Here is a 72,089-nt window from a genome sequence, read left to right as displayed (position 1 = left end):
ATTGATTAATTTGACTGATTGATTGATTACATTGATTAATTTGTTTTATTATTGAAAATTGTATTTTAAACAAATTATGTGATAGAAACACAAACTATATTAGTGAGACACAGGTGGGTTAAATCTTCCCAAACCTTAGTTTTCCTTCACTAAATTTTGTGAGATTTCGAAAATGTAGCTTATTTAGCATATATTGCAGAACTGCAATATTTCAATAGTTTTGTTCCAATACATAAAGAAATTGGGACAACCATAGACTTCCTACAGGCCCTTTGGTCACATCTCCTAGGTAAGTACAGAGACCACTAAGAGACTGTGATCTGTGTCTTTCTGTCTCATCCTCCTCACTACCACACAAAACAAACACCTGCACTCCAAATCCTGTAATTCACACGTGGCAGCAACTCCTAATCAAAGGATGTTCAGCTGCAGCCAAAATATTTCAGTTTTCAAGCATCTAATGATTTTTCCGGTTAAAATTCTGAGCTCTCTGTAGAAAGCAGACCCTTTTGATAGAATAATAACAATAAAAATAACTGAAAATAAAATTTTCTGTGGAACAATTTGGATGGTTTTCTATTGAATAATTTTGATGAAACACTCCCTTCAAACCTACTTACAGGAGAATTTAATATGTGGGCCTAACATTTTCCTTTATTAGATCTTCTCTTAAACTAATTATTCCATTAAACTTTCATTTTGGTTGATTTTTTAGTGTTGGATTACTAATTTAATCTACAATTTTTAGAAGCAAAAATGAGAACTACTGAGAGCAATGTCAGGTGGAGGTACACTAATATTAAGATTTCCCATATGAATTTCTAAGCCTTTCTGTAGTTAACACTATGTTTTTTTTATATGTGTCAGGGAATTAATCTTGCAATCTGCTGAATTTTGATTTCCCAGTGGAAATCAACCAGGAATGGTCAAGGCTATGAACTATGTAAAATTGTCCTTTGCACAAGGGAACGCTCAGGGCTAGTTCCACGTGAAGGCAAAGTAAACATTTGGCTGTGGCAGCAGATAGCTGAGCAAAATGCTCAGAGCTCTAGAAAGTCAGGCTGTCTGTGATACCCCTTTGGGAAGAAAAAGATTCCCCCACAAACATCAGTTGCCATCTTCACGTTTCCATTCCCACAGGAAAAGTAAACCCAGCTCTGCAGCTTTCTTCTTCTTCCTCTCTCTTTTGTGTAGCAGAAGTATCTGGGCCCCATCCCCGCATCCTTATGGGAGCAGAACTCAGTTCTGCTGACACCACACAGCCTGCACTGCGATTGTGCCAAGATCATGGGCATGGGCTCCTTTAGCACTTCAAGGTCCTCCTACCAACCCAGCTGGACTTTCGTCTGCTACATTGCCACTTCAACAGCACGCTGCTTTCCATATGAAAAAGAATAATTATTTTGGGAAACAGAAAACTATTAACCCTATGCCAATGACTGGTAAAAATATTTTTCGTAAAATATAGACGCTGTAATACTGAGTAAGTATGAAATTCCTATCCAAAATTTTCTATCCACTGCTTAGGAGTCAGGTAAAGAAAAATCCTTTTCTGTGTACAAGTAGATTAACCGAGAAGCTAAACAGTTTATTCTCCCATAGCTGAGCATCAAGCACTATCAAGTAAAACAAATTCCAACCATATCTGGTTACAAGGAGTTTCTCTAAATGATTGTGATTGACTCTGCTGTCTATTACCACTAAACATTCTTCTCATAGGAATGGAAAAGGGAAGAGAATCTAGTAATGCGATTACCAGAATTTTACCGCTGCATGGCAAGGAGTTCTGCATGTCTGTGGCAAAGAGATGGTCCAGACTGAAGCTGACTTTTGACCATTCTCAATCACACCACAGCACAGGGGAGCTAAAATGTGTGGTTCAGCCCTTGACTGGGGCTCGCATGTTGAGGGTCAGCTTTCTTGCACACCCTGTACAGTCACCATTGACACACAGCAGGAAAAATAAATTCTTTGCATTTACAAGGCTAGTACCTAATGTAGTTTAACTGAACTGGGGCTTGGCTAAATAGCTCTACTACTCACATAACATACAGATGTTATCTTGAGGTTATGTCAATTTAAAGTCAATATGTTTACTAAGTAGTGTAGCATGCTGTATCTTTAAAATCAGACAATGCCTATGTACATAAAGTGTGCCTTTAGTTATTATCTGCAAATAAACCTTTAGTAATGAGGTTTCAGATCTATTGGTTGAGTGTAGATAATAAATTCTCTGTGGAACTGACTTCAGACCATTAAGCAAGCCTGCTTCTGCCGTCGTGGTTGTTAATTTGACGGGACTGTGTCACATTAAGTAGAACAAACATGTTTTCACCCACTCAGCCATCCAGAACGGACATGGCTGTTACTCTAACAACTGGATATTGATTGGAAGCATTCACCCTTTCTGACCTGGGGCTGGTACATGAAAACAGAGCCAGGACTGATTAAGAAATTGCATGTGTTTGTGCACATGTGTGCAGTGTTAACGGTCCACATAAATTTCAAGCCTTTTGAATTCATGTTATGTTAATGCTCTGAGCATGAGATCTGTCACTCATTTCCTGCAGGGGCTGTGAAGCCTCATTTATCTTGAATTATTTATTTGTCTGTATGCTTGTACCCATCTGGTCAGACCATGCTTTCAGGGTCCACTGCCCCATATCCAAAAATTTATTAGCTGTAGCTCTAATAAAAATGTCTCAGGAAATGTCGAAGTTGAAGAAATGCCGGGATTTGTTTCTGGTTTTAATCTCATGTATGGCGTAATTCAGTAGATAGTAGTGTGTTACTTCTGTGTGCTCTTGATACAGACAGAGAGAATATCTTTAACTGGTGATTTCTGTAGACAACCAAGAAAAAAGATGCCAAAGGAGAGGAAAAAAAGGAGGAAGGGGGTTTTTCATCTATTTGAGAGCAGGCTACCTCGCAATATAAATGCTCAGTGCACTACACTTTCTTCCTGTTACTTATATTGTACACATTTTGGTGTATACACGGTCTAGTTTGCAGCACAGAGAAGAGGAACTGGAGCCAACTGCTCCCGTATCTCATGCTGGCCAACTGCGATGAGCAGATGTGGAAGGAATATGCTACTTGCCTTGCCATCAGGAGGTGGGTAGCAAGTGGCTTCCCTTTACCGTAAAGGGGAATCGTGAACTTACCAGTAAATCTCCTGGGTTCAGTGAAGTTGTGTACTGGCCTGAATGGAGTTATGGCTTCATTGACGGTTTGGTTTTCCTTCGATATTCTCTTCTCGATTTGGTTTTCCTGCTGCCTCTCAGAATCAGGGTTCCACCAACTGTATTATATCACTCAGTAAAGAGTTATGCTGCGTTTTCTCAGCTTTACCATTTCCAAAAATAGTACCAAGAGCTGATAATATATTTTTACTTGTGTCTTAAAATTAAATGTCAACTTGTGGCAATCAAAGTGAGAAATAAGAGGTTTAGGCAGATTTAACGTGGTGAGAGAGGAATAATCATTGAGGCTAGTTATCTGTATATATTTTTTCTATAAAATAAAATACACAACATATACAAGATCAATTTTACATAATATGATTTGCTTTCTAGCACTAGTATAAATATATATTTTAAAATACATATAAATACATTATAAAATATTAAAAATAATTGCAAAAATGTGGATTTAAAAGTTTAAATACTTTCATTTCCAATATAAGAGACTTAAGAAACAAATATAGCATTATGAAAATTCAAATATTCATTTTAAAAATTATTGGTTTCAAAGATAGAGCAAAGAGATTGAAACTAAAAGTGCATTGCTCTTGCAGTTCTCTGCACCATGAAGAAGGAACAAGCAATGCAACAGTGAAGAAAACAATGAAGTTTATCTGGAAATAGAAAATAAGGTCTAAGGACATGATGCATTAACATAAAATATAAATATAATACAGTTCTACAAATTTGACAAAAAATGGGGGAAAAAAAGCAGCATAACTAATAATAAATGAAAGGTTATGGCCAGCAAAAGATAATGCTGATCAAAGAGAAAAAAAAATCATGCCATGTATAGAAACCTTTCTCTTTACAAGTTTAGTGAAATATTTCTACAGTGAAAGAACTTATGAAAAATTATCAGATTCATGGAAAGAATTTTTCCAAAGGATCTGTTTTGATATTGAAAGGGCTTTTATTTTCCCACCTTGCTATACTTCCCAGCATGTGAAACAATCAGAGGAAATATTGTTTGAAAACCCTTTAAGAAGAGTATGGAGGGTAATGAAACTTAATGTTCTTTTATTATAGCTCATAACTTGTGAAGCAATCAATCTCAGAAATTTATTTTGATACTCTGTTTTGTGGAGATCATTGGAATTCAGCTGAGTGGATATGATGATGAAAAGTGATTCTGGCATCACTGAGTTAGAAGGAGATTAAAGATTCATGGGAGCTCTGCAGAGGGATGTAAGACTGGAAGAACATCAGAATACACAATTAGTCACAGGGGAGAATTCTGCTGTGAATTTAAAATAATCAATACATTGCTTTTTCATACTGTTAAGCTATAAATGTATTACCCCAGAAAATCAAACTCTTCATTACAGAACAATAGTAATACAGCATATTACATACATATAATTATGTATATAACGAAAAACATTCATCACAATGTGACAATCAATTAGTGTTCAATCATGGCTAGTCAACATTACTGTTCTAATTTTGCTGTAATGTTGAATTCTGATGAATATTTCATTTGGAAATTTTAGAGCAATACTCATCTATAACTCACTTGTAAAATTAGCATTTTACTTCACTAGTAAAGGCACAGAAAATTATTATTTTCATTTATACTGAAATTACTGTGTTGGAGCGTTATTTACCAGATGAGAAGATCTCAGGAAAATAAAGACATTGCCTTTGGAGACTTCATAAAAAAGGAAGCCCTTCTCCTTTTGGCTTTGTCAAGGCAAGCAAAAGAGACAAAGACCCTTTCTCTGGCACAGCAGGATTCACATCTATAGGGTTAGATTATGTTCCTCCCTTCAGAAGTGGCCTTGGCTCATACTGCCTGATGAGAAATACCCCTGCCTGATACTATGCTTCAAATCATGCCCAAGCATTTTGAGAATGCTGGCTGGCACTGAGCAAAGCTGTGTCAGGGAGAGTCCTAACAATTAAACACTACAAATGATTTTATGCCAGTGTTTGATCCTGTGCCCTGACAAACTTTAGAGTACTGATTCATAAGGAGCCTGTCAGCAACAAAGCAAAGTGGGATCCAACTGACTACCGCAAGGAGGGGACCTCTGGTGACCTGGATCTGAGGGTCCCACTGCTTATGGCTGGAGTGAGGACATGGTTTGCCCAGACTTGAAGAACAGATAGCTAATCTTCATGTTCACATCACTGATTCCTGAAGATTACTTTTACTTCTGGTACTACAGAGAGCTCTTACCCAAAGCATCTTTCTGAATGTTGTATTTCAGATTGAAGAAACACTCAAGATGATCATGAAAATAGTTAACACTCTTGCAACTTTACTGTGCACTCTTCAATCATACAATAGAGATCCAAATGAGAATGGATATAATGATAACAGTGTAGGAACTCTTCATGTAAATATCTTCTCTGGTCTTTAAATGAATGCATTTAACCAAGCTCATATCCCTTTTGTAGCAACTTTACAGAACTGAGCTTTATTGGCACAAGATCAGACTCTTAACATGATTTAACAGAAACTAAAGTTTAAAATTCTACAAGGGAGCATTTGTGCCACAATAAAAAACAGAGGGAGTATAACAAGCATAGAATGTAGCATGACATACAGCATAAACTACTTATCTCCAAGAAAAAAATGCTGTCTATTAGTAGTATTTGTTTTGAATTGCTATGCAGGGACACAGCAGTAATAAATGACGCTTAGAAGATAACCCTTCCATCCTTTTTTGTAAATTCTATTATTTCCAGAGATTTCCTTGAGTCCAATCCATAGAGCCAAAACTACCTCCCAAAACAATCATAATTGTTAATAGAAATCTTTCCTTTAACTTCAGTGAATTTTAGATCAGGTGCGTAAGGAAGTATTTTTAGAATACCACAACCTTCCTGATAATATTCCATGAAGATGAAGAGGCTAAACTCGGTTGATACTGTTAATTGTAAATCACCCATTGCTTCTATTGTATCTTTCTAGAGGAACTGTCCTCAACCAGTTCTTCCTTTCACCTCTTGTCTTACCTTACTCCTTCCTCATTGAATCTATTTTTTTCGCTTTTGAGGCACACTGAAATGAATATGTATTTCCTAATAGGGGTTTTTTTTTTCTGAACAAGAGAAAGAATGAGCTGAGAAGGGAGGCATCCTGTTGTGCTTTTTGGATATGATATGATGTTGCAGATTGACATAATCTTCAAATTTTGTTTAAATTCTGATACCATACACCTAATCTTATTTGGGTAATGCATAACTGATAGATAGCAAAAAAATTTTGGAGAGAGGGCTAAAATTTACTAGGAAACCACACTGACGTGGGAGTAGTTAGCATAAAAAGGTTACATAGGAAAATATAACAGAGACCACAATAGAACCTTTGCCATCTCTTCAGTTCATATGCTGTTTACTGGATTACACTGCTTTTTCTATGGTAACTGTTAATGATATTTGATAGATCTCAACTGCATCTATTAGGTAGCTCTTGCTTATTCATTACATATATGTAATACATCTTTGCAAGTTGGAGGATACAGTGAATAAATAACTTGATCTAGGGTTTAAGGTTAACACTTTAATATGTATTATGGTAATTTAAGAAGCAGAAGCGTGATTTTTGTAACACATTGGTCATGGTTATTTCAAAACAAATATTACAACCAAAATGGAAATAAGTTAGATATATCATAGATACCTAACCAAATGGAACAGAGAAGTCAGTAATTTGTTGTTATCCTTTTATCTGGGTAGCTCTTGTTGGCTCCAAATCAAATTTTGAGAAGCATAGAAAAGCTTAAATCATTATTTCAGCCCTGTTCTAGTTGGTAATCCCCAATTAAAGTCAGAGATGTCTATACCTTAAAAACATGCACAATGTGAGGCAAAAATGACAGAAAAAGTAGTGTTCTTTACAGCTTATGTGTAAACAATGATTGAAATAAAGCTGATGGTCATATCATACATCTGCAGTAGAACCAGACATCAAACTAGGGATGTAATCCAACGCAATCATAGAAACATAAAATTATACAAACTGGAAGGGAGTTTTGGAGATCATTGGGTGCAACCCCACTGCCCTCAAAGCAGGGTCAGTTTAGACCTGGCTCTGGTTGCTGAGAAAATTGTCCAGTCAAGTTATGAATATCTCCAAGGACAGAGATTTCACAGCCTCTCTGACTAACCTCTCCCAGTTTTTAACTACTTCTGTGGTGAAAACAAATTTCCGAATATGTGATGGCAATTTCCATTCTTACAACTTTTCCTATTGCCTCTAGTTCCACCAGTGTACACCCCTAAGACTCTGACTCTATCCTCCCAATAGGCAGTAGAAGACAACAAAAAGACCCACCCTTAGCCTTCTCCCATAATCATTTCTCTGAATACATCCACCTTCTCCTAGTACATAACATGTTTCAGTCCACTGCCTATATAGATGGCTCTCCACTAGGCTTGCTCAAGTATGTCAATGTCTTTCTCATACTGGGAAATCCAAAACTGGACACTACTCCAGTTGCCATCTCACAAATGCTGAAGAGAGGGGAAAAATACCTTCCCTCAGCTTTCTGGTTATATTCTTGCTAACACAGCCCGGTGTCATTTGCCTGTTTTGCTGGATCAGCACACTCCTGAACCATGGACTGCTTGTCCACCATGAATCCCATCTCTCATTGTGCAAAGGTCCTTTCTATCCAGTGGTGCCCAGCCTGGGTCACATGGCGTTATTCCATCCCAGCTGCATAACTTTGCGTTGGCATCAGATTGCTGTGTCCTGCTCAGAAGTGGCCCAGTCTCCCCAGGTATCTGTAACAGACAAAAAGGCTGATCCTGTGGCTTTTATTCATATGTTCATTACAACGGTACCAAGCTATTGATGTTTTCATTACCAGAAGTGTCAAAGTGTGTGAAACTAATATGTCCAGCTTTGAGGAAAATAAATTATTGTTGAGGAAGCTACTTGAACCGGGCCCTGATTTCAACTGCTCAGTATCAGTTTGATTAAACCAACACTGGATGGGGCTGCCAATAACATTAGGTGGGTTTGATTAGATTGGAACGCTTCAGACAATTGTGAAATACCTTTTGAGTAATAAAATGTTCCACTTTTTGTCCTTTGCTTCACTTGGTTTCATCTGTGTAAAGGGAAAATATTCTTTCTGTATCAGGGAGCAAAACAAGTCTGCAAATTCACTAGATCTGTTTGAGTGACAAGGAACAACAATCAGAAACTGTTATTAGATCGGTATTTTGAAGTTGGATATGTGGCTAGTCTTTGGGTTTGTGCCTACTTTTACAGTAGAACAAGACCTGCAAGCTAAATAATTCTTTACTCACTGATTTTTTGTAAAAAACCCCATAAATCTGATCTCTAGCAGAAACAGATCAGAATCTGATCTTTATGTTTCAGATGTGCTCTTTAATTCTGTTGTGTTTTCTTTATAATTAAGAAGTACACAGCCTTGTATTATTCTCTCAGCATTCTTCCTGTCATTCTTAGATTAAATGCACAAGATTTTTTTTATATATATGCCATAGGCAGCAATAGTTATGAGACTAGAATGAAAACAAATCTGCCATAGCAACATCATTTTGATCATGCTCAGAAATCCCCATAGTCATTTTGGTCTTCCGTACCCTTTACTTGGAATGAATGGGAACAAAGATGTCTATCTCATCAACCTAAATATAGTTCCAATGCGATTTACCCTGCAAAGGAGATTACAGCATCTTAATGGTGTGATGCTGGTTTTCCTTCAGTGGAGAGAAGTAGTTGATAAAATAGATGTTTAAATCCTCATCATTCAGTATCCAATAACAGTCAGCAATTTAAATAAGTGTTCAAATGTGTTACAGGCAGTGCTTGTGCCCCCTGCCAACTCTCACTGCATGTAGTTTAGGGTTTTAGTATTCTCTTTAAAATCCCGGTAGCTAGATAAAATGCAGGACTTAATTTTGAAGCTTACAGTATAATCTAGTGTATTTATTGAAGCCGAATTTGTTTCAATCAATGCTCATTGGTTTTGGGTGCCCATTAAAGTCAATGGATTTTCTGCCCTAACTATGGACAGATTCAGGCACATCACCAAAATTAATTTTTTGATAACTTGAAACTTAAATCTATTCCATTACAAGTATATATATTTTCCCCCTTTCTACAAGCAACATCATTATTGTTAATGGTTTCTTATAAGAGCTGGGTCACTGAAATCATGATCACTTCTAGGAATTTCTCCCTGAGTAGTGAAAGCACAAATCTAAGTTTGCCAAATACTTTCCCGTTTAGGGCACAACCAGGGTACACCCAGAGGAAGCTACTAGGATCTGTGCCATACTAGCACTTACCGTACTGAGTTGCTATTGTGTACACAAAAGACAACTGAATTTTGCTGTTTCATCCTTTGTTACTTTTCAATCACACTGCATCTGTTTATGAAAGCATGAAAGATCTGTGAGAAAATATGTTCTTGTTCTTCAGTGTTCAGCTGATGAATGTGAAGGTTAAGGGGGAAGTGGGATGCCTGTGACACACCAGGTGAAATTTTAACAGAGTTTTTAAAGTATATTCTCTCTTCAAATTGGGAAAATTAAGTACAAGACATACGATAAACAGTTTGGGATTTCCATTACCTTTGCAATTACCAAAAAAATTGCAATTTTGAGGACACAAATGGAATCATATCAAGAAGTTTCCAACACGTGTGGCACACTGCCATTTATTTATGGAGTTGATGACGTGTACAAGGACAAACTCAGTGTTAGTTGGGCCAGCTCTTGGATTCTGCTGCTGTTGACTATGGGCTAGTACCATTCTGATCTCTTGTACTTTTGAAACTTCATGGCCATAAATAGCTGCCCATTCTATTTGCATACTTGCACAATCTTGCATGACAAAACTCCTAGAATACTTTTCCTTTGACACCTTTTCCCACCGCATTCTCCTGGAGAAACTGTCTGCTCATGGCTTGGATGGGTGTACCCTTCGCTGGGTGAAAAACTGACTGGATGGCCAGGCCCAAAGAGTTGTGGTGAATGGAGTTAAATCCAGTTGCTGTCCGGTCACAAGTGGTGTTCCCTAGGGCTCAGTATTGGGGGCCAGTTCTCTTTAATATCTTTATCAATGGTCTGGATGAGAGGATCAAGTGCACCCTCAGTAAGTTTACAGATGACAGCAAGTTGGGTGGGAGTGTTGATCTGCTTGAGGACAGGAAGGCTCTGCAGAGGGATCTGGACAGGCTGGATCGATGGGCCAAGGCCAACTGTGTGAGGTTCAACAAGGCCAAGTGCCAGGTCCTTCACTTGGGTTGTAACAGCCCCATGCAGCGCTACAGGCTTTGGGAAGAGTGGCTGGAAAGCTGCCCGGTGGAAAAGGACCTGAGGGTGTTGGTCTACGGCCAGCTGAATATGAGCCAGCAGTGTGCCCAGGTGACCAAGAAGGCCAACAGCATCCTGGCTTGTATCAGCAATAGTGTGGCCAGCAGGACTAGGGCAGGGATCGTTCCCCTGTGCTCGGCACTCGTGAGGCCGCACCTTGAATATTGTGAAGTTTTGGGCCCCTCACTACCCGAGAGACATTGAGGTGCTGGAGTGAGTCCAAAGAAGAGCAACGAAGCTGGTGAAGGGTCTAGAGAGCAAGTATATCTTCCATGGATGTGTTGCATAAATTAACTGATTTTTTTCAAGGCACAACAGTATTTTTAATGTAAACATTAAGCACATACCTAGTTTGTTTTTTTTTATATTCACAGAAATCAGGATTCTGCAGCTTATATTCCATGAACAGTTCTGTTGAAAAAAAAGATATAGTATGCACCACAAAGTAAGTAACTGATTTTTTCCGTTATATACCACATCTTTTTAAAGTTATAATCGACAGAGAGTTCTGCATGTTTAACTAGTCAGTTAGATTTTGGTTGTTGCTGTGTGAGAAATGGTGTGCTATCTTATGTCCTGTAAAAAGCTACTAAATTATTTTTAAAGTCTCTGTCTCTTTAACAGACAGAAGTCATGTATCCTAATGGGTGTCCCTCTGTCTGAACAGGATCGTTACCTTTAGATATGATTAATTCCTTGTGAATGAGGCCTGCTGCTCGGTCAGTCTTTTGGGCTGTTAGAATTTCACAATGTGATGGTACACATAGTGCTGTCCGTGTTGAACTGTATGTGGAGTGAATTAAAATTATTAGCAAGTCTCCCCTCTAAAGACCATTAGCTAAGGAATAAATCAACAAAGGATACCACAGCATGATGAAACTGTTGTAGCCTGGGGTTATTACAACACATGGGGCACCATCAGAGGACTCTAATCCCTCTCAGGGAAAATAATTTATTACAGCAACATCCTCTGAACTTCCTTTTTTGGTACAAAAATTATTGGGATGAAACATTTGGCAAAGCAATATTAGCATTGCTAAACAGATTGCATATAGTGAATTCACAACAATGCTTACAGTAATGAATACAACTATCTGATCTTAAACCAGAGATACGGTGAAAGCAAAAATCTTGTATTTGATGCACTTTGGCAATAAAAATCTTTCATGTTAATTTTGATGATAAAAGATCAGAAGAGTATACCTGAACCAAGTACGAAATTCTTTATTCAGCTTTAAGGAGTGCCCCAGTAATCCCACTGTGTGTTTGAAGTCATGCAAAACATTCTTCTGCAGGTGAGATGCTTCCAAGCTTGGGCAGAAGATGTGAAAGTGGGATTGTGATTGCAACTTTGGCACGTGTATACTTCTCTGGAAACAAGTGGAAAATATTAAGCTGTCTTTAAAAGACTTCAGTGTCACCCAGTGCTGAGAATTTGCACTGTATTAAGCCCCATCGGTGGCTGTATGCTGGTTTCTTGACAGGCACCAATAAAGCCATGATATGCCTTGACTGGGGATACAGAGAGAGCTCTGTCAGGCTAAAGAGTATGTGGGTCACTGTTTATTCTGTCTGGGCTGACTGCTTTAACAAGAACATTGTAGCTGAGAGCAGTTGTGTCAAGAAATACTTTTACTGCCTGAACAGTCCAGTTTCAAAGAGGATAAAAGTGGCTTGGAGTGAGATCTGCCCTGTATTATTTCCATATGTTTCTTCTCCTGAAGGGAAAAAGCAGAGTATCTGCTAGGCCTTTGGAGAAAGCAGGGGAAGAAAATCAGCTCAGAAATCTTTGCCACCTTTTTTCAGTATTAGATGAAACATTTAATCACACTTCCCGAGTCGAGGCTAGCCGAAGCTCAGATGCCATGAGGTGTTCAAGTAAAACATGATAAATGTGGGCAACAGAGAAGTGACTTCTGTAATCTAAATATGCAGTCATTGAATGTACTGGGCTTTGGTTTGTGGGGTTTTTTGTGTAGCAATTTTACTCCAAAACATGTACATAAAACTAGATGGAAAACTTTTTCTCTCCTATATGACTTATGATCACAACTGAGTGGATTCACCTGAAGATTGTTGTCTTTTTCTCCAACTGTTCCAGTTCTACCCGATCTTTTGAGTAAAGGGAAATGCCAATAGTCTGTTCTGAAAATAATGGAGAGCCATATGTTCTCCTTCCCCAGTTACATGACTACAAGGGTATATGTTATGTGACCGAACACAGACAGGCACCAGCATGCGATACACGTACCCTGGGACATGCAACAGCAAACACAGCATTGGTTTCATGAATACAGGTGTAAAAACATTCTCACCCGATGCTGCTAAGCACCTGTTCTCATCAAGGATGTGGCACTTCAGGACCCTGAAGGGCAGATAGGTTGTATGATAGGTTGTGCCTGAAGGGCTTCCTGAGAAGAGGGAATTGGAGAGCAGGCATTGAATTACATTGGTGAGTCAGATCCAGCCCACAGCCAGCGGTTGCATATCCATACATTGACTAATATACTCATAGATATGGCACTACTCATTTAAGTCAAGTTATGCAAAAATATGTCTGAGCAGTCATATTATTTTTGTTCTTGCTTTCTACAGTGCTCAACATCTAGCAGTTTTATTTTCTCAAGTAAACATTTTAATAACTAGTGTCTCCCGTGTCTCCTAATTTGGTCTACAAAATCACATATATTTCAAATTCACAATGAATTCATTTTTGGAGCTTCTGGATGCATAGACCATTGGAATTTTTGGCCCCTACTCTGTTAAATAGGCCCAGTTGGGCAAAAGCAGAGAAGCAATCATGCATGGATACACAATCAGATTTTTAAAGTATTGGCCAGAATATACTTAACAGAAATACCATAAACCTGTAAAAGAGTTACAGCTATTCCTGGTAGCGACAGTAAAACTTCAAAAGCCTTTAGTCTACCCTTGTCCTATAATTTCATCTTCTGTTTTTCCTTTGTGTATATTTCTCAGGCAAAATGCTAACAGCAAAGTCATTCCAGACATGTGTCTTCTATTAACTTGTTGAACTCAAGAAACTTATAACACTCCATTAGAATGATTTCCCTTCTCCCTAAGATGCCCTGCCACAAATCATAGAGCAACTGTAAGCATTACTTGCTTGTACCTGAAAATACTGTAGTCCTGAAAAAAAAATCACTCTCCCTTTCAAAAAAGAGAAGTTTAATTCTGAAGTGTGGCCCAGAGGCATTGCAGGCTTCTGCTCCAAATTATCGTAGATGAATTTGATAGCCTGAGGTTGTGTTAGTTGAGATTGATTGAAACATCACTTGGGTTTAATCCTGCTGCTTGGGAGAAAGGAATATAAATTGCAAGCAGAATGGTAGCCCTGAATGAGATGATCAATATATAAGCTCTTCCAGAAATCTGAGGTATTACATTTCACATGAACTATGAACTTATTTAATAGAAGCAGTGCTAAAATGACTATGATGCATATCAGGAGGGAATGATTAATATTTTTATGACATTTTATTAGAGTAAGTTTAAGTTCATTTTTCAAAACCATGATCACACTTGCTATTTTTATATGGCTCCTTGAAAGTGTTTCCTCAGAATGAATCCCATGAATTTTCTTTTGTGTGAATGGAATTGAGCCTTCTAGTTAAAAAATGATGAACAGTAATTAGGACATAAATTATTTAAAGGTCTTGTAGTTTAAGCAGACATAAAAACTGGCAGGCAATTAAATTCATGGTAAACTCTAGGGGATACTGGTGGAAACAGGTGGAAGCAAGTATTTTATGAGACCTGAGGACAAGCTTGAGGGCTCAGGAGATGGTGGCGTGTGGATGAAAACTGGCATTTTTCAATCTAATGCTGGCTTAACAAGATGTATAGGAAACCTTATTGCACTGGTGTGCGTGTCTCCTGTGGGGCAGAGGGAGGCTAAAGCTTCTCATTTGGAGCTCCAGATGGGAACAGCCAGCCCCCTCTTTGAAAGCTTTCTCTTGCTTCCATCCTTTTACATGCATAAACATCTGTGGTGTGCACAGGCTTTGGAGCCCAGTTGCACAGCTACTGTGAAATCAAGCAGAGCAAAGAGCATTCTGACAAATGACCAAAGCTTGCCAGCATCTATGAATTTAGTTAGAAGCACAAACACTAAAGGGCTCTAATACATTGTACCTACCCTGCCCTCATAGAAGTAGAAAATTCAGGATAAGTAAATATTGCCAAAATCTCTCTACCTAATGGAAAAAACGTACTTTTTTTTTTTTTAATTTGCAACAACAAAAAAGGTTTAATAATCATTTGCCTTTTTATGTTAGCATTATTCCAGTCAGTAGACAGCTTACCTGAAAAGGGATATATGGTGGGAAAACTGAAATTATTTATAAATTTGTAGAATATGTTTATAGAATAATCTGCATTTATTTTTAAAAAACATGTGGCAATTATGTTGACCCACAAATCTCTTTTTTTATAAGCTATATGACCAGACAGTTCAGTGAGAATCACAAACTTTAATTTAAAAAAAAAAAGACAATTTCAAGTCATGCATATGGAAGAAAGCTGGACAGCATAATCTAATGATATTGTTATGATCCAGGAAGCTAGAAGCAAAAAAACACAGCACACGTGAACAGCTGATTAAACTAAATTGTAACTCATGAAAATGATGTTTGGGTCTTTTTTCCCCTAAACCCTTAGGTTTTAAGGCCTGGCTAATGCTTTGTGAGTATTAAAGAATAGATATGAAATTCTGGATCCTCATATTCCGTTTGGCTAAATGTTGCACTAAAATACAGTGATCCTTAATTTGGTGAGGGTGCTCAACTGCAGTAATCCCTCATTTAGTAGAACTGCCCTGGTTCACTGTAGGAGGCCTCTACACCTTTGGAGCCAGAGGTGGACTTGGCCCATGTGCAAACTCTGCTGTGTTGCACAGAATACGCTAATACTATACATGTCATTGCAGTGAAGTATGTTACAGCCTAAAACTTTTTACAATAGCTTTCTTTCTGTTTTGAACAATTGAAATAATGTTAAAAGCGATGGGGATTTTGGCCCTGTGTTACGGAGTGTGCACATTGGATTGTATAATTTTGTGATGTAAAATAATACTGTAAGCTATTAAGGCACTGTTTTCTCTTTATAATCCGCATCAGATTTCTGTACTGCAGAAACATACTTAAAAGTTCCAGAACCCCCTATAGAATTGATTATTTTTAGGCCTTTGGAGGGTTTGTGCCCTTTAAATCCAGCCATATTTCTTTAACTAAACCTGGTTGTGTGTAACTGTTAATAATAATAAACTATTTTGTATACCCCAGAAAAGCTTTTAGCTTGCATTAGAGCTTAGCACAGAATACACGGTGCATAGCTGAGCAAAAGCAGTTTTGCCACTAATGAAAACAATCCTGTATTTGTCAGGAATACAAAGAAATAAAATCAGCAGGCTTACCAATATTTTCTTCTTTGCTGAAGAATGAAAATACAGCTAAATACAGAGATCAGTAGTATATATTATTGCTGGGGAAAGAATTTCCTTTTTAGCTTTTTTGACATTGTCATAAATCTTAAGATACGGTTTTCAGAGTTGCACAGGGTATTTGACTAGTTCCTTTTTATTTCAGTGGAAAATGAACATATAAATCCCATAGACCTGGATTTTCAAAGCACCTTGAGGGACAGCTGATTTTATTCAGGTTTCTTCTTCACATTTAAGGAAGAAGATATTTTAAATGAGTATACCAGCAGTGGTGTCCACCAATACCACCATTTTGAAAGTATTTTTCTCTCTGTGAGAGAGAAAGATGTCATAAAAGTAGATAGTGGTGACTAAAAAGGCTCATATATAAGTGAAACAGGTCATCACTATATTATCAAAGTTACTATAGCACATAACTGTGATTAGGACCCCACTACACTAGGTACTGTACATACAGTATAAAATAATCCGTATCCCCAAAAAAGCATAAAATTCACATGGAAATGAAGCATGAATGAAAATGTTACCATACTAACCTTACATGTAGGAAACTGAATGAACTGATGTGGAGGCTCTTAAAGTACTATATATTAAAAATACCTTATTATGTCTTCATCCTTTGTTTCAATATCTACTTCCTTTGGGAATTTAAGTGTCATGTTAAAAAAAAATATTTACTCCAAGATCTTCAAAAATAATGAGCCATTTTATTTCTATTTAATAGGAGTCTAATAACGTTGAAGATCAGACTTCAGACTCTTGAACCTAAATCCTTTTGATTTTCAGTTAGACTTAGAGACTTCAGTGGCAAGGGGACCTTGGGTCTCATAATGCCACGTCTGGCAGATCCTAACTCGTTTGCTTTGTCACTACCTGGAAACCACAGCCAAAGTCCCTCAGGCCTGGCACAACACAAGAAAAGTCAGGCTTAGTGATAATACGCTGTGCAAAGGCTAGAGTACTGACCAAGGAACTGCAAAATGCCAAGAGGAAGTCACCATGAGAAAGACATAGCTTGAACTCATCTCCTTTCAGGAATTAAAAGGCTGTCAGGCACACTGGTCAGCTACTTTTCTCAGTTCAGTCCTGAACTTGCCCTGGGAAATCAAGCATTTCAGCTTTTTTCTGAGGTGAGGCCAATCTTCTTTCAAAAGATAGCAGAAGGAGGTGCTCCAAAATTTGTCTAATAACTCAGTAGTACAAGGGTTAATGTGGGCGACAGACTTGAATTCAGTTCCCTCTTTTGTCTAACAAATGTTAACTTCTTCCCTCCTTTCTTCTCCCTTTCCCTTCTCTTCCTTTTCCCTCTCTCCCCAGTTCCCCCTCCTTTCCCCCCTCCTTCCTTCCATTTCTCTCTCCCTCGTTTCCTTCTGGTTTTAGTCATCAGCCAGTAAAATACTGTCAAATAATATGTTGTCAGCCCCTCCCGCCTGAAGCTATTCCACACTGAGTTGAACAATTAAATATTTATGGAGGTCTGCAAGAGAGAGAAGGCATGTTTGAGACAAGGGATAGAGCCTACAGCCTAGTGATAGCATTAAGTTAGGAAGAGTGAGATATGCTTCTTATTTCCAATCAATAAGCAATATAAAAAATTAATTATTTAGTGGAGTAGGTATTAGGAATCTGATCTCCCTTTTCCATGTGTCACTGATTGTGTTACTATTTCTGGTTCTCATTTCTGGAATAAATTATTTATATAGAAACTATGTATGAGAATTTGGGTTTATTTATGTGTAAAGTGTTGCACACAGGGAAGATTGTCCTACCTTCATATATAATATGATGGGCTCTGAGATGACCATTACCATTTAGGAACAAGACATTGGAAACATAGTACAGAGACATATGTTATGCCCGGTGCTCAGCAAAGGTCAAAAAGAAAATTGAACATTGGGAATTACTAGAATAGGAACAGATAATGAAGAGAAAACTGCATTAAACCATTGAATATATCCATGGTTTGCTGACACCAGAAATATCATGGACAGTTATGGTCCTCTGACCTCACAAAATATATAGTAGAACTGGAAAAGTTTCAGAGAAAAGGAATTCAAAAGAATGTAATGAATTCCCCTCAGAGGATGACTGCGTAGGCTAGCGATCTTCAACACGGACATAAAGACAATTTAATCAAGACAGAAGTCTTCAAAATCATGAGTAACATGGTGAGCTGTCATTTGTCTTCTCCAGCACAAGAAATCAGGACCATCAAATTAGGGCAGTAGGGGCTAACAAAGCAAACAAACAAAGGAACAAACAAAAAACCAAAACCAAGAAGGAAGTGTGTTAGACCTGTGAAATTCATTGCTTTAGGACATTTTGGATGACAAAATATATTGTGTCAAGAGGGGACTAATAAGTATTTGGAAGAGAGATTCATTGAGGATTACTTAGCAGACAAATATTAGCAGCCTTTGAGAATGTTCCAAGCTGAAAATTGTTGGAGGCCGGGAGGTTATTAACGGGGGAAATATTCATATACCTGCCTTGTTTGTACTCTTCCATAGGTGCTCACTTTTATTTATTGTTGGAGTCAAAGCACTAAGTTGTGATCTGAACAAGTATGGTTATTCTTGTATTCTCCTGTAATCTTTCCTTGCATGTGGAACTGCTTCAGCAGTGGAGATGGGTTAAAAGATTGTGCCCAAACCAAACCTTATTCCCTGATGACGAGACAACTGTTCTGAGAGAACTGGAAACAAATCCCCGCAGACAGAGGAGACAGCATAGATTTTCTGCATTGCGTTTGAATGACCTTAGTAACATGCATGAGATCACACAGGAAGCCTATATCCTAACACAGGGCTCAATTTAAATCTTCCAAATCTCAGAATAATTCTTTAGTCATAGCCTGGCAGATTTTGTTAGTGAAGATTCTGTGGAATCAATGACATAGTTTTGATGATACCTGATAATTTTGTAGCCTGAAAGCTAACAGCAGTAAGGGTAAAACATTCTGGCGTCCACCCACATATTCGTTGAAATATGTGTGTGTCAAATGATTCATCTTGATCCTCACAGACTTTTTGATATTCTTGAAAGTTAGAAGATGTATTTGGTTATTTAGAGAATAAAAACTTTTTTTCATGACCAGAAAACATACGGGGGAAAAAGAGAACAGATAATGTTGTACCTGTCAGTCTGAAACAGCAGTTATGGAAAACTGCCTGGTATTGCCATACTTGGTCTAGACCTGAAAGCCAAATAGAGACATATATGTTAGCTCCAAAGCACCAGCAGGCCCAGCTAACAGCATTACAATAATCACTCAGTCAGTAACATTTGGAGCAACCTTTGTTCAGCCTAATGATGAATTCGTAGCAATTCTGCCTCAGGAATTCACTGTAAAAGAAAACCAAAGGCTATTATCTCTATAACAGAATCAGCTTACTAAAAAAAAATAATAATCACGTCATGTTGTGGATGTGAAGTGATGCTGAGAGGCCTTCATGAAGAATATTTCCCATAGGTACTTTTTGGTCCTTTAAAAATAATCTTACATATTGCAAGGACTAAAGATAAACTTGTGAATCCCCGTATGTACGCTGCTGCTATTCAGACAACCACATTGCATTCACACTTCCATAAAATTATCAAGCTCCATCGTAAAAGTATTAAGTTTTCTTCTCAACATCTATACAGAAAGGTGTTCCAGGATCTCATTGGTCAGATGGTGAGACAATCGATATTCTAGCTTTTATAAATTATAAATGAGTTTGTACTTTAGTCCTTATCTTACACTGTCCCAGGCTCCAGCCACTCCCCAGATTCCTGTTACCACTGAAGGATACTGAGATAAGGCAGGTTTTCAGATTTCTACAACTAGAGAATGTACTCATAAACATCAGTAAATTAGGGGTGGAGGGTCCCATTTACCCTCATTTTTAACAGAAATCTTTCATCACTTTCTACCCACAGTCATTAGTACCTTAATGTTCACTGTGGTTCATTTTAAAGTCTCAGTATGTTAGTTATAATCTAAAGTGTCTTTGGAATCTCTGTGGAGATTCTCAGATAAATCTGTGTGGAGGTCTGGTAGGTAGGTGATTTTTTCCATTCTTTTAAGAATGAATTTTGCTCTAGGTGTAAGCCAATTGCTGTCAACATACAGAATCAACAGGCAATTTAACAAAAAATATTTTAAACTTTCTGACGTGTCTTCTGATATTTTTTGTCACTTATTCACTAGCTCCTACTTTAATCATAACCTTAATTTTTATTCTGGTAAGTTGTGGCTCTCTATCTTTCCAAGAGCTGGGACAAAGTCCATTGTACTGATTAAATCTGACTGACAAATCGGTGGCATTTCCTCTTTTTTCAGGGTTCTCAGTATTGGAGTTCATATTAGGGGACCTCAAAACTTTATTTTCTAGACTGTACTCAGGTTTTGGATCCATCATATATTCTAATATTCTCAAAATTATCCTTGAATATCATGTTACAATAAGAAATAGTTTATTCTTTCTTTGTCAATGTCATTATACTCCATTTCTTTCACAATCTGCTTCACGGTAAAGAATGAAAAGGGGTAAACTCCCAGTGGTTCATTTTTGGTGTTTTTCAAGAGTAAAGCTGTTTTTCCACCTTGTCAACCAGCACTGACATTATGCAGTGCTTTAGGAGGTGTTCTTTTTATGGACAATACCCTGGTGACACAAACCAGAGCAGCAATGGCAGCAGCAGAAGCAGCTGAGGTGGTAGCATGTTTTTTAGTGGATGAAACAGAAGAACTTGCCGAACCTGTGAGAATGTGACCCATAGGAGAACTTGTTGCCAACTTTCTCTCTTTTATAACTTTTCCTCTTTCTTTTTCATTATATTTGACATTTTCCTGAGACTAAGTTTTGTTAACTGTAAGTAGCTTATGGCAATGAACAGGAAAAATAGGGTCTGCTCTCGTATTGAAAGTAGACAAAGAATATATGCCAAAAAAAAAAACCCTTTCAAAAGTTGGAAAAAGCATTTGTGAAGTGCTTATGACCCCCCCTTGTCTTCAGATGCTGGTGGAAGCTGAAGTGCTCCATTCCTTGCAGAGCTGCTTATACACAGAATCAAATGTGGCTAATTTCTGTCCCTAATTAGAGCTATGTTTTATTTTTCTCTCCCTACCTTCCCCTGACAAAGGGTACAAGTCTTGGTTTTCAAGTCAAAATTATCCACACCCTCTCAGCTGGACTCTACTATTATCGCTACAATCCATTTTGTATGTTTTTTCCTTAAAATTAACTAAAAAATGAGGAAAAGTGAAAAAATTAGTTACTCTAGTGCTTTCATACTAAACCTATTACACCTGTGTTGTGACCCTGAAAAGCCAAAAGAAGGGTATCTAGCAGATTAGTTACATAGTATTGGTTCCACTTAGAGAGAAACCCAAAGTTTTCATAGGCTTTTATGGTGATGGGATCTCATCACCATTGTTCTTAACCAGATGATCTGGGGTAAGTACTGACAATAGCAGTAGATTCATGTGGAATGTTGTCCTGTGTTGTAATTGACTGTGTAAGTTTTTAGGATCTTTTAAGATAATTTTAATAATTTTGCTTTTAAAAATACATTCAAAATTGCTATAGAGATGCTATTAGACCTTGAGAGGTCTAGGATGTAAATTTCAGAGATGGATTCAAATGCCAGACATAGAGACATGAGGTAAATTTAGTTAATTTGGCTGAGGAGCCAATGCCTTTGGGATTAAAAGGCAGCTACTGGATCATCAGGAGAAATCTAACAGATTACTTCCATTTTCAGTACTTTTAAACTTGTGATAAATCCTGATGGTAGACAGTAGTGGTAATGTCACTTTAACTTTTTTGTATTGAGTTTTTTCTGTATGGTAGTTAAGGGAGAAGAGGCCAGGCTTTTGTACCAAGCCCATCTTTCTACTCTTTATTGTATGTCTGGCCCAATGTGCAGAAAGATTGTGTGAAAAATCACTGTTGCAGGTTGTAAGTGATGAGAAATAGAAAAAGAAGAATCCCTGTTTGCCTCTATTGTGCAGAGAGCAGCAATAAGGCTGCCTAATGGGCTTCGCTGATCTACGTGTTGCGAACCACACAAAAACTCAGTAGTTGCATTAGCGCAAAAGGAAAACTGATGAGATAGATAGATAGATAGATAGATAGATAGATAGATAGATAGATACGCTACCTCCTCCACCTCCTCTCCTCCTTATCTCACATACGTAAGCAAACATCATTTAACAAAGCATTTCTAGATTTCTTCCATCCTTTCATGTCCTTCCCTAGCCACACACCAGGCATTGCTTTAGATCAACGTAAATGATAACTTTAGAGAGTTTTCTGACGAGAGAGAGACTGCTTCACAGTTAAAGTCAAGCTGCTTCCAAACCAAAAAGAGCTCTGTTCTCAGATGTACAAGATAAGGCAAGGGCCTATTCCTAAGCTTGAAATGCTTTTTTCTCTTTGAATAATTGGGATATTTTCTTCAGACATTGGTGTTTAGGTTGCGACCAAAGACTAAAACACAGGCTTTACTAATGGAAGTTATTACGTCCGTATTTGAAAAATAAAACCCCAGAATTTTCAAAATCAGATTCATTCTGCTGTTTCTATGTGACTCCATAAGTTTAATTTAATGCATACAGATACCTTCTTAGCATATCTATCAAGTGCTTTCAGGACTGTTTTACAAAGGAAATAATCAGTTATTTTTGTTATGATTATTTATGAAGTATATGCAATACTGTTTGCACTGTGCCAGAAAATAATGCAACTTCTGTCCCAAGGTTTTAAGGTTTCCTTAAAACGAGAAACCCCAAGGTTTCTCGTCAATCATTTGTGCCCACTGAGCTACTTATAAGCAAGTGTGCTTCCACTGTTACAGTTGTCTAGCTTGGGAAGTCTTGACATGATCTTTTCTGTGCTAATGTTTTCACACCTGATCTAATTTAAGATGTACTGAACAAGGAAGTTTGTCTAAAATTTATTGTATGTTATCGATGTGTGTCTGTGCATGCTTCTTTAAGAAGATGCTCTATATCTCCGCAACAGCTTATAACTATCATGTGATGCAGGAATTACCATGGTAACTACCTGTATGCATTTTTTTTCTGAGCAGCACAATGAGAAGGTAAGAAAAGCTGCACAAGTTGTTGGCAACACAAGTTACAGCTGCCCTTGGTTTGTGTAGCTCGGTCTGTCACTGTGATAAAAGATTGTCATTGTTTTAGGATAGAATGCTTATATCTTATACATTAAATCCAAAGGAGGCATATTTTATTGAAAAATTGTTTGGAATTCTTGTATATTTTTGATTTATGGCACAGAGAAATATACTTGCTTACGCTTAGGAGTGAGAAAGAAAAGAGCTCTTTTGCTCATTTATCTCAATGATAAACTGATAGGCATTCTGTATTCTTCTGCAACATTTGTGCAGAAATGAACATATTTCTCAAAGAAAGGAATTCGCAGAATGTTATTGCTTGAGGAAAATATATAAGCAATGTTTAAAGCTTTTTCAGAAATATGAGTACTGGAAATTCAGTAAAATTGAGTTCCTCACATAGGATTACTGTGCTTGCTCGGGCATTTTTGTTTGAAATGTTGCATTTCGAGAGGTGTAGAACCTGAAATGCAGATGTTGTTTTTTGGGAGATAATAGTTGTATTTAGAAATGTATACACCCCTAGTAATATTCTGCTAATATTTATAATATTTCTAACATCTTCCTCTATAGTTCCTATGTGTGAGTGCTGCCAAGAGAGGCAGCAGCACGATGTGGCATGTAATCTCATTCACTGGCAATTGCTCTGATCCTTCAAGGAGCATTTATTACTCATTCATTTCATGTCTGCAAAGCCAAGCACCTCAAAGTGGTTTATTGAAGTGCCCAGTAAAATTTTGTTTCTTGCAATTCTTTGCTTAAAGGAGAACAATAAAATTTTTATAAGTGGAAAAACAAGTCTGTGCCCTTGAAGGGAGCTGCCAAAAAGAGACAGAGAAACATTTTTCCCCATCAAATTATTTAGAGCTCAACATGATGGTGTAGTTTTAAATCTTATGAGTTGCTGAATATCTTCAGTGCCCGCAGCCTGATGTTACAGAAGTCCCATTTACAGAAATGAAAGTAAAGAATTAAGTGTCATTCCCATCAGTTCAGCCCAATTTCCAGACTCTGATGAGTCAGTGCTCTGTCGGAATCAAGAATTAAACTGTGCTGCAATTAATTGAAGTCCAATTGAATTAATCCAAGTATATCTGTATGTGTCTTTTTTTTTTCTTCTTCACCAAAAAAGGTAGAATAGTTCAATAGTACATTAGAGCTGGAAACTGGGTTCTGTTCCTAGCTCTGCCAGTAGCCTACTGGATAAATGTGTCCTGTTCAGTTTGCTCTACTTGCATTTTCCTACCTGTAAGAGAGCATAATGCTTTCTTTTCTCTGTGAAGATCTCTTTGAGATCACTCAGGTAACATAAAAACAATTAGTAGCTTTGCTGCCATCATCATGAAACAAAATATTAGATCAGTTGTATTGTAGCTGCATCTTTCTTCTTTACTCTCTGCTCTTCTTCTCCCCATCATGGACCCAGACAAGTGAATCAGCCATTCTGCATAGTCACAGAAGTGAGATCACTGGACCAGTACCTTTGCTGGTCTCTCAGCCTGGCACATTCCACACCCTATCTCCAAAACGTGTGCCAAGTGACCAGCCATTTCATATAACAGAGCAACTTGTATAATGGAAAAGATCCCCAAGGAACATTTTCCAAAAGCAGTATAAAGAAAAAAAGGACTACTGACATTTTTTCTCAAATATTCCTTTAGGGAAAAACTTTGTTACGAATACTGCATTCACAGTGATTTGTGCTTTTATTAGTGTTTTGTATCAGTGTTATCATGATGCCTATTCGTATCTGCAACTTGAAAGAGGTAAATGATGATAATAAAATCGAAATTGCCCAGGTTGCAGAGTTGCCACACCTGAACCTAGAACAATTGCATTCATTTAAATTCGCAACTGACAGAGAGCAAAGAAAAGGAAAAAGAAAAAATATTAGATCTTTAAAAATAAAACAGCTCTTGCTTCTAGTCTTTCTCCTTGTCAACATCGCAGTCTGCCAGCTGCCAGATTTAAAAGCCCCACAAGGCTGCATTAGTTTCCAGTACTGAGACACAGACTGACGTCACTCCTTATATAAGGCCACAATTAACTGAGTTTTTTCTTGAGGTAGTTCCAGTGATTAAATTAGTTACATTGACAGTGCCTGCTGTACACAGTAACTGGCTCTACTCAAGTGTCTCTAATACTTACCAACATATATTTTTTTTCCAAACTTGCACTGAATTTTATATAAAGAAAAAGATATTACTATTAATCTAATATTTATCTTCTCCTCCCACTCAAGTAGCCTTTCATACAGCTTTTGAAAGCTGCCACATATGACAGTGAATTCTCAGGGGTCATGACATGATGTGAAGATTTTGAGCATCAAGTTGCATATGCTACGTGCTAGTGCTGTAAGGAGAAAAAGGAAGTTGGATGTGTCTGATGTTTTCTATAGTATCGATCGTTCTCTGAGGGCTGCAGGGACCTCTTGGCAGGTTCAGAGTGATAAAAGAATGTTTCTCTGGATGTAAAAGCTTTTACTGTATATCCATATAAAATACTGCAAAAACTCATGCAAAAATATGTTTAAAAGATTCTGTTTAAGTAACAAATAAGTTAGGACTTCAGATATTTGGAAAAGCAAAACTTAAAATCGCTTTAGAGCTCATAACCATGTTGTCCTTGTGTACATTGTGTGTGCAAAATGAGTGCAAAATGTGTCAAATGATCCTTGAAAAATGTTATTGTACAAGTACGCAAGGATACAAAAATTGAAATTTCAGAAGCATCTATAACTCATGTATTTCCCAAATGTCAAGTGCTTAATTAAAATATTCTTTTAATTATAATTTTGTATATATTTACTCAGTATCAGGTATCTTTAAAAGGAAAAAGTAAAACTAAATTATATTGTGTGAGATTTTTAGCAGACTTCTTGTGTGGTGTCAGTGGCGTGTAAATCCTTAAACAGCACATAGTTGCCACTAAAAATGATATGGTAGCATATACTATATGTTGTCATCCTAAAAGGGGCTCAGCTCGAACAAAGAGGTGCTCGGCTTTCTTTTTCTCTTAGTAAAGGAACTGTGTTCTGCTAGGCTAGGTAAGAAAAGGGTTGCTTTACATGTGTGCTACACCAGACAATGAAACAATAGAAATATTTCTTGGTGATCTCATAGCATATCCTATTTCCCAGACTTGATAGCTGCTCCCAGCAGTTTCCACAGGTTCTCTGTACAATATCTGATGCTGCTAGGACAACTGCATGTCTATTCCTAGACTGTCCATGTAGTAAAATTAGTCGGCTAATTGTTACCTGTAGTTGACAGTATTTGTTCCTGAATAGCAAACACTACAACAAAGAAATTAAGATTTGGTAACAGTGCATGCTTTGGGTAAATATGAAAATAATTTACGAACAAAAGAAAAAAAAATTGGTCTAAAGATTTTCCTCTTCATGTAATTAGTGCACTGCCTAATTATAATGCATCATATTCATAAAGTTTTCTTTAGGATTATGATTCATAATCTTTTCTAAAGACTGCTAAATGCTATTTCAGGTATATCATGTGTATAATGACTATGTAATCTATATTTTTATATGTACTCTATTTTAAAGAGCATCCAACCAAAACTAAAATGCGATGTCAATGTAACAGCATAGCTATGTGGTAGAAGATCTATAAGATACATTTTGGAGACACATGTCTCAAGCTAATAACCTTTCACCTCTCCCCATTTCATCTGCACTTTGGCCTCTAATCTGGCTCCACTGGGACTAGTATTTGTATTCCAAACCACAGAGCAGCTGTCAGAGAGGTCCCATTATTATAATTTTATTTTTAAAAAGGCAACTTGCCATAAAATATACCAAGTATTTTTGAATTCTCACGTGAAGGGAGTGATGAGTAGCAGACACACGATTTGAAGGTACTCCTTTTGTAAGGAATCCTTAGTTCTCCCTTGCTGCTCCAGTGACTAATCCCTTCCCCTCGAAATGCTGAATTTGTCAGCAGAGCATATGACTGGGGAGAGGAAGCCACGCGTGCGCGCTTATTTTTGGTGATGCAGGTTAAAAATTAGGTTGCTGTGGATTTGCAAGATCTTTTTATGCCAGAGTCCAGACAATGAGATTTTTTAAATGGAGAAAAGGTAGAAAGATTTGGTTTAATAAGCTTTTAGGATACAGGGGGAACGTGTGCTTGTGAGAGAATACAAGTGAAACTCAACACATTTGCCATATTTGATGTTGAATTGTGTTTAAAATTTTAGGTCAGGCAGTTATTTGTCTTCATACCAATGTAGTATATCTGAAAATCTTGAAAGGAATTCAGCTTGCTGAGAGGAAAATCATAGCTGTCTTGTCACGCTCCTGTCCTTAGTGTATATGATTCTATATCTAATCAACTTGTCATAGAGTGGGTAGTCTGGCAGCTTCCAGGAATGAGAAATGAAGGATGTGAGACACATGTCAGAAGTATGCAAAAGTAGGAGTAACTACAAGTATGCAACTACACTTTGAGAGTTTGACCTTTGGCACATCATGTTGCCAGCTCGTTTTTGCTGTTTTCTAGTATAGTAGCCACATCACTGTTTTTAATACTCAAAAAATGTAGCTAATGGCAAATTTTCCTCTTTAAAAAATAGCTGTTTAGGGAAATGAGTATTACTAACTAAAAGCTGGGGAGGCAACTCAGAAATACCAGAGACGGATAGATGACATAATTAATGCCTCTGGCATTTCATCCTTTATGTAAATAAAGGACAACATCTTCAAACTATATACCCCACCACTAGATTGGCAGCTTTGAGACAGAAAAATATTTCCATATTGTCAGTTACTACTTATTTTATATTCAGTATTTTTCTCAGTATTTGGATGCCAAAATGTTCTTTGTCAGTTGTACAGTATGTACAATTTTTCCTCTTTGCTCAGAACCATTCATAATTCATTGTCTGGATTTGACTAACTATATTTCTCATGAATTTACAAATAAGTGAAATTTCTTATACTCTAGTGGCTCCTTGTGGAGTTGCCTTTTTTAGACTCAACTCCTGCACATGATTCAGTTTGTTGAAGGGTTTTTTTCTACATTTGCTTTAATATACATACAGGTTTTGATTCTTAAGTAAATGACTATGAGAAATAACCCAGAAATTTGAAGACAGAAGTCCCTTCATAAAGTAGTTCAGCAGTTTCATTATATTCACTTTCAAACAGATTTGTTTCTTGGAATTTTGCCTGACTTATTTTTCAATGTGTGTTAACTCATAAAAAATGCACATAATAAAGTCTTCCAAAATTTAAATGGCAGATGTATGGGGGATGCTTTTACTCGTATTGAACTGGCCTGAATCATCTGAAGACAGTAGAGCTACTCTACCAAAGTTGAATGACTGTCTCTTTGCAAGCCTGTTGCTTTGTTACTATCAACATATACCATCCACTTCTGTCCATTTTTACAATATGCGTGATAAAATGAAAATATTCTCTCACAGAGTAAGAAGAAAACCTTCCAGAAATTGATAATTACTTACTTAGACAATTAAATCAATATTCAATACTTCAAACTTAGAAATTTTTAAAAGCATGCTTTCAAATATTTGGACTCGAGTAACATGTACAATCATTGTATTTGTCCACTGAAATTTAGCAAAAGATGCACCGCTTCATCATACACAAATGCACAAATATTTATCTGCATGCACGGAAATAAATTCCATATGAGGTTCCAGCTCACGGAGAATCTCTGTGAAAAAGATTCCATGGATGATGTAGACCATTATGGCTGCTTTTATCAACCACATAAAAGGGTTGGCATATGAGTAGGTTAGGTACAACAGTTTTGTGGTCCAAAGGGTCCTCTGGACTAAGGAATCAAATGAAATTGAGATTATAGATTGGGACTGGTAATTGCAGTTTGTAGATTTGGGCTGATGGAGAGTGAAGGAACACAGGCTGGGGATAGGACACTACTGTTCTCATAAGATCATTGTCTAAGTCATTACACAGAAAACAGTTTCTATAGATGAATAAAAGTGACTTGTTGCATTTGTTGAAAAATATCTGGCAACTGAGGCAGAGGATTGCTAGCAAATTACTACCAAAAGGAGGTGATGTGTTATTTGAAACTGTTGAATACCATCCCAGTGAAATTATTTCCTTTTTTCTTAGTCCAATACTTCTAGACTGAAATTAAACAAGTTGTTAAACAAAAAAACAAAGCTTCTCAGAGATATTCAATAACTGTGTTTATTTCTCGGAGGATAGTGTGAGATGATACAGTCTGATTATGGTCAGATGATACATCTGATTGATGGCGTTAGAACATTTGTAACTGCAGCCGATATGGGAGGCTATATTATAAACTCAGGTAGTTTTATTTCTCACCAATTGTTCTGAAAAATCAGGATTAAAAACTCTCAAATTAGTGCCCTATAAATTAGTTATCATTTTCTTTTTTTCATCTAGTTCTCTACCTAAGCATGCAATCAAGGCCCTCTCGTATTGCATAGGTGCTGAGGAAATGCGGATCAATGTCTGACGCACTAGGACGCTGTAGTGAGGTGTATTACTGAAGAGTAAACAAGGAAATTAATCATTCTGTCTTCAAATCAGGATTTAAATGGGGTGATAACATTGAACAATGAGGAGAAAACAATATATTCAATAGCTGCTCATTAGGTTATGTTATTCATTTGTGTACTGAGTGACACGAGGTCTCGTGGAAAAATGACTTAGTTCATCATGCATTGTTTCAGAATATATGTGGGTTGTACATGCAAATTTTAATTCTGATATCTCCTAACTGTTAACGCTTGTCTTTGCAGTCTTTAATCTTTATGCACACATGTATATACATATAAACATACAGTGTAGCAACCAGAGTTATCAGCGAGTGTATGTTGCATGTGCTCAATTTGATGCCTGAGCATCATCTGGAGGTGGTAGAAGGCAGGAGGAATTACAAGGAGGGTTTAGTCTTCTGTTTGTGGACTTAAACCTGATTTTAAGCCTCAAGAGAAAAAGGAAAGATGATTTTCTGGTTTTCTATTCTTTAAGGTATAATAAGTCTAACAATACTAAGTAGTGAGGTAATTGTAAATGTTAGTGCAAAAACCAATGTGAATTTAATTAGCATTAATAGAGTTTTTAAAGTAACAAAATAAACAAATTAGAACTGTTATTTCATGTAGACATCTTCATTTCTTCCCCTTAATATATAGATTATGTCACATTTTTTTGTCATATCAGAGTGGAGAATCATCTAAAACATGTTGGTTTTAAAAACAATATGAAAACAAATTAGTAAGAGAGGATCCTGCTGAAAGATGATGCTTTGTAAAGTCTGATTTTGCTTACCTGGAAGTGTAGCACCATTACAGGTTACTCAAAACCTGAGATCAAATACTAATGGTAAAGTGTGGCATGAAATTTGCGTGTGAAATTAAACTGTTTCTGGCCAAAGCTCTTCTCTGAAACTGTTGTTTGTCGTGGCAAAGAGAAGAAAGGAGCACTGCTGCAGCAGCGCTGCCCACACAGCTAACAACGGCACGGTCTCAGAGGAAGCCTTCAATGAAGCTTCAGCTTTGCTGCCGTATGATAGTAAATGTCATATCCCAGGCTCACAGGGGTGAGGGAGGAGAAAGGAAAAGGAGAAAGATGTTGTCAGTATATAATCACATGCCAGATTACTATTTTACTACTATAAAATGTCAGGGTTTTTCATTTTTACTGTGTTTTCTTAGTAAAGCATTTCATCTGCTGCAAATCAAATATTAGCATATAGCTAAATTTACCTCAAGCCCTGCCTTCTGTCAAAGTTGTTACTGACAATCTCTGTTCTTTCTACAGATGTAGAATAAGGAGAATGATGTCTGCAAAGCAAAATGTTCATTTGCAAATGCCTTATTAGGAATATAATGCTGATTTGTTTTCATATGTTCAATTAATCACAAGAACAGCAGAGGACATATTAAATTTGTTTTTCTTTTTATTGTGTACAAGATAAAGAGTGCTTTAGAGATTAACTGTAAGCCTGTTCTAATTAGTGCCCCAGAGCAGATCAATGATTCGTCTGTATATATCTGCCTGTACTTTACTAGTAATCACAAATTAAATTAATGGCCACACACAACAAATGAAATAACGGACTCCAGCATTTTTCCCCGGGAGATCAACACCATTTCACTATAGATGACAGAGAGTCTCAGTGGGTCCTACGCTGTTTATTCAGGCAACAGAAGCGAAGTCACACTTCACGGGATGTCAGGCTTCAAGCTACTCTGTAAACACTTTTGTCCATATAAACTCTAACATATGCACATCAAAAATGCTTTTAAAAGAAACTTTAGCTCCTGATAAAAATTACACAGACCTTTTGTTTTGGAAGCGATTGAGATTTCTCAGAAGTATTTGAATACATGACATGTCTATACTCTGTTATTAAGACAGTTAACTTTCAAACATCAACAATACAATTTTGCTAATTGATTTTATTGTCTTTTCTGATGTTTGTTTTTCGCAGCCTGTTTTAATGGTGACCTTTAAATCTCTCCCCTTAGTCAGCTGGAGGATTCTTTTCTGTCTCATTCTTTCTCACACTTTCTTTTTTCTGTATGCCTTTTTGATACTTTTTTTTGAAATTATTCCAGGATGAATCACATGACTTGTAATTTCATTGCAGAAAAAGAAAGGCAAAGTTGCTTGAAATGAAAGAAACAAGAAAGGAAATGGTAATCCCACAGGGAATGATTAAGTCATGCCACCAACATATTGCTGTTAATCAGCTTACATATGATCCACTATTTCATTTTTATAACATAGTTGAAAGTGATAGATTCACAAGATTAAATGAATCAATAACAAATGAGAAAAAAAGCATTTCTAAGCAGTGCCTCCAGGTTCACTTATTAGTCAAATAGGGTTTTTTTTCTGATGACATAATGCCTCTAGGTTGTTTCATTTGTTATTTTATGGGATTGTCTTTCTTGTGTGACTTACCATTGTCACTACTGACAGAAACTTAGGTGTGCATTAAGGTGTGTTACCTAACTGATGCTGGCATCAGAACATCTGGAACATCTGCCACTTGGGCGCTGTGGCAGGCGGACACGGACACATCGCTCGGTGACCACAGGCCATACATTCCCCAGTTCTACTCTGTGTCACAAAGGCATCATTTCTCTTTGCTTCAGATACTCTTATCAACTCTTGCTAAGTAAACAGGAGAGATCAGGAGATTACGGAAGATCAATTCAGTGACAGAAGGATTTGAACATTTGCCTGCAATATGAGAGGCTTACATTTGAGGCTCCGATTCACTGCAGCAGCAGCTATAGCCCAGGACTCCTCTGGAGCTGATCCACTTTCGTTGTGAAGTCCTGTGAAGATAAAGCTTTCATTCTGACAAAGAGCTAACAAATGTCAGGAGCTTTGAATTTGAGGAAAATACAGTTAGAACTTTCTGTTTCAGTTCTTCCATTCTGTTAAATGGGAATATAGACTGAAATCTAGCGCGAAGCAGCACTGCAGATAATCTCGTACCTGGTGGTGGCCATTCCAGGACAGAATTTCAGTGCTTGCAGTGTGGCTGTTACATAGCACAGTGTTGAGTCACGGGCGCGACAGTGGCAGTTTTGAGAAACTTGGTTTATCTTCCTTGTATTGAAGTCAGTGTCTTCAAAACACATTGCCTCCGCAGGGAGCAGAACTGGGTATTTTAAGAGGATAGAGCCGGATTCTCCAAAGTTTCACGGTCTGTGCATTAAAGTATCAATTAAGGAATAGATCTTAAATGAGTGCCAATAGTTAAATGCTAAGTCGTGCTGGTATTCCAACTCCACAGCAATTATTTCAGCTTGTATGTTTTCTACTAAGTAGTTTTTGTGTCCTCTCACATCAAATTAATGCACAAGAACAAATAAACCACTGATGGCCCAAAGGATTTTATTCTAAATAAAACATGAAGTATTTACATTTAGTAATATAAACAGTAGATGACGGTTGCAATAAGGCTGGCATTGTATGAACAAGTTTCTAGGCTAATGAAGATATTCTAAGGCAATAAAATAAATTAACTAGGAAATGTTTTTTAAACATATACCCTTTTATTTACTCACCGGAAACAGAGACACACACACACAAAAAATGTCCTTTGAAATAATTGGCCTAAAGAGGTAATTCTGGTTTCTTAGATTTTCATTTCTGTCTCATTCATTACTGATTGTGTTCAGTATAAAAAAATCATTATTTGATTTGACAAGAAAGGTGTATCGATTTATGAAAAAGTCAAATTTTAAGTTTCTCAGCGTGCCCAAGACCATATCTGAAAAAGAAAGAGACATCTGGTTTTAATTGGGTAGGTATGATTGAGAAATAAGAAAAATAGGGGGGAAAAATATTTCTGAAACATGTCTTTTTAAAAAAATATTTAATGTCCTTAATTCAATTCTTAATGTGTTTCATTTTCAGGTTGCTTAAAATGAGTTGAAAAGTTTTTGGAGGATGTATACTCACATGTTATATGAATTAGCTCTTCTTTTAGATTTTAGGCTGGTATTATTATTATATTTTTATTACTAAAGGGCATATGTCAACAGTATTGGGATTTGTGTGTTAATGCAATGGAGAACACTAACTCACAAAGCACAGCCAGTCCACTTCTTCATAGTCCAATCCTATTACTTACCATCACAGTATCAGTCAAGAAATGCCTGTGGATCATTGCCTTCAGGACTCCTAAAGCAGAGCTAGATGGTCAGTCTTCACCATAAAGTGCGGCCTCGTGATTTTCTCTGTAAGATTTGTACATGCCGACAAGCATCTTTTCATACATCATATTTAATTTGGTGCTTCATCTTTACAGGGTAAACAGTTCATACTTTATTGATCCTATGATCAGATATAACTGCACAGAAAAACATAGCTGAGAAAAAAGTTGAGCTTTGGTTGACCTTGTCTTTATTTGATTCAATTTTAATTCCACAAAGCAACATTTACAAAAAAGAAAATAACATTGTATCTTTCCAGACTAAAACTGAAAGTTGTTCTGTTGATTGTTCTGATGTTTACCTTGAAGAAAATTATCATACCCTCCTCACAATCTTATTCAGTTCATGGCCATCTATGGCAATTATCCAGAGTTGACACATTTAATTGATTATACAAGACAAACTCTAATTAAATGGCAATCTTCCAATTTTAACATTGTTATCCTTTATTTTTGAAATGCTTTCTTATCTAGTTAATTTTCTGCTTCCAGACATCATTTTTGCTTTTTTTTACATCTGTTTTTGGCATAATAGTGGCCTTTCTCTTCGATTTGCTGACCTTCGCATATGCTACAGAAAGGTGGAGAGAAGTAAATGAGGAGGGCTATCACACATGTCTCTGGATTCTTCTAGATACGACTCCTTGTATCACACAGAAATATTTTTCAAAATACGAGGAATTTTTTCCTCTCACTGGGTCCTTGGACATCCAATCATCCACTCACACCTTCTGAACACTGATTTAAACCAGACACTCTTTGTGTGGACCTTGACAGAGAAATGTGTTAGAAACTATGTTAGGACAAGGTAGGATGCAGCAGAATGTGGTGATCAGCTTCTGAGCTAACTTTTGATCATACCTTAGACTCAGGATAGGGTGGACCAGATATTTAGGACTTCATATTCATTTTTTTCTTCTCACTACTGCAATGAGCAAACGTGAGGAAATTTGGCAGCTCTTCTGTAAACTTTTCCTTAAATTTCCTATGCTTTATGTCCTGTAATTTCTAATTTATCCTTATATTTTATATTTGACATTACATCTGCCTTTCATACTTATTTTCTACTTACTTTCTTATAGATAAGAGCCTGCCAGAGATTAGGCTGTCATTCAAAACCTTATTTTGTATTGTTTTCTAATGTCTCACTCATGGCATTTGAGAGAATGCAGCTTCACCTAAAGCAAAAATTGCAAGGATTATGTGTTTCTAATGTTAAAAGCCTTACCAAGGAGGTGTTTGCCAACAATCATTTTGTAACATTAATTTTCAACCATGGAAGATACTGTCTAAGCACTTGACCTCAGTATAACTAAGTACACAGGCTTCAGTAGTTGTACGTGTGTAAGTATGTATGTAATATATTTCATTCTTTGCTGTGTTTTGGGTTACAACAGAGTGAAAAAGTGTTAAGCAAAGCTAGAATAGCAACATCAGACGCATTAGCTGGATCAGAGAGGATATACAGAGATATCTAATTAAAATATCTGACTGTAGTTCTAGGTCCTTTGATTATTTACTCTTAAATCTTCCAGTGCAATGAAAATTATTCAAGCAAAAAACACAAATTCAAAATAAGTACAAAAGCAGCTGCTGCTAAGTAGTTAATCTAGACTTAGACTAGCCTTCAAACTCCTTCACAGCTTATCCTAAAAGGAACAAAACATTTCATCCTTCAGAGGCAGCAACTAAGACTGTGATGTTATCTTTCTAACAGTATGGCTTTGAACTGTGACATTTATTCTGACTTCCACATTCATTCCTATTCCTAGCTCCATGCTGAAAGAGGACTTCATTCATATTTGCAGATATTCTTTTGTCACTGCTATTCAATCTTTACCTTGAGGCTTTCTTTTCCCCCATAGAAAAGTGTTTTTATGAAATTTGGTCCATTGAATTTCATGATCTCTCCTGAAAGCAAAGAGCACTTTATGATAGCTTTATCTCTGCAACAAAGAGTATGTATTAACAGAAGAAATCTGACAAATGCAGATTCAAATATTTTAAAAATTGTCACTGGTTGAGTGATACTATCTATATGAAATCATTTGAGGACATAAAGGTGAACATTTGAGGTGATATTCTAGCCCATCTAAACTCGAAGCTTTTCTAACAGTTTTCATGGAGCCTGGATACTGCCCCTTTCCTTTTACTTACTGTTCTTCACAGAAAAGATAACTAACTTATAAATAAAAATGTGAGTAACAATTTCTTTCCTTTTTTTTCAAGATAGTAAGTGAGCAGAGTACCAGATAGGGGAACAGAACAGAAACAGGTGACAGGATGAAACGATCGAGTGGCTGTTACACAGTCTGATTGATAAAGGGGGGTGATCTGAGCTGCTGGGAGTTCCAAAAGAGGAGCACTGCACCGTCCGAGAGCAACGCATCTGCAGAGCTAGTCTTTGAATCTGAGTACAGAAGAGAAATCTCTGGGCAGAAAGGACACAGTTCAGAAGAGGCTGACGGGGTATATTTTAGCAATGTTACTTTATAAAAATGAAGTAGCAAGGGAGAAAAAGAAACGTATGTACTGAGAAGAAATATAGGAGTTTAGATGAAGGGTCATGTCCCCTCAACTCTCCTTTTCCCTCAAACACATCCAGCTGTTGCTGCTTGTCTTCACTTAATCATCCTTTGCAAAAACCCAATTATTTTCTCCATTTCCCCTTCTTCTTTCTCAGTCGTGTTCCTGATGTTTGGTTCCTGTATTTTTCTGTGAATAAGAGTCTGTGAAGAAGTAAAAATCTTAAAACCTGTCCTGCTCCTCTTCCTTCCCAGAAGAATGGATTTCTCTGCACTGCCAGTTAAAAAGGAAGTAAAGGAGTCAAAGCAGAAGCAGAGAGTTAGGAAGAGAACGTGGAGGCTCTTAGAGCGGTGTAGCATTTAAAGCCAATTGTAGAGTTACCACTGAGTTGTGCATGGCTAAACAGTGCTGTGTCTAATGCCTGGATTAAAGTCTCCTCTTTGTTCTAAGTAATTAAAAGGTATCAACCTAATAAGAAAAAAAAATACCTGTATCTAATGAAAGAAAATTATTGAAATAATTTCGAAAGATAGAGAACCTGTAAGATTAGACTGAAAACTAAGAAGAATTGATTTTGATTTTGTTAATTAGTTTTCATTTTCTGAGCTGTCCACTTACCATGATAAATACAACTATCCTTTTACAGACCCTATTTATCCCACTTTTGAATCTTTCAGGAAGTTTCCATAGCAACATCACACCAGTCCATCAAAACAATTAGCAGTAACTTTGTGTGTTACCTGACTCAGCATCTCAAGACAACTAGTCTATTGGTGAGAAACACTGGGCCCATTACTGCTCTATCTAGTGTTTTGCAGCCTTTTGTTCGATTTGGTGTTTCTACATTCTTCTACTTGGTGCAAGAAAATTATTGAAGATTAAAAATTTTGTTAGAAAAAGATTTACTTTGAATATAGGACTTCTTGAATGTACTGATTCCTGTAGGGTCTATCCAAAGATGGGTGCAAAGTAACCTTATGTTTCAGTTAAGGAGTCTTGTTGCAGGAGTAACAAAGGAAACAATTTCCAAGAGCAGCAGTCGGTGCTGCTTTTCATTTTCTTTAGAGAATGTTGATCCACGCCAGCTCTTTAGCTAACACAGAGCAGTCTGTCTTTCCCAGTTTCGCTGCATTGGCTGCCACACCACTCCTCCTGCTCCTTTCTCTTCCATGCCTACTCCAGCCATCCTTATGAGAGGAGGAACAGCAATCTAGAGTTAGGTGCCTCTCCCAGCACATATCTGTGCATAGCCAGAGGAGAGAGTAGACAATGCAGGACACAGAGTACTCAGCATACATCCCAGCTGGGACATAAGATATTATCTCCATGTTAATAGCAGCATTTGTTCTGCAGTGACTGTAATTTTAGTAATCTATATCAAAGTGCACCTAAAAAAATGACAAGAAACTACAATGGTCCTTTTTTTTCTATAAAAGGATAAATAGAGCATTTTATTAACACTTTTTGCAGCAACAAAAGTGACACAGTCCACATCTTTTCATTAAACACAGCAAAAGCTATGGTCACATTTTACATCACTTTGAGGCACAAAGCAAAATATTTTTTTCTTAAGGTCAAGGTATGATTTGCATTAAAAAAAAAAAAGGAGAAGAAACAATCCTCAAGTTGTATATTGCGGTAGCAGGGTTTCCAATCACTAGCACAATACAATAAACAGACCAAGAATCCAGAATGGATTATTACATACAATAATAATCATTTGATTGAATTAAGAAATGGATCATTGTTGTCATTTTAGAGTATTAAGAAGTGGTCTGGTGTTGCTAACTTCAGTTTGGTTCAGTTTGGTTTAATCCCAACAACCCCAAATATATACAACAAGCTAAATGAAGGTTAGTATATAGTCTAGAAGATTATGCACTTCATAATGCATTGCACTTATTGCTTGGTACACTAATGTTGCAGTCACTGTTGAGTTATGCTAAAAAGACAAGCGTGGTGCTTGTTGGCTTCTTTCAACCCAACACTAGTTATTTGCCACTTTGGTTTATTGTGAGTTTATATGTTACTCATATTCAGTGTCCATTATTATTAGGTTTAATTGAAAGACAAATACATTTTTTATTTCAGGGATTTCTAAAATAGCAACATTTTCTATAATTACAGTATCTTCAATAAACTTATTTCTATGTATACGACTGTGGCATGATGTGTAAAAATATGAAAGCTATTAAGGGAAGAATAAGGGTTAAATTATTCTCTGTTTCTTCTATTGGCTTCAAAATATTCTGCAAAACAAATACATCCTTTTTCATAGGGCTACTTGCTCATAGTAAATTTCTCTTTGGAATTTTGTAAAAGACTATATCTTTTTCTAGGTTATATTTTGTTTTCTCTCTCTCTCTAAAGACACCAGTACAAAGTTGGAATATACTGCAAACAAAGAATAATAAAGCTTTTTTTTGATATAGGGATTTGACAGTCTGCCTGAAAAATCAGACTTAACATTATATGTTGTTTTTATATTAGTTGATAAATGCAGGGAAGAACATGACAATGCCTATAATTTCATAAGATTCTGTAAAGAATAGAAATAAGAATTTGTGCCCAAACATTCAGTATAAAACTCCTAAACAATTCCTTTATTCATCACAGAGTCACCTGCAGCATGTAATCACGATAAACATAAAATATGCCCTACTTGTTCTTTAGGCTTGATACAATCACCATTAAAGGAACTGGATCAATCCTCTGTAAATGCCTAGGACTCAACCTTTCTTCTTTAAGAAAGCTCTTGTCTTAGACTAAACACACGATTCCTACATTGCACTGAGTAAACATGTGTATTTCACACAATCTCTTTCAATACAGTGTAACAAATATATAAGTGCATTTTTAATGATCAAGTAATTTTGGCTTTCTAAAAAGAGCATTAGATGTGCCAACTTGGTTGCTTAGTTGTGCTTTAATCCTTAGTTATGAGTTTTAGCTCTTGTATACTGTAACTATCTAATTGCCTCTATAGTTTTGACCAGTAAACCCTTAAAACTCTAATGTTTATAGAACAAATATAATCTAATGAAAGTGATGACATGTCACAACTCATACAGATTGCACTTCAATGGATTTTTTTTACAGTAAGACCTTCCTCTTTGATATGTGTTTACATGTTTATACCACATTTTATTTCTGTGTGCAAACAATCACAATGAATTTAATCACAAACACTACAAAATATACCCAATATTTAGGGTTGTTATGAATAATCTCCTTCCTTGTAGTTGTATGAGTCTTGTACTTCCTCTTGTACAAATTCCTCTTTTTTCTCCCAACCATTAGGCCAGCCACCGTTGACCTGGGTCGTAGCACCATAAGACTTGGTGGTACCATAATTTACATAATTCTGAGTAATGTCCCCTGTCTCTTCAGCAAGTTCATCTTCATGAATGAAGCCACATTTTTCTTCACTTGTCTGTTCAGGGTCTGCCCAGGGTTGTTTCTCTCCCGAAGCAAATATGCCATAGAAGATAACACCTCCATAATGAACTAAAGCAGCAATGAGGAAGACATACTGCCACTCTTCACGTGTCTGTAAAGAAGAAATTTGCTAAATCAGACTAGTGCATAGACTTATCTAACTCTTCTGAGCTGAAAGATTTTAATTAGTGATCGAGGCTGCAATAATCAGCACAGCTAAAACATTTGAGTGTCCAGTTTCCAATTATTTATATCCATCTTTCTTTGAAAAATCACTATTCATTAGCCTACAAAGGCATTGACCTGGTGAGCATACAATGAAGCATGCTTCCAACTTCCAAATTCCTGGATGCTATCCCCTGGAGGTCCCAGACTTTAATACCGATATCGTGGCAACTTGTACTATGGAAAAGTCTTTTTCTTTAAATGAATAGTATTAAACTGGAAGATTTAAAAACTGTATTGCCATTTACCTTGTTCTTTGTCATTGCTCCGACAATTATAGGGCAAACCATTCCAGACAAGGTCCCGACTCCATTAGAAATCCCCATTAAGATGCTGGCATACCTCGGGGCAATGTCTAAATGGTTGACATTGAATCCTGCAATACAAAGGTCAGCAAACATTCATACCAGAAGCAGAGCATTACTTCAGTTCTGAAAAGTAATGCTATCACTTGACAATTTTACTATGACATATTTGGGCTGTTTAATTGCATTTCTTTTTCTCTAAAAGGCTTATAATGGTTAAATATTTCTAGAGAGACTCTGGGTTTTCATTTTCTTTTAAAAATATATTATAAAAGGATACTAAATATATTTGCATCCCAAAACTGCAGTTTTAAAAAAAAATCCCAGTAGTGACTGTGTGGAGTAGAGAACCCAGAAGATACTTAGGCAGGGAGAAAGTTCATATTTTCGCAGCATCATTCATGACAATTTCATGCTGTAAATAAAGTGTCATTTCTTCTTCCAGCTTGTACCACTTTCCTGTTGCCCACAGTTTTCTTTTTGTCACACAGACCAGCAGAAGGCAGTTCCCTTCTGTTCTTAAACGGTAAAATGGAATAAAAAGATAGTATCTATAAATGATTTATCAATTCTTTTTATAAATATGTGTTTGTTCTCTTGCATTTCCAGCAGCTTAATTCTGTTCAAGTTTATGCAGTAACTATTTAAATAATCTTAGAAAAAATGCATGCTTCTCTGAAGTGACAGAACTCGTTGTCCCCAAAATAAGCACTCAAGTAAATGAAAACAGAAACCAAATCTTTGGATACAGAAAGATAATAAAAGGGAAAAGACAGACAGTATAATATGGACAACTGTCAAAGAAAGGACAATACACTTTTCAAGTTGTACAAAACAGGCATGATACCTTGCAGAATACGTGAGATTAAGGACAGATTTGATTAAAGAGAGTTTAGATGTTTGGCACGCAAGAAAAGAGAGCCTGTTTTAGACATAAGGAACCAGCATGGGAGAGGATAAGAAGATCACAGTGGGAAAACAAGGGAAGGTCAGGTGACTTGTGTTTGGGAAAGGCAAAGGCAAAGGGGTGATATATCAGCAGGAAGGGGAAAAAGCTGAATCTTAAATCAGAAAAAAATTGCTAGTATTTAGGCCACAAAGTAATAAAAAAATGTAACACTAACAAAGCATTAACTAATATACAGTGGAAAAAATAGTAAAAGGCCTACATTTAAACAAAGATGTGTAAATTTAGGTATCATTGTATAATATCAGTCCATTTGTGTTATATGTTTGATTTCAAGAAAAATCTATGGTGTACATTAGCACCTCATGGAAAAGAAAGTTGAATTTGCTGCAATGAATATGGAAAAGATTGAAGTATTTGAAGGAAAATAGTCTAGGATAGAAGATGTGGTACTGATTGTACTTTCCTTTGTAATGATCATAAATAATGTCATTTGGAATTCTGAGGTTTGTTTAAATTACTATCAAAGAATAAAAACCATATGAGATGTTCTATCTCATAAAATAATTTACTAATAATAGTAATATAATCTTACCAGAGATGGCGAATCCACTGAAGCCTACAGCAAGCACTAGGAATGAAATAGCCACCCCTTTACTGTGAGAATATCCCACCACGAGAAGAAGAGTTGCTTCCATACCAAAACCTGGGGAGATCATAAAGAAAATCAGGCATCAGATTTAATTCCCTCTCAAATATTGCAGGCCTTTGGATATGATAGTATTTAATGGGAAGACAGAGGCAAAACATCACCTCAGAGTGTTTGTTAGGGATGAAAGAAATACCTGAGAACACATGTTCTTGCTATCTCAAATAATCTTTATTTTATTCTTTGTATGCTAATTTATTGTTACTCCCTGTCAGTCTTAAGAGGAAAAGAAATACTTGTGAATTGGTTAGGTCATTCCAGTCAACCCTAATGGGAATATACCCTTAACCTGCTTATGAATTTTGCAGCCCTTATCACAGCCAGGATTCAGCTCATGTGACTTTAACCTCTCAGAAGTCAGATACGTAATGTCAGGTAACTGTCTGGGCTCTCTTAGCGCAGAAGGTGTTTAGATGAGGAGCTAAGAATCAGTAAGTATCTAAGGGTAGGCAAATTACCCCCCAAAAGCTCATCTGCTTCTTTAACAGTTTAAATGTTTTTTCAAATACCGAACATCTGTATCGAAACTGGGAATAGGAACAACTGTGTTTACTTTTCTTTAGTAAACGCATCTGTAATACACAAAAAATGCACAAAGTATTGCTTCCTAAGTACATAAACCCATGCAGTTTATTTGTTTACTGTATACAGCATACTGTATGGACACTGAATCTGTACAAGAAGCTTTTTAATAAAACAGGAAGACTTACCTCCACAGTTCATTATCTTTCTCACAGTAGTGGTTGAAAGAATCTGCCTGCTTCTTAAAAAGTCTGCAATTTGTCCCCCAATAGGAACAATAATTGTCATCACTAAATGCGGCACAGCAGATAAGATACCCACCTGAAATAATTATTAGAAGTAGCAGAGTATAAACCGTAAGATAATATTGATTTTTCATTTTCTGAAGCATTCAGCAACTAATTAATTGTTTCTCTTCAATTTCAGGCTATGTGCTAAACCTAAAAATCTTAACTTGGTTTATTAAATGGACAAAACTGGTGATCTTAAGTTATCATTGCATTTTATGAAGGACAGCCAGAGTTTTTAATAATCTCTGATGCCATGACACTTTTTTTATAGATTGTTTTCACAGTTTATATTTAAGCTAATGGCTTTTTTCCCCTGACTTGTAGCTCTTCTGCCCTTTCTTTTCAGAAAATTTATGATCAAATTGTTGAACTGAATTGCTGCATTTCTATTGGTGATGTGCTTGGCGTAGCATTGCCCTGCAAACCTAACGTGTCTAGACAGATTCCCTGTGGGTTATTCTCACGTGCACGATGGCCATTTGCCTTTGATTTCTGACCATCCTTCAAGCTTCAAATTTCACATGGGCAAAAGATAAGTCTGAGAAACTCTGTACGTAGTGAAAGACAACATCCTTAATATCCATTGACAATACTCAAAACGCTATACATACTAGCAAAGTAAGACATAGTAATTTCATGATGACTGTTCCAAGATATAATAATATATTTGAAGACCATTCCTTCAAAGCGGGTGAGGGCATCTGTGAGCGTGGCACGAACTGCCACCTGCTAACTCCTGGCAACATAACTGCCTTGCAGGTAGTTTGGCTTAGTCGCATGGCATTTTGTTCTAATAGGGAATTCTGATTATTGTGTGTATCTGAAAAAGTGCTTAAGCACTTTAAGTGTTTTTTTGCATAATTCCTGTCTGAACAGTGTATCAGCTGGCCTGATGTCTGACTTGAATTACATCAGCGTGCAGAGCTGGCACACTCCTTAAGAACAAAACAAAACCAGGTTTTCTCTGCTCTTTAATTGAAGTTGTGAAATTGTGTATTTCACTACAGTTTATGTATGTGGCAACTATGGTGTGACAGCTAGCTTCATCTTAATAGATGTTTCTCCCAATAAGCCAGATATTAACTATGAGGTAACTGTGGTATTGCAGTTCCTGCTTTCAGGTGTTCCTGACTAAATGATAACTACTCATTTATGAGCATCCATATCCGCAGCAGGTGAAAACTGATTTGTTGTCATTGTTTACAAAGCTCCATATTTCTTTGAATACACTCTAAGAAAAATCTTCTAGAACAAAATGATCAGATTAATTCCATAGGATGTGACCATCCTTATTGCATGCATAACAGATGATGTTTCAAGCATAGCAAAGCTTCTTAAAATAACTCCAGCTAGAGATGGAAGCCCATCTTTAAGTCAGGATGGCATTACAGAATTTTGACAATACTCCATAATATGACAACACTTTGGAAGCTGCTCATCTAATTGCCACTCACATCACAATTTAGGGTGACAATACCTCATGGAACACTATCAAAAAATGCAGGTCTCTCAAAAGCACAAGTCCCCATCACTTTCACAAGAAGGAAATCTGTATTAGTAGAAAGCTTAATATACACTTTGAAGGCTTGTTTGCATGTATCCATATTTACATTACAGGTCTGATCCAAAATTCCTATGAATTATGTGGAACCTTAGATCATCCCTATGTCTCATATTTTGCCACCATCTCTTTCTCTTCCTAAGTGAAAAAGGGGGAGCAGTTCTTACCACAATAAAGGGGGATATAGAAAGGTGATAAGTTGTACCATCCTTCCTAAAACTAGGTGGTCCTGCTTTGTAAAATGCACCTGGAAAAATGGAACCACTTGTCAATGATTTCTTTACAGCTTCGGTGGGATCCTGCATCCCCTGGGGTGTCAGGGACAGAAGCGTAATGGGTCTCTCGATACCTTTCTAATACCATGCATGGTCTGGTTTCAAGCACTTAACTGAAGGTTTTTTTGCAATATGGCTCCAAGTAGATCATCACTAAATCTCATCCTGCCTTCACCTTCCCCTTCCCCTGTCTAATCCTTTGTAATTATTGTTACTTCACTTATTTGTGCTGGTCAAGGGAACAGTAACTGGGAGGGAAAAGATTTAAGACTTGTAAACCCATGATAAAGAGCCAGAACACATTTCTTTCCTCCTCCTAATAAATACCACAAATGTAGCTCTGGTATTTACTTAGCTAAGATAAAAACTTTACATTATTTTTACATACCTTGCTTATCTCAAATCCAAACACTTCCTCAAAGTAAGCAGGCTGACTAATAAGCAGCAAGTAAAAAGTCCAGCTTCTACAGAAGTTTGCAACAATTATTGCATAGACTGGCATAGATGTAAAAAATTTTCTCCATGGAGTTTTATATTTCTGAAACATAGAAAGGGGGATCCGGTCAACATTTTGATCATTATCAGCTATCTATCTTCCATTTTCTTATCTGGTATTTTTACGTATCTCCAACAAGCTCATATATGCACAGCTTTATGTATCTGAATTCCAATTACTTCAATTATCATAAAGTACATGCATCCATGTTTGGATGATCAAAACTTAATTTAAAAATGTAAGCAAGTAAAAATTACTGCAAAATGCACAAGTGGAGAAACTCAGTGATGCTTATCTGTATCACAACACTCAAGTACAAGTGCCATTATCTCAATCACGTAAACATGAATATACTAAGTCCAAAATAATAATGCATCTTTAAAAGATAATGTTGTTGTATCTAAGGCAACAGTCAAAGTTTACACTGTAAGTGCACCATTTCACCCAGATTTATTTTAAACCTGTATTGTAGCATTTAAATCTTAATCCCAGTATTTGGAATAATTTTTTTATCAAGCCTCAGCTAAAACTGCTTGGTCAATATATTTTTTTCTTTGTTTTATTATATTTTTAAAATGAATTGCATAATGAAAAAAAAATGACAGATGGACAGAACTACAATCCTGCTGAGTCCCAGCACCTCTCCATGATCCCAGTGTTCTGCCCATCTGTGTTGATCTAAATACAGGATCCAGACCCAGATGAACGTTTGAAAATTGCTTCAGCAAGGTTTTAGGCTGAATTTAGTCTACTGTTGATATGAATACTGGCTTGTCTTCAAAGAAAAACAGCCCGTAAATGGATATACGCAATATCCTTGTATACCTACTAAATTGCACTTAAGTGACAGCTAAGGATTAAGTGTGACTTAATAAATGTGAAGACAGCCAAAAAAGCTAACTTGATACTACGGGAAGAATTTCAGCCTAAATATTTTAGAAGCCACTGCACTATTGATACAAACTAATCCCTTCCAAAAGATATTTAAGCAACAATAAAAAATAGACTGAATTTATTCAGCCTGAGTTAGAATTATATGAACATCCTTTGAAGTTTCTCATTTCGCGTCAGATTTTCAAAAGCATTTATAGGTATAAGAAACCATGAACAGTGCTGAATGCTATTGAATATCAACCCAGACACTCCCTCAAGAACACCGAAAAATGTTAGCTATCAAAGACAAGACTGTAATATTTCCAGTTCCCTATTTAATCTGGATCAAAGTTTTTTTCACTAAGAGAAAAACGGTTTATTGCTGAGTTTAATCAAGAACCAGTGTTCTGACCAATTAGAAAACATAGTGAAGAGTTGTAGTGAGGGTCAACCAGGAATAGATGGTGTAAAAATTTGAGCAGATGAAGTGAGTCTTAAGAACCAAAATCTTTTTACTTTCTTGAGTTAGTAAGCATGGTGATAGTTTCTTTAAATTTTTTCAGTAGTTAGAGAAATAAGAAAATTATTATTTAGCATAATTGATAGGATTGTTAAGTGGCTAGAAAATTCTCTGAGTTCATAGCTGTTTTTCTAGGAGTTCTTGAGAACTAATCCAGTACAGAACTAACTCAGATTATGAGAGGCTTGATAGCATGTTTCCAGCAAAGTTGCCATAATAATGGGGAATGTTCCTATGGCTCTCCTAGCATGCTCTGTTGCAACTTACAGTCTTTCTTGCAAATGAAACATAGAATACTCAGGATTTGTTTTTTTTCTGATGTTCTGAGGACCTCAAGAGACACCGAGTAGTGCTTTTCCTCCAGTTTACTTTTAGGAAGGGGAAAACCTTCCAGAAGGGATTATATAGGAAGGAAATTAACCACTTGAACTCAAGGTACTCTGAGAGTCTCAACAAAGCTGCAATTTCAAATGTAGCTGTAGGATTTTTTTTATATTTTGGAGTAGAAAAAGAGGCATAAATTCCATGAGTGATTTGCTAGAACCGGAGACCTTATTGCGGCCTTTCAATGCTTAATGGGGCTTATAAGAAAGATGAGGACAAACTTTTTAGCAGGACTTGTTGCAATAGGACAAGGGGTAATGGTTTTAAACTAAAAGAGGATAGATTTAGACCAGATATAAGGAAGAAATTTTTTACAATGAGGGTGGTGAAACACTGGCACAGGTTGCCCTGAGAGGTGGTAGATGCCCCATCTCTGAAAACATTAAAGGTCAGGTTGGACGGGGCTCCGAGCAACCTGATCTAGTTGAAGATGTCCCTGCTCATTGCAGGACTACATGACCTTTAAAGGTCCCTTCCAACCCAAACCATTCTACGATTCTATGATTCTCTTTGTGCAGAAGCAATATCCACTCAGAAATCCATCAGCAGATTTCAGATCTCCCCACCCCCCAAAAAAATCAATTGTTTGAAACATGTTTTTCTGTCTTAAAGGAGAAGGATGTTTGATTTTTTTGTTGTTGTTTCTATTTGAGTTTTTTTTGGATTTTAATACTATCTCATAGGAAACAAGTGTATGAGTAATATTCTTACTTCCATTGCACCTAGGAGGTTGGCACTCTCTCCAATGCTTTCTTCTATGTATCTCCTTTCTTCATCTGTTATCGTAGGATGCTTTGCAGGACTTTCATATGAAACCAAAAGCCAAAACATGTACCAGACTATACCAAAGCTCCCTTTGGAATGGAAAGAAAGACTTTAAAAAGATGCACAGTAAAGCAGCAAACAAGGGAAAAACCTGTGAATAATTATAACAAATTTAAGTGGCAATTGTTACTGCTCTTCTACTGAGTCATTCTAACAGAGTCAGATCTTGCAAACAATATTTGTGCAAAATACATGCAGAGCTGGACCACAGTGAAGTCTTCTTTGTTTCGTTTACAGAATTATTTCACTGTCTGTGAATATTCACTAATACTTTAACATCAATTTTGTACGATGTAATGCAATGAAACAGCCTCCGTTTCATTTCACCAGACTGTAAATGAAGTTCCATGCTGCTTTAAGCCACTGTTGTTTGATTACTGTACTAAATTTTTTACCTGCAAAATACAAGATTGTGGCATTGTTTTCAACATAGCAATGCACTTCCTGAGTAGTTTATTAAATTTCTGTAAGGTTTCCCACTAATTCACATCAATTTTACACTGCAGAATGAACTCCTTTGGGATATGTTTTTCCATCAGTGTAAGCTGAGGTAGAACAACTAGTGTAAATGAAGTTATGTAGGTCTTCATATAAAAATCAGAACAGCTTAGTCAGGACAGGTACTCTAAAGTTACAGTTGTATATATGAAAGATTAATGTTACATGGTCTGAGATTCTATAGATCTGCATAGCAGTTTGCACTGCTTATACTAGAAGTGATGAAGGTTTCACCACGAACTAGCTTCTCTTCTTATTTAATAACGTTGCTTTCCTGTTCTCTCCTTTAAATTCTGTTCTTTCATTGTTCTTTTCTCTAGACGGTATTTTTAGCTTTACAGACCCACTTCTCTGTTTTTTTGGCCTCTTAACAGTAGCTTTTACATTTTTAGAAAGGGTAAAGTAAGGTCATACAATGTTGGAGTCAGATGAGTAAAAATGCATACCATACACATAGAACACAGAAGACCACCCAGTATATTGCACTAGAATTCCAGCTAAAGGCATTGCAATAACAGCTCCTGCATAGGAACCTACAAAACAAGACACGTATAGATGAGAAGGGAGAAAAATTCAGTCTCCAAATACTTTTACGTTACAAATGAAAGAAAGATAAAAATAGGAAGTTACTTACCACAAAAGGAAGTGGTTGCTAACCTACTTCTTTCTAACGGAGGGGCCCACTTGCTCCAAATACCGTGGCAGGCAGGGTAGGTGACACCCTGAGGAATGGACGTGCCACAAGTTAACTAGTGCTGATCAACGACTCAGTTCATTGTCTTTGCGTGATTTATTTTTTTTAATTGCTACAAACAAGAAGTTGAGAACGCTTTGCTTTTCTATAGTCAAGTCTGAGCACAACCACAGAAAAACTTTAATTCCTATTAAAGTTGAAATGGGTTTGTACATCACTCCAAATCATAAAAGAGGCCTTATGAAACAGATATAAACCATAATTATTTCTTTTTGCCCCCCCCTCCCCCTTCCAGAAAAGAATTGCAAAGAAATAAAAAGAAATAATCTTAATGCACAAGTACTAGAGTCAAAAGAAGGATGAAAACACGGACCCTCTGGAGTCTTTCTAATGCTGGGCTCATTTCTTCAGCCTTCAGTTTTGGTGGCCTTCTAAATTTTTTTGTTCTGACATTTAAAGTATAACTTAGGAAATGCAGATTATTGTTCCAATGCTCTAAAGCTAGAAAATAAGATCAATAAGAGCTTAAAAATATAAGTTGAGAGAGAAGTTTTTCACTATCTTTGTCTTTAATGAATCTTCTTGAGCACTTAAGGCAAATAATTGAATGATGTTAGTTGGTTTGGTTTTAAACCAGTTACTTTTTAGGTCTCTCTTCAAAACCAGCCTTTAACTTAATGATAGAAAAACTTTTAAAAACAAATGACATCCTGCAGTGTTGAAGTTTTAGAAAATGTAATATGAAATACACAGTAATTCTTCACAAAATTCCTGCTTAAGAATTATTATGATGTATGCATATTTATATAGAGTCACTTTTCTCTTAATTCGATGGGTTTTTTCCTATGCAAGAAGTAGAAAAAATTAACAGCTTTTGGCAAATGTTGAGATTATCATAAATGTTGAGATTATCATAAATGTTGAGATTTTCAGTCTCAATATACAAAAAAGGTTGTAAAATACCTTCTTCTGGTTTGAAAGAAGATCCTATAACCAATTTCATGTTCATTTCAGTCTTTTGTTAATTTAAAAAAAAAATATAAAGATGTAATCTTAAGATGGCTGTGATTTATTGTAAACCTTCTTCAAACAGTCCTGTTTGAGATGTTTTGCATTCACAATTCCTTTGAACAGCATCACAGAAATCAGTGGGTCTAAAATAGCTATTTTGTTTTGTAATTACACACTTGCTTCTGTTCCTCTCCTCTTTGCAGTCAAGCACACCTATGTACATGAAGATCACTTTTCAGGAACAGATCCATATTTTTACACGTATACTTCAAGAACTTGGTTGATGGTTACCTAACTTTCAGGCACATTTTGCACCCTCTTTTAGAGTCTTTTTATACAATAAAGCACATGAGTTAAAATCAGCTCATGCAACAGAAGCATGTAGCCCTGAGGAACAAAGAACCAGCAATCACAGGCTTAAAAAACTGTCTTTCAGTAAAGAAACAAACAAACAAATAAATTTAGAAGGCAGGCTCAATTTTTTTTCTCTCTTAAATCACAATAAATCTCTCATTCATACTAACAAGACCAAGGTCAGGGCCTATGACAGAAGCTTAATTCTTTATTGTAGATTTAATCTGTGAGGCTGGACAGAAAATAACTGTTGAGAACAGCACCAGTATAAGCCCTGTGCAGTACAGGATTTCAGTGAAACTTCAGTATTAAATACATAACTTATTTGCTTCTCAGCAAGGAAAATCTTTGCTATATAATTTTATAGATGAAGGAAAATCAAATAGATGTAATTCATACACTGAAATCCATTAAACTGAAAATGAGTAACAAACTGAAAGCAATTTTTATTTTCCCCAAAAAGTTACAATTGCTAATTAAAAACTAACAAGCATCTATCACATTTACTGGTTATTTTATAATTTTTCCATACCTCTACAAGGCCCTGCAAGATCCTAACAAAGATGACACACCCGTAGTGCACCCTGGCTGCAGACGGTATTAACATGTTGAGGGAGGATGTCAGCAGTATAGCAGCACCAAATACTCTGCAAAGGTGGGAAAAAAAAAGGAAAGGAAGTAACTTCAGTGTTGTTCCAATTGACTTATTCCACATGTGCTCACATATCAATATAGATGTATTTAAATATATTTTCTTTAGGTAGGGAATATACTAACTGCTGGACTGGATTAGTGTCTACTTCCACCTAGTGTAATAACCTGTCTGATAAGACCCAGCCCAAGCATGAACATATACATTTATTTAGCTTAATTTCCTAAGGAAATACATCTTACACAATCACAGGTATAGATCTTACTCCCCCTATAAATCCCCAGTCTTTCCTTTAGTTAATTTTCACACCTGTTTCAACCAAATCTGATTGAATTCACCACCCTCTAGAGAAATTAGAAATTAGGTCTCCAAATGGTTTGCTAAAAGAGATGGCTAAGTAAAAGAGAGCTTCTCATTAGTGCTTTAATTGTAAGAAAGTGGCACCATGCATTCACTACTTATAAAGCAGAAGAGAATCCACTTTTATAAGTGCCAAAGCAGCAGGAAGAATTTCAAACAGAACTGGGATTTTCTTAGACACAAGAGTTAATCAATCTGGAAACACATATCCATAGAAAACAGGTCATTCTTTCTGCTGGTTTTTCAGAGACTACTCATTGAATGTTGCTGATTTTGGCTCCAACAGCATCCTAGGAATTGCTTCAAATAAGGCACATTACAAGGTCTAAATAAATGTGTGAAGTGATGATTTATTTTCAAAATTCCACTGCTTTGACTGAATTTTAATTTGATTCAATTAATATCTGCCACTTGTAGGAGGAAGCCTTTTCTCCAGCATTATTATATCATTTTTTCATGTTCCTTCATTCCTGTACTGTGGAAATAAACCTTTTTTTTCCCTGTTTTCCTTTCAGTGGAACTATGCAAAGGGATGAAGCCAGTAGCAACAACTGGCCGCTTGCTTTACACAAAACTATGTAATGCTAAGATAAATCCTGGAGATGTCTTAACATATGACATAACGGTATCTGATGTGGAACTGATTTGACAGAAACCTTTAACCTTAGCATGTGTTCTTCAGAAATTGGTACAGTGCCATAAGTTAGTGAGAAACAGACCTTGGGCTAAAGAAGCAGGAAGCAATGCTAAGTTTCAAGACAAAAATTCTTCCCAAAGACATCTATGTTTCACATTCTCTATTGAGAATTACAGCCTGATATGAATCTTTAAATAGCAAACTGAGTGTACTCCACTTCTATTTGACAAATATTAAAGGGCAGCAGAAAAAAAAAATGCTTCTTGGCACAGTAAGGAAGCTTTATTAAATACCTCTAAATCTGGTCTCCTCATCGTGTTCCCTGTGACCCCCATCTTGTGTTACACAACACCCAGCTGGCTGTGCAGCCCATTTCTGGCTTTGTTTGGCAGCACGTTCAATACATTTACTGGGACTGATGGGTGCATGTGTTTATGTTGCACTGTGCAAACTATTTTGACCTGAGTTCTGTCTTTACTCTTAATTTCTTTATGTGTTTCTAGTCCAAAAGTACGTGCAGTCTATTTCCTTACATTTTAATACCTCATATGTTCACATAAACCACAATGGTGTCTTGGTTTTCATTTGCTTTTTTTCTTTATTTATTAATGAGAAGAGTTTGGGACTCATAGGAGCTTTGCTTGTGATTTTTACAAATTCTTTTAAAAAGTCAGACGTTCCTGTTAGCAATTTTTGGAGAGCAATAGACTGTAACTGTTCTAAAGTTCATCGAGAAAATCCTTGTTTGCTTGTAAGCAGGAAGAAAGGACTGTTTGGTTTGTAACCTTTCCTGTTTCTTTTCTGAATAGCTGTTCAGCTAAATGCCTAATGCAGCAGTACGCTTTTACATTTGTGATTTTGCAGACTTGCTCGAGCAGATTCTTAGCTAGTGTGAATCAGTGCAACTTTCTACATCGCTATTCCTGTTAAAATCATGCTAAAACAGAATATTACAAATTGCCACCTCTTTCTAAGGATGAGATTTACAGAATTGTTATGTTATGTAACTCTTTCTTTGAGGAAATTTACTCTAGTTTTCCAATTCTGTATCTGAAATCAGCTTCCGTTTGCCACAAGTGAAAGCTGTGTTTCCCAGAATTGCCTTTGTTCTCATAATCACTAAAGAGACGCTGTTTCCTTGAGTCTATTCCTTCTAGAACAGGAAGGAAAATGTAATTTAAGGAATGATCAGAGACATGCATCTTCCAAATGAAAATCTTGCCTGTGTTTAGACACACAAGTGCAGGTGAATATTTAGTTACATCGAGGAGCAGATGATGAAGTAATTCCACAATGTCACTTGTAAGTCAATTCTCTCTCAGAACTATGCTTTATTGGAACAGCCTGCTCAAAACCAGATCATTTTTTTCCCCAAAAAAAAGCCTATAAATTTAAAGGTAGAATAAGTTAGAGTTAAATTATGATTCTTGTCAGAAATGGCTTTTTTATCCTTTTTTTTGAATGCATATTAAAAGCAGTACCATTAATTTAGTGCATGCTTATTTTAGTGAGTCGGTTTCCTCTATAACTCTTAGTCGAGAGCAAATACATCTTCCTACATTTGCTTTGCATCTCTCAATGCACATCCATAAATATAATCAGTATTTTTCCTTTGTGCTCTTTTGTCTTGTTACATTTATTTCACATCCATAAATACTAAATTCTTCTTCCTAATAGGTTATTGTGATATAGTTCTGTTTTTTGTACAAACTTCCCACTTTATTGTTTTAAATATCTCAGCTAACTAAATTTATTATGATTTAGATGAAATAAGAATGATTTTCAGCTACAATAAATATAGATTTATTTGAATGCTGCTCACATTCCAACATATTTAATTGGGAAATAGAACATTCTGATTGTTGTTAAGGCATTTCTAAGGCGTATTACTGACCCACACATCAAACCCCAAAGTGGTGTTGCTGGTTTTTTGTGCTTACCTTTTTGTTATATTTATTAAGCTAGTGATTTTATGATCTGTTATGCTCTTTAGTTTCATTTCTGCTTCTCAAACAATTCTCATTTGCTCAATTTTGCTGCAATGTTGCTGCAACTCCAAATATGGGTGAGAAACCATGTTTTTCTTTAAGATCCTAATGTTTCCATGGCAAATTGGTAGTATGTGGGGTTCCATAGTTGTATTTATTGCAACTGAAGATGGATTATCTTGTTTCTCAGACAGACATGGTTCCTTGTTTAAAATAAGACTTTCAGCTTGTTTAGGAAAGCTCATTCCTACCCCACACCCCACTGTATTTTTTCTATATGTATCTGTCTGTTTGTCCTCTTGATATTCCAATATCATCTTGAACAGAGGGGTGTGGCCCTCATGGGATACAGTCTTAAAGCTGCCTTGACCTGTTGTGCACTTCTTCAGTCATGCTTTCTGCAGTGGCATGGGCTTGTGGAGAAGGCTTTGCACCTCAAGCACAAACACCACTAGAGTTCACCCCTCTTACAGAGTGAGCCAAGCCTTGCTGCATGCTTGGGTTGAGCTCAGCCTAGGAAATCCTTGTAGCTGTGCTGTTGACTTTTCATTCAGAGATATCCCTGAACATCCATTTCATGCTGGGCACGCTCCAAAAGCCACAAAACATATTTTAATGCCATAGCACAAATGAAGAGCTTTAGCAGATCGAAGGTAAACTCTGGGAAAACTACAGTATGCCATATAGACAAAGCAAGAGAGGCCAATGACATTGCCATCATTCTCAGCGCTGGCATTAGAATTAAAATGCCCTGACATGCCTTCAGCAGTCCCTAGACTTGGGGGAAAATTATTTTCTGACCCAAAATCAGCAACTGTGTAACTATATATGGAAGAAAATAACCATATACAGAAGACGAATGAATAAATACGGTAGTAACATGTCAAGGAGAGGGAAAAAAGGCAAATCCTAGTCCTCATAAGTGACCAGAATAAGCCCTGAAACACAGAATTATGCTTTGCTTATCTATTTCTATTTCTAGACTCGGTAGACTCAGTCCCAAAAGACAGAATCTAACATTGATCCTCAGTGTTTTACTGACATTGGCATTATGTGAAGGTCATGAGCTGTGACTTAGTCCTCCTGTAATATAAGTAGTAATAATAGCAAAATCATATTTGACTAAGAGACATTTGGGATGGGAGCAGAGGAAGGAAATGACTCTGACAATTCAGGAAAAATGCTTAGAATGGAATGAGGTTACAGGGGGAATTAATCTTCTTGGGTTTCTATCCAATTGGCTCATTTTTCTCTTTGGGGATAAACTAAAGAGAAAGAAATGTATTTATTTTCATCTCTGGATTTCTAATTTTTGTGTCTGTGCAGCCCCACTATTCTCGTCTACCTTTTCTAGGCAATTCATATTACATGAGCATTCTGCATGGAACTGCGTTATCGATATTGTTACTCGGTTGGAAGAAGCGCAGCCAGCTCAAAAACCAAGCTGAGAACAGTGGGAGCAGAGATGCATGCCAAATGCTGAAGGCCAGATGGGTGACATACTGGGTTACACATATGATACTTGGAAGTGAGGGGTCCTGGTTGGAAGCATCCTTTTACCCCCATGACTGGGAGTGAAAATTGCTACAATGATCCATAAAGCTAAAATGCCTTTCACATGTGTATGGGTAGGAGTCAGTTCCTCAGCAGTCTGAATCCTGTATATTTCTATTTGTGTCATTTTTTAATATAATTGACAAATTCCACAATTATCTATGTCTCTTTATTCTCTGAATAAGTGGTCCAACTTTGTGAAAACAAAACTGCTATGGAAACCAAATAATATGTCTGTTCTAAAGAATATGAAGTATCTTAACTAAAGTTTACCCCTTAAAAAAAAATCAAAGGGTATGTTCACAATAGTGGGCTTTTATATTTATTTAAAAGAGAAAATACTGTAGATTTAAGATGCTTAAATATATGCTGTATCAATGAATTATGAATGCCATTTAATTAAATTCCAAAATAATTAAAGAATAGTAAGTGCTGGTCACTGACAACTACAAAACAAGATTACAGATATTTTAATGGATTTACATTGAGAACTATGAAGGCACAGAAGGTTTCACATCACTCTTCATGATAACCTAAAGAAGGTTTCAATGCCATCAATAGAAAATTCATTCAGAACTGTTAACTGAATAGTTTTCACCTCCAAAAAGCCACTGATCTTCATTTCATGGAAGACCTATCTATGGAACAGGAAAGTTCGATTATTTTGTTCGTTTTCTAGGGAATCACGGTGGGGGGGTGTGTGAAAGCATTTCACACTGCTACAATAAATTAAATCAAAATATTATAAGGTGGTTTATTCTGACTGTAAATGGGAACCTATGGAAAATGTAGCCCATGTTCTTTTCTGGGACATACAACCTCTGCACTTGACAATTTTACTGTAATACTAATCATATTATAGAGGACATTATTTTAACTGAGTAAAGTGTCTGTATTGAACAAATACTTTATTTGTAAACAAAGATAAAACATTTTTCCTAGTCTTACATGAGATTCCTCTGTTAGGTAAGGGTGGAAACTAAAGAGGAGTGAAAAAGTGAGTTTTCCTTGCAAAGTTTCCCCAACCTAGTCTAAAGATGAGATTAAAATTCTGTCATTAAAAAAAATGAAATTTATTTGGGTTCAAGTTGGTGAGCTGTTTATTGCCATTCTTTTTCCTTACAGAAAACACATAAAACAGGTTGAACAAAGACTTATTTTATAAAATATATATATAAATAAACTGGGTCTTGAATATACTTTGATGTTCTTTCTTGAACAGTGCTTGTTCGGGAGAGTCCCAGTGCAGTAGCAGCTCTGGGCAGATGAACACATGTCACACAAAGTGCCTTTTATACTATTCCACCAGCTCAAGATTTCTAAAATTTATTACCTTTGACTCTTCCTACTATCATTCATCTTTGACACACCTCCTCCTACAAAAAGCCAACAACACCACATAGAACTGATTATGTTCTTTCTTTATACAATGCAAAGAATTTCTTGTCTGAGAGGAACTGCAAGGCTGAATGCTGGTTTAAATCCTTATTTTTTTCAGTAAAACAGAATGTCTAGGGAGAAACAGGACAGGAGGTAACTGGAATGCCTGTAGGCATGCAGCAGTTTTTCAGAATCCTTCCTTCTGCAAATGTTGCTAGCAATGGCAATTTGTGATCATCCTTTTTAACTTAGTTTTTTCTTTGAGTTATGCAGTGACTGAATATATAGAAATTTCAGGCATTTAGCTGGCAGTTAACACTTCCCTTCTTACAAAGTGTATCATTTCTACCCATATCAGGTGTGATGAGGGTCTTCTAAGACTTTGACACAGAACATGAACATTTTGAGGACCTGAATTTGCTGTGGTTTGATCTGCCAGCTTTGAAGATAAATAAATCCCAAAACATTCACAAGTCTTTTAGCAAAATGGACCACGCAAGGGCTGGATCAAGCGCCAGAATGAAATGCCATGCAGAGACTAAGTCAATGTGTATCAGTAACACAAAGTTTCTTCAGCCGCCTGCCTTCTGCAAGCCCCACTAATGCCACTGACTCTTACAGCTCAAACCAAGACCCTAAATAGTTTTCAGGCTGAGCCTTCCATTGCCTGTTCACAGATGTATTTTTGACGTCAGTGTGTATTTCATGAAGAACTTGGGCGCTGTTGGATGACAGCATCATTGCAATTGATTCTGAGTGTAAAAGACTCCTGGGTCATTAAATTCTGATCATTGCTCTTACCAGCAAGCACATTACATCATCCTTTCATAAGGAGATCAGGTTCCAGCTCAGAAGTAATTAGCATTTGCCCTACTTATTTTGGAGGCCTTTCCAGCTTGTTACTCCCTACATGCAGCAGATAACTTGTACCCATGCTGTCTTATTTTAGCAGTTTTAATCTCTGCAGTTTACCCCAGTAGCAATCCTGTCTCTTTCTTTTGCATCACTAAGCAAGCCAGGCCCTTTTCACCTTGTCTTCTTTACTCTTCATTCATTTGATCACCCCACCAACTCTCTCTCTCCTGTTTGAATTCAGCTGGTGAATCTCTCAAACCTGCGGTTTCGTTTTACAACTCATTATATCCATATATGTCTAGATAAAACTCTGACTCATTCCTTCTAGCTCATTAGCTTTGGGATGGCTTGCTCTTTAAATGTGTAATCTGCTAGATCGTATTTCAAAACCAAGACCATCTCATTCAAATTACATTAGCGAGTTCCAGGGCTTAGGCTGTGATTCAACTGCCTCTGTTGATTTAGAGATATATAATACCGTTATCAAAGAAATCATCTGTGTTTTTAACTTTGAAATGTTTTGTGGATCTGGTTGGGAGGATAACTGCTACGTGTTGGACTCAAAAGCTACATCTGTACTGCTTTGTGGAGTGTTTCCTGATATATGGGCCGTATGTTACAGCTGTTTGTATCTGGACTGCTCAGAGTAAATGTAGATTCCTTCAGAGCAAAGTGACTGTGACATTAGCATTTTTTTGCAACCAACCTAAACAGCATTTTGTTGCATGAAATCCAGTGTACATATTGTGTCGGGGTAAAGTACCAAAGCAGGTAGAGGTGATTAAGGATATCTGGTGGAAAGAGTGCCTGGAATTAACTATGCCAGAAGCATACATGGGTTTCGTTTCAGAGAGGATTAGTTTTTTCCCCTCTGAAAGTGACTCTGGTTATGAGGTATCACACATGCAGTAGGGATTTGTGCAGGCTCAGGACCTGGAAGGGAACTGGGAGCAAAGTTATTTGACAGTACTGACATAGCTGGATGATATAATCCCATTAAATAATAAGTTTCTTTATCAGCTTGATCTGAAAGCATCTGGTGTGATTTTACGTAAACTTGTGTGGCAAATTTTCTACAGATACCAATTTCAAAGAATTTGGGTCAATGGAGGATAGAATGCAAAAATAAGTCCAAATTTCAGACATAATCCTACTTTTGTTGGTTATATCTGAACAAGCAGGATAAAATTGTGAAATTTTTATATTTAGTCCTGAAATAACTCGTCGAGAGTAAATGTAGTTCTCTGCATTTAGTATCTTGAGGATCACTGCCATTCTATATCCAAGTAGTTCCAAAAGTCCACATTGGTGGACTTGTACTAGTCAACTGGGAGTAATACAGGTGCTTCTCAGGAACAGAGACAATAATATTTCAGCTTATAATGTTCTTGCTTGAGGTTTGCTTGGAAGCTATAAATTTAACACCATTAGTGATGGTTTACTTGCTTTCAATTCATGTAAATGTAAGCAGTGCTCTTACTGACATCTGAAACGATATATTGTGACAATTGTTTGCTTTTTTCCAGCTGTTCCCCATGTGTCAATGGTTACCTCCTTGACTGCAAACTGTGAGTAGCCACTCATTCGGAGTATTTGCATTACCTATACTGATGTTTATTAAGTATCTACCTGTTATGTCACTTCTTCATCTCCTTTGTAACCTAAATACTCTTGATATTATTTCTCTTACTCTAGTTGTCTTTTCAGTCTGTAATCATGCTGATTACCCTTCTTGGGACAACTTCTATTAATGTTTACGTATTTGTAATGGACTAAGTGAAAATTAACCCAGTATGGGAAGATACTGTTTAGTTATTCTGCGACATATATCATCATTCTGACTTTTCTCTGGTATAGCCAATTTTCTGATGATTCTATTGACCCCTCTACTGTAGACTTATTCATGGGAAATGCCCACCCTGACTGTTTATGGTTTCATAAATGATAGACAGAATGTAGTGGGGTTTATCTGAATCAGGCATTTAATTTGCATAAAATGGCATGGGGCTAACAAAGCTGGGATTATGCCATGAATATTAGAGTGGTTGATGAACTCAGCTGCCCAGCAAAACAGATAGAATAAGCTACCTTTGACATTAGAGAGGAACACTTATTCCCAAGTGCCAGTCTTAAGGTGACTGTGCTTCATGAGAGAATCACTTAAAACCGATCCTCTTTAATAATAGTCTGTGGCCAGAAGCTGTAGTATAGCAGCTTTATTTGGCTTTTTTAAAATGTGACAAAACAGGTTATTTTCATTCATATGTGTACAAGGGAGGACGTGGATGTGTCTGTGTGCCCTTCATACTAAATCCTATTATAAGCCCTTCATGAAGCATTAATATGTAAAAGCCGGCCTCCCGCCATCTAATCTAGTATAATAAGGGCTTGGATACATTATTAATTTTTGTCACACATCTGAGGCCCCCTTTTATCCACCAAAACCCCCATCCAAATCCCTTGTTGCATCATTAAATTGTGAAAACAGCTTCATCATTCATGACAGAAAAATGGAAGGACCTCGAGCCATATGGCAGAGGGAGCAGCGGTACCAGCCACCCATAGATGTTTCCCCAGTCCCCTTCTTGCAGTGACTGGTGCTTAAAAGACCCTGCAATGCAGTAGGGTGACAAAATCATCTTGGGGTTTTTGTGCAATATTGGCTTCTTTGGCTGGAAGCAGATGAACCCAACACCAGTGCCTGGGATCGGAGCCCGGGTTGATTTGCAGGATTTTGAACTGAACTTGAAAGGTGGGGTTGGCAAGTACAACGTCAGGGGTTCTCTCTTACAGTGCAAGGTCAGTTTATGTCTTCAGAAGTTGAGAAGTTGGCTCTTGTCTAACCATCCACAAATCCCCTGGTCATGCTGTGAATTATACATTGTTTGCAAATCAAAAAACCACACAATATGTCTACGTGCTAAAGGAAAGTAAATAATTTCTCTCTTTAAACCAAGAAAATGTAAAGATGTAAAGTTCTAGGAAATCTTTGGACTTTCATTTCTAAACCAATACTTTGCCTTACATTTTTTATGCTTGTTGTCATTAAGGTTGAGTTAGGGAGAAATATTCTGATTTCAGTGACACATTAATGACACAATTCCAGTGAAAATCTTTGGGACCCTGAGATGAGATGCACTGCCATAGAGTTGTCTGAAATATCATTCAGTTTATTCATGCAAATAATCCTATCAGATTACTCGCTGGGAAGAAGGATTTAGCCCTTAATAACAAGATGAATGGCACTTTAAAAGCAAAGACTGATTTGAAGTGAAAGGCTGATTTATATATTTTCATTCAGGTTAGAAAGAGACAATGATGAAGAGTTCAACATAGATGAGAGATAATTGCATTGTAGAGAAATTTAGTATAGTTATGTAGTGATGATTCTTAATATGAATAGTGCCAGGATTTGTTGTTTAACAGGTAACGAGAAATATATGTCATTATCATAGAATTATAAGGTGACTTTAATTTTTTAAAAAATGTCGTTGTGTTCTGCCATTTGTATTTCTTTGTGTAAGAGAGTTCTAATGTTTGAGTATACATAAATGAGCTAAAATGGTCACTCAGCTTTGTTTTACCAAAAAAAAGTCTGTGATTGTTTCAGATCTATTTTTGAAGCAGTACTTGGTACATACAGTTGAAACCTGCATTTCTATTTTAAATATGTAATTGCAAACTTGGGAATTAATTCCTTATCCTGTGTAATCTAACAATGACCCATTAATTTCAGAGAATCTTTCCTGATTTACAGTATTCAACCTCTTCACCTAGGAAATCAGTGAGGAGATACTACCACAGCATTTTGGTAATGCTTTTGATAGGGCAAGGGGTTTATTACAGATTTTCAGCATGTTTTTTTAAAGCATTTTTAAACATTGTATCAGAAGTTAAAAGTATAATGATATTTAAATTATCCTGAGATGAGGTGGTAAAAAACAGTAGTTTCACACCTTTCCATATATGTGTGACAGCACAGCAGGTAATTTATTCACAGACAGCTGCAGCTTTGAAATAGCGTGAATGTGGAATAGGAAATATTAATTTAAATAAAATTATTGTATTTCTAGGTTAAAGACAAAACAAGGGATTAGTTTTAAGGCCATCTAGCCTGATATTTGCTATGGCATTAACCCTTATGTTTCACTTGATTAGCCCTTATATTTCGCTTAATTATCCCTGTATTGAAAACATTTATTTATAATAGCTAAAATAGAACTTCCAATACAGGAATTTAACACCCAAAGAATCTAGCATATAATTTCTCTGGTTGGACCAGTGGTGACTAGTCATTATTGTTACTATTTATGCTTTTTTAATTTATCTGGTTTTCATTTGCTGATTCTTGTTATATATTTCTATGAGACTGAAACACACATTTATACCCAGCAATTTTTTCCAGTGGAGTTACATTCATACTTTGTAATCGAACTACATCCTAGTAATTTTTTTTTATATACTGATACACTGAATACATAGTTCTTGCTATTTCTTTCACTATGTGACATTATATGCTACATCTTTTAAATAAAGATCTCTAAAAATATCTCTAATTTTTCAACACTCATATTAATACGCATGTACCCAAATTGCCTGTAACAATCCAAGGTCAGTGTCATTGACCTAAATACACTCACTGCACTAAAACCAGAAAAATAAATACCCCAGGATTACATCGACTTCCTTATTAGAGCACCACACTGGAAGTTCATGATGGGTTTCTAGTTCAGCATGGCTTAATATCCCACTGAGCATGACTGGTTTCCAGGGTGGTTCCCCACTACCTGATATTACTTTGCACTTGAATGTTGTATATATTGAACAGAACCCAGTTTACCAACTGGTATTTAATATATCATCTGATTGTCTGGACCTTTTTGTACCCACAAGTTTATCAGCATTTATACATATTCCCAAAATGGCTGATGACATGTAAAGATCACAGTAGATCTTGTTTAAGGACTATTCAGCAGCATCATAACTTTGAAGGGTTCATAAGCACTAGATGGTTAACCATCAGTCTCCCAGTGTGATAAATAACACTGGTCCAGTTACAGGCACTCACTTGGTTGTGCAAAATACAAAAAGAAGGCATTTCATCACAGCATGTGATGAGCCACACAAATACCCCAAGTAACCTGGGGTCCTTATACAGCAGACAGGCAGAGATATGCATATTCTGGGAATGACACAATATACCTGGGGTTTGAAGTGCTTGTTAACTCACTCAGTTAAACAGTATATATCTTCCTGGAGGAGCTCATAGTCAAGAAAAGCTGCACCAGTTTGCAGTTTGCTGTTTTCAAAGCATCAGAACAGCAAAATCTCTTTATAATATAGTTAAGATACTACAAAAGAACATGATTATGAAATTACATTTCTGAATTTCATATCAGAATATTACATTCCTTGCCTTGTTTTAGGACATTTAAACACCTTGGCCATCGCGTTCCATTTAAATCAAATTTTCAATTATAGAATTGGGGAAACATCAAACCACAAATTTCTTTTTCTTTCTTTTAATAAGATTTCAGTCCCTGAGAATGATGATTGTTTTTTTAAAATTTGTCAAGATGAGATGAATTCTGGTTAGCCCTAGCCAAAGTTCTTTTCATGGACTAAGGAGAAATTAAGACTTGGTGGGGTTGGAGGACTGTCAGCATTTCATACCCTTTCTGTTCACATTGCATCGTAATCATGTAATGACAACCCCTCTGGTGGGAACCTCTGTAATGTTGACATTAAAACCTGTAGTTTAAAAGCATTCAAATGAGATTTATGTGCTTTTAAATGGCATTAACTGCCATAATGAGTAATAGCTCAGCTGATTATATAGTGTGGATACATGGTATTAGGGCATCACACTTGAATTTTCATCTTTTCTTGTATTTTTCAAGGAAAAATTATTTTAAACTATACAAAAGCAACTTAGTTCCTTCCTCCTGAAAACCCTGTTCACACTAGTCAAAATCCACTATTATTTAGTAAAAAACATAGCATTGAATCCCAAACAATCTCAAAAAAAAAAAAAAAAGGTCTCACACTTCATTCACCTTTTGGGGAGAAAGCTTTTCTATTACTAATAAGAAAGGGTTGTAAGCAATAATCATTTATATTATTTTGGATTTGTCTCTGGAATCTGCTTGTCTATTCTTGCCCCTACACCCCTACAGTCTCAAAAGCTCTGAATCACAGCTGATTTGCTCTCGATAAAGACAGTTATGTAAACATCTCTGCGGGGACCATGAATTCTACTCCCAGTATACTGCAGCCTGAGGAGAAGGGCACTTTTTTTAGTGTAAGGCTGTACCTATGCTCAAATAGGAGAAATAACCCAGATTAGTTGCAAACCTGGATGTCCATGTGACAAGATGCCTTCTCTAAACTACTAGAGCCTGCTCAATACTCCCTGCTCTCATCGTGTCATGCTTAATCGATGGCAAGGTTGATTGTTCATTGTTCATTGAGAACTTAACCCTGAGAAAAGGTATAGCTGTAATAAACCCTACCCGTGGGACTCCTCATTGTGCTTCCTTTGTTCCTCCAGTCTGCTGTGGTTGGTTGAACAGTGGTTTCATACCAGCATCTTCCAGAGGTGGATCCTCCTCTGGGAGAAGAGGTCTCTAGCCTTGTAGCAAAAGGGAATCCTCTTCTGTTTTCACACACTACTCAAGGGATGCAAGTTTAAAGCTTCACTGATTGCAAATGAGGGGGCACTTCAGGCCCAATCCGTGTCTCTTGAAAAATAATGTTGTCTTGCAATGTACTGAAGGTTCTCTGTTCCTATGGAAGTCAATTGAGGTTGAAAGTGTTTGGGAGCACTGACCTTTGTAACATACCAGCCCAGTTTCTATTGCCCACCTGAGATGTAATTGCTCGGGAGATGTGTTGTTGCTGAATGTTCTCTGGAATTTTTGAACGTGGTTTTGTTTGATCTTGTTGGTACTACAGCAGAGTAAATACACCTCTTTTAAGTATTTTTTTCTTAGTGTTGGGCTGAAAATACTCTATGATGGAAAATTATCAGATAAATTGAGACCCAAGCTATCAAGTGCAAATTCCTGAGAAACTCCATTTACTACTTGTAAATCTGTAAATCACCAAATCTGATCTGTCAGAAGTAGTGGGGAGCTATGCATGATAAGAGCAGCGGGTCAAGGCAGAACAGAATAACCATGCAGCAGCAGCCTTGAGTTCTACAATTAGCAAAGGATCTCAGTAAAACGCTACCCACTGACAGAGTCAGTTGAAGAAAATATGTTAGAGAGTTCAGAGCTCAGGGTTGCTAATCCTTGATTGGCAGTAAGCATTTTAAAATGGGGGCAGAATCAAAATAAAGGGTCTCAGCCCAGTTTGAAATTAATGCAGTGTGTGTAGAAAGGTTTTCTTGATACCACAAGAGGGTCGTTTCTTCCATGTGTTATACCTTAGAGAAAATTTCTAATGATGTCAAACCAATCTCTATAATTGGTTGCTAGACTGAATCTTAATGTCAAGCAAACTCAGTGCCATACACTCAGCAGCTCCCTGTCAATAACAAATTAAGCTCACAAAGCACACCTTACCCTTCCTCCCAATTTCCTTCCTCTGAGCATCTTGGAGTCATTTTTTCATTCATTCTATCTTTTCCATGTAATTATTATCTCCTTCCCTTCCAGGGAATGAACCTCTTGAAAATCTCCCTTTTTCTTGAGCTCAAGACTGAGTTTCTCACAGATCATCCTGAATCTGGCGATGCTATTCTAGAGTCTATTATTTTTTATGTAGAGCACATCTGAACTTTGTTTTTCTCTATAAATTCAGACTTGCTCTGAATACAAAGGAAACCATTGATGCCACAAAGACATTCAATGAGGTTTGTAAAAAAAAACAAAAAAAAAGTTACTTGGCTGTCATCCAGTGTGAAGGGACCAGTTGTGGCTGTAGCACAAGACATGTAAATCAGCAGAGACTTTTATAGTAGCTCATATTCTATCCGTGCTGAAGGCATCCAGGCCTGTGTACTCACTTGTCTGACTTTTTCTCCTGCAGTTTCTTGGAAAGGATATGGACATCAAGGCTTGCACCCTATTTTGGTGCTGCTTTACCCTACGGTCATCCCATTCATTTTAAGTTGAAGATGTAGATGTCAAAATCTCTTTGTAGCATTCAGGAACTAGCTTGTAGTTTCACCTTCTCAATACCCTGTTATCCCAACCACTACTTCTAACCACTCAGCACTCTATTCTCTGCCATTTTTTTCTACGAACTAAATATAAATCACAGCCACTATCAATTTATCTTATCTATCTATCTAATTTTACTATTTGCTATTACTGGCATGTATGTCATAGCTAGTTCCTTAATTGAATCTGTGATTTACATAGTCATTTGCCTTGTGTTGGAGTTGTCTCAGAGGCTTCCACAATAGTAATAACTAACCACTAATCTGTGAAAATTGCTGAGTCAAAATACACTTAGGTTAGTAACTGGAACTAGTCATCATTTACTGTTGTAAATGTAAATGTTTGTGAAGAGGAGGAAAATTTGATTTGCATATGCCAGGTTGTGTGTTTCTGCTACTGACTTTTCCTGGGAATGGCCCTGCCATTGTCTTGCAAATCTTTGTAGTTGCAGCACTTTAAATCTGGATTGATTCAAATGACTTTACTGATGTTGCTCCGGTGAATGAAGACAGGGTTTTTTTTCTCTGAGTCAAAGTCTGCAGTCTTTACTCAAGCAAAACTCCAATTAAAGCTGAGGAGTTACAGACTGTGTAAAGATGCAAAAATGCTTAAAGGGGGGAGAAAAGGAAAAGAACCCTTTAACTGGCTGTTAATTGTTATTTGACACAGCCTTTCACATTTCTGATCCGTTATCAGAAAGATGGCCCTTGTAAACAGACAGGCAATAGATACCCCAATTAATTAAATGTTGTACTTTGTTTTATTTGCATTAAACGGAGGGATATGAGGGTTATCTCGGTTACAGAGCATCTCTCCATTAGTAAATACTCATTATTTTTAATGTAGGTCTCTGTCTAAAAGGTATTTATCTTGGATAGAGCATTTTTGCTGTAGCTCCCCTTTCTCCTCCCCCTCTTTCTAAACAAACACGAGTAAGCTTGCTCACCAGGCAAAGCGCCTCTGCCTATCCAGGCCTACCTTTGATGTTGCACACTCCTGACGAGAATTAAAGGTATATATTGCTGATTTTAGTATCCATTTGCACTTAGTTTGTTATTGTTTTGAAGAGTGGCACTAGGACCTTCGCTGCTTCTGCAAACGATGAGCCTATGGCATTAAGCATGGACGTGAAAGCCTCGTGTTTTGAATACTCAGTGGATCTAATTAACAGGTAGAATCGCACCCTGGGTGCTTGAAAAATTGCCAGACACCATAGAAACGAGTCCTTAAGTCCCCGCACCATCTGCACTTTCTTTTCATTGTGGAAGTCTCATTGAAACATGTTTTTCGACCATTCTAAATTCATTTGTGCGTTAATGGAAAATTCCTGCTGATGGTTTTCATTAAAACAAAAATTATAAAGTTCTTTCGTTCAATCATGGAAAAAAAATCTCTCAAGCTTTGATGAAATAATGAATCTTTGAATTTGCCTCTGAATACGGGTTGTTTGAATATCATTGCCACGACCTCCTTAAACGGCTTTTTAAAGGAAAAAGCTACCAACAGGAGCTATCCTCCGCAAAATCAGAAGGTAGTTTGAAGATAGGCGAGCAACACATCATCACATCTGCGTTTCCAGATCTCATGCAAGTGTTCCTTCCTTATTTAACGCGACTGCCTTTGACCCAGGGGCGGGCTGCTGCAGGGGTGCAGGGGAGCCCCGGGTGCAGTGGGCTCCCCGCTCCGCCGCCCCCCGCTCCCCGGCCGCCTCCCGTTCGGACTCGTACAGGACCCTGGGGCTATTTAGACCGTCGTTACCTGTTAGCTGCCAGCCGGGACGAGATATACCCGCCGGGGATTTGAGTGATTATGTATCCCCAGAAAAAAGAGCCGTGGATCATGCCAACTGTTTCAGGATCCCAATTAAACTTCGCTTTCTTCCAATGCAAGGAACCGGGAGAGAAGGAGAGAAAGAGAAGAGGAAGGCTGTAATCGTGCCAGATTAAAGCATTCACCCGCAGTAACTTCATACCGAGTAGTCAAGAGGGGGTTCCTAACGCCGGCGGTGGCACTTGGCGGGGCCGGCCCGGGACAGCGGGGCCGGGACGCGTCTCTCCGGCTCTGCGCTGCCCGGCCCGGTGCTGTCCGAGGAGGAGCAGAGGCATCGCCTGCCCTCCCTGCTCACACGGCCGTGGCTGTAAGCACCCACCTCTTGCCTGTGTAAATTGGTTTGTCTCCGGATTTGTGTATTTAACGCTCATCTGTGTTTAGCATTCACCTCGCTAGGCTATAGCCCGCCTTAAAAGGTATCTTATCATTTAACGCCTTTTATCAACGCAAATTCTTTCATTCTGGTGTTTTCAAACATTCTAGCACAACCTCCTCGTCTCCGTTACAGCGCGGCGCATCCCCTGGCAGTCGCTTATTCGACGCCCTCCTTCCCCCATCCCCTACATTTATTTTACGAGATATTTGCGTCTTTCAAGATTGTGTGCAAAAGGGAAAAAAATCTGCCCGCAAATAAATACCGCAAAATGGCTTTGGGCTGGGAACAGAAAAGAAAAAATAGGAATAATCGGTAAAAATTGTTTCTCCTCCAAGAACGGGGTTTCCGTCTACAAAGGGCGGCGGGGGGGGGGGGGGGGGGGGGGGGGGGCGGGCGGGGCGAGGGGGGCCGGGCAGGGCGAGGGGCCGCCCGCCCCGGGCCGGGGAGCACCGCGGGCTGGAGCGGAGCGCGGGGGGAAAGGCTGCGAAACCCTCCGAGCCCGTCTCGCCTGCGCTAAGGTGCTTGACCTGGGAGTTGTACTGGGAGGACATGGGATTTACGAGGGAAGGCTTCCCACCTCTTTGATAATTTTTCCTCCTCGGTGTATGGTGCTGTTATTGACCATATCCACGATGGCCACTCCCAAGTTACATCGGATCCCGAAGGAAATGCAGAATCCCAGTCCACTCATGATGGCAATGATGTACCTCCGGGGCAGCCCGAAGCAGGTACAGTCGCACAACGGGGCTTTCTTCTCGGGCATTTCCATGGGCTTCCCATCTTCCGTCAGCTCGATGGTGTCCCCGGGCTTCTGCCTCTTCTCTAGGACTCTGCCCGACACAAGAAGGGAAAGTCAAGCCCCGGCCGCCTGAACGCACAGCCACTTCGGGGAGCTGAAGGCTTAAGTTCACCGCTCCCCCCGCCCCTTTGGCTCGGTTTGGATTGATTTGAGGATTTATTCCTTGTTTTCCATTCACCTCCAACTGTTCTTTAGCAATGACCTGTGGGAGTCACGATTAGTCATCCCCAGCTCCCCCCGCCACCCCGCCGCAGAAGCCCAGGGAGGAGCTCTAGCTGGGAATTGCTCATCTATCATTAAAGACTTTGGCTTAAATATGTAGGACGCATTAAGAAGACATCATCTGTAACCACTGCAGAGGCGCCATGTTGGGTAGCCCAAGAGGCACAGGGTGGAAACCGAAACAGGCTTTTGGAGAGGGTTTTATTCCCTCCTTGCTGTATTAAGAGACACCAAGGGGGATGATCTTGGTGTACATCTCGCTTCTGGTCTGGGAACAAAAGAAATGTTAACAGAAAGGGAGGGGGGGCGATATTGCTACTTATTTTAGATTTGCAAAATGGCTGTCACATGCAGTGGAAGAAAACATCACCGTCTTCAGAGAACTGGCAGCTCCGGAGAAGTCTGCCCGAAAGATCGCATCTGCTCAGCTACACGGTGTGAACGTGTGATCGCTTAGCAGGTTTAACCTTCCCAGATCGGCTTTAAGCTCGATCTCATTGCCCCCACTCCTTTTTTTTTTTTTTTTTTTCACATGAGAATCCTACCTCCTAGAAAACAATGTGCAGGAATCTGAAGGGGAGTGGGTATTTGCGGCTATTTCGAATCAACAGAATAATACCGACAAAAAAAAACACCTTCCATCCACGAAAGGTGACTTAGAACATTTCGGTTTATTTCTTCTTTGCTGGAAAAGCTTTAAAAATGCTGTGTCGGTAGTGAGAAAGATCGGGTTTATCGAACAAGTGTCCCGTGCTGAATCTCTTAATCTTTTGAGGTCACTGAGATATTTAAAAGATAGAAAAACTAATCATTTCCATCCTAGCTCCATCGTCTTGGGAAGCGAATATGTGACCATTTCCCGACACTCCGGACTCCCCTACTGCTGCCCTCACCCCTGCTCTAGGAGTGTTTTCTCACGTCAGAAATTTTCCTCTGAGGTGCATCTCTTTGAGGTTAACTCAGCCGGCTAATGGGGCGGTAACAATTAGCAGAATAAGGCTCAAAACGGTCTCGGTGTTTTGGAGAAAATACGGGGATTTCCTTCAACAGTTCCTGAGTTGAAATCCTCCCAATTTTTCTTTGCTGGGAGAATTATTTCTATGCTTAAAGACCGCATCATTAAGAAATATCTTAAAGTTGTGAATAAAATAAAAACCCACGTTTTTCTGTTCAAAATTCGTTCGTGCGAATAAAGAATGATGTAGAAGTGTCTTCTCCCTGAACGGGCTTCTTGTCTTCGGGAAGACACTGAGGTATAAGGGAGAGGAAAACTATTTTAATTCTAAGAATCGGAAACAAAATAGTTCAGATCCGTGCCTTGAAAAAGATTAGTAATTCGCACATCTGTTAATCAAGGCGGGGAGTTCAAATGGAGTTTTGCTGGAAAATACAAACACCGTTTCTCCATTATTCACTGGGTGACTGTATAAAAAGCAGTAGACATGAGCGTTTTATTTATATCCATTAGAGGCTTTTAGTGCGAGAAAGAGGTTCATTTCCTTAATTATATTTTAAGCAGTTTTTCTGCATTATCAATATTTCTTTTTCTGACCATTGAAAATGATTTAAATATGACCAAAACCTGCAGGATATTCACTGCGTTGTTGAAGGCTTCGGTTTTGCTTTTGGTTTTTCAAAATTGTACCCTTCCTACTAAAATGGAAATCTTAATGTTGTCTTTATCACCTCATTGATATGTCCCTGTCCCTGAAAATGGCAGCAGAAGTTGTGACTCACGCTGTAGAACAGCCTTGTGCCTGTGCCCAACACTGCCGCATAGGTATGGAAAAAAGACTTTTATGTGACCTACCCTAGGAAGATAAATCCGCAGTTACCTTTAATCTGTAATTCGAAAAAAAAACCCCAAACTTCGGAGCAATTTCTAGCAGAAGGAACAATCGAAAATACATTGGAATTTCACAGACTGTTCTCAAACGTCCTGGAGGTCACTAAAGTCGCCAGGTTGGATGGAGCACGATGTGTCAACTTTAGTGCATACACTTTTTAGGTATGCGAGAATTTGGGCTTGTTTAGCTGTGTGTACAGGGCTCGAAGATGATAGAAATGTTCTGTACACCCAGAAACATACCGTTGAGTGATGCTTTTGAGTTTAGCAATTGCAGTTGTGTATTACTTATAAGACAAGTGGATGCTTCTCAATGCAGACAGATAAATAATTAAACACATCCCTCTATATGTTTCAGCTTGAGGAGAAAAAAAAATCGTTCGGCTATCAATTATTTATACATCTCCATATTTATCTTCCTCTGACGACGAATTACACAAGGGACAAGACTAATCGAAACCAGGAAAGATTATTTTTTTTTTTTTTTTTAATGATTGGTAAGGCAGGGGGAAAGATCCTGTGACTGCATTGCAAAATTAACACAGAACAAAAATACGGGGAGCTGCTCTCTCCTGATTATGATTTCAAGACGGGATCCTGTTTTTGCGGGAGAAAGATGGGGTAATCTTTCAGTACATATTGACTGACACCATCTACGAATCAGATAGAGAAGTTACGAGGGTGCCATATTGAGAGGTTTCAGCACTAGTTTCCAGTATTCAGATTATATCAGCAGTATCTCAACAGCTCCCAGCCCTCCACCAATAACCTCCCCAAACCATTCGACCTCCTTCAGCAGCTGACGATTAAGAGCTTCCAATTATTGCTAAGAAGTAGAGTCCTATAAGAGTCTCAGTCTTACCTGTAGAGTTGACCAAGCGATTTTCCAGCAAAATTCTTCAATCCCTCCTTGCCAGGGGTCAAAATCCTTTGTTTTACCGACTCCATTCCTGCAGGGGTGCTCGCTGGATTCTGCTCTGCTCTGGATAGGGCACTGCTACGAGCAACGATGGTTCATATTGGTTTAATCTCTTAACTTTCCTCCCCCCATTAAATGGCTATCAGTGCACCTCCGGGTAAAGGGAGAGCGAGAGAAAACGTGCGCGCCTGTGTGTGTGAGAGAGAGAGGGAGAGACGGCGTGCGGAGCCGGGGGGGGAGAGGGC

At 37.4% G+C, this 72,089-nt stretch overlaps 1 protein-coding gene across 2 annotated transcripts; it reads right to left on the bottom strand.

Annotated features, from left to right (window-relative positions):
- Nucleotides 1-39,588: 39,588 nt before the first annotated feature.
- On the bottom strand, nt 39,589-71,873 carry SLC17A6 (solute carrier family 17 member 6). Of its 2 annotated transcripts, XM_068398966.1 has the most exons (13): nt 71,788-71,873; nt 71,713-71,715; nt 68,636-68,888; nt 67,611-67,729; nt 50,791-50,905; nt 48,834-48,921; nt 48,646-48,732; nt 47,588-47,730; nt 44,992-45,141; nt 42,666-42,798; nt 41,842-41,952; nt 40,283-40,410; nt 39,589-39,921 (listed from the first exon to the last, which is right to left on the bottom strand). In XM_068398966.1, the coding sequence occupies exons 1-13, from the start codon at nt 71,871-71,873 to the stop codon at nt 39,589-39,591; spliced, it is 1,749 nt and encodes a 582-aa protein (XP_068255067.1). The 2 variants fall into 2 exon arrangements, with proteins under 2 accessions (XP_068255067.1, XP_068255068.1); XM_068398967.1 differs by lacking the exon at nt 71,713-71,715.
- Between the last annotated feature and the right edge of the window lie 216 nt (nt 71,874-72,089).

Source organism: Nyctibius grandis, chromosome 4, assembly GCF_013368605.1.
Source record: "Nyctibius grandis isolate bNycGra1 chromosome 4, bNycGra1.pri, whole genome shotgun sequence".
NCBI lineage: Eukaryota > Metazoa > Chordata > Aves > Nyctibiiformes > Nyctibiidae > Nyctibius > Nyctibius grandis.
This window is presented reverse-complemented; position numbering and strand designations above follow the sequence as displayed.

Excerpts from the sequence above, each read along its gene's own strand:
- SLC17A6 (XM_068398966.1), bottom strand. The coding sequence starts at position 71,873 with ATGGAGTCGGTAAAACAAAGGATTTTGACCCCTGGCAAGGAGGGATTG. Across the intron at positions 48,922-50,790 it reads TCTTGCAGGGCCTTGTAGAG|GGTGTCACCTACCCTGCCTG; the intron begins GTATGGAAAAAT and ends TCCATTCCTCAG. Across the intron at positions 42,799-44,991 it reads TTGGATTTGAGATAAGCAAG|GTGGGTATCTTATCTGCTGT; the intron begins GTATGTAAAAAT and ends TAATTATTTCAG.